This window comes from Rousettus aegyptiacus, unplaced genomic scaffold, assembly GCF_014176215.1.
Source record: "Rousettus aegyptiacus isolate mRouAeg1 unplaced genomic scaffold, mRouAeg1.p scaffold_m13_p_16, whole genome shotgun sequence".
Lineage (NCBI taxonomy): Eukaryota > Metazoa > Chordata > Mammalia > Chiroptera > Pteropodidae > Rousettus > Rousettus aegyptiacus.
In genome coordinates, this window is record NW_023416291.1 from 41,418,172 (window position 1) to 41,486,709 (window position 68,538).

The 68,538-nt window shown below is 53.5% G+C and overlaps 3 protein-coding genes across 17 annotated transcripts; all 3 read left to right on the top strand.

Annotated features, from left to right (window-relative positions):
• Positions 1-2,663: 2,663 nt before the first annotated feature.
• Positions 2,664-10,879, top strand: CCDC124 (coiled-coil domain containing 124). 3 transcript variants are annotated; one of them, XM_016166781.2, is made up of 5 exons: positions 2,664-2,721; positions 7,141-7,310; positions 9,424-9,613; positions 10,111-10,225; positions 10,436-10,879. In XM_016166781.2, exons 2-5 carry the CDS (start codon positions 7,152-7,154, stop codon positions 10,641-10,643), a joined length of 672 nt encoding a protein of 223 aa, XP_016022267.1. In that variant the 5' UTR covers positions 2,664-2,721; positions 7,141-7,151; the 3' UTR covers positions 10,644-10,879. The 3 variants fall into 3 exon arrangements, with proteins under 3 accessions (XP_016022267.1, XP_016022276.1, XP_016022259.1); XM_016166790.2 differs by lacking the exon at positions 2,664-2,721 and adding an exon at positions 2,828-2,848; XM_016166773.2 differs by lacking the exons at positions 2,664-2,721; positions 7,141-7,310 and having other exon boundaries at positions 7,839-9,613.
• A 5,986-nt stretch (positions 10,880-16,865) lies between these two features.
• Positions 16,866-45,642, top strand: KCNN1 (potassium calcium-activated channel subfamily N member 1). 11 transcript variants are annotated; one of them, XM_016166753.2, is made up of 11 exons: positions 16,866-17,327; positions 27,256-27,738; positions 28,543-28,638; positions 30,914-31,332; positions 31,739-31,747; positions 34,189-34,330; positions 37,266-37,376; positions 37,726-37,853; positions 42,143-42,151; positions 42,499-42,568; positions 45,043-45,642. In XM_016166753.2, exons 2-11 carry the CDS (start codon positions 27,337-27,339, stop codon positions 45,292-45,294), a joined length of 1,638 nt encoding a protein of 545 aa, XP_016022239.1. In that variant the 5' UTR covers positions 16,866-17,327; positions 27,256-27,336; the 3' UTR covers positions 45,295-45,642. The 11 variants fall into 11 exon arrangements, 9 of the variants coding, with proteins under 9 accessions (XP_016022239.1, XP_016022191.2, XP_016022229.2 ...); XM_016166705.2 differs by lacking the exon at positions 16,866-17,327 and adding an exon at positions 17,336-19,143 and having other exon boundaries at positions 24,995-27,738; XM_016166743.2 differs by lacking the exon at positions 16,866-17,327 and adding an exon at positions 22,758-22,968.
• A 1,353-nt stretch (positions 45,643-46,995) lies between these two features.
• Positions 46,996-53,615, top strand: ARRDC2 (arrestin domain containing 2). 3 transcript variants are annotated; one of them, XM_016166670.2, is made up of 9 exons: positions 46,996-47,517; positions 49,620-50,051; positions 50,144-50,210; positions 50,422-50,569; positions 51,071-51,173; positions 51,262-51,518; positions 51,684-51,846; positions 52,107-52,255; positions 52,496-53,615. In XM_016166670.2, exons 1-9 carry the CDS (start codon positions 47,259-47,261, stop codon positions 52,547-52,549), a joined length of 1,632 nt encoding a protein of 543 aa, XP_016022156.2. In that variant the 5' UTR covers positions 46,996-47,258; the 3' UTR covers positions 52,550-53,615. The 3 variants fall into 3 exon arrangements, with proteins under 3 accessions (XP_016022156.2, XP_016022172.2, XP_016022164.2); XM_016166678.2 differs by having other exon boundaries at positions 47,273-47,517; positions 49,739-50,051; XM_016166686.2 differs by lacking the exon at positions 49,620-50,051 and having other exon boundaries at positions 47,000-47,517.
• Positions 53,616-68,538: the final 14,923 nt, after the last annotated feature.

Genomic DNA, 68,538 nt, shown 5'->3' on the forward strand with positions numbered 1-68,538 from the left:
AAGCAGTAATATAGAAAGGCACAGACTCAAATGGGAACACAAATATTGTTTACTGCAGTGGGAGTGAGCCAAACATTGGTCACTTAAGGGATGAGATTTTCTGAACGAAGTTAAACAGTTTCTGCAAAGCAGTCGGGGTGTCTCTAAGGGGAATATATTGGTTAGTATGGTGAGGAGAATCTCAACATTTGTTTCCACTCTTGATGGGCTGAGCTTGCTAATAGAGTTGTAATGACCTCAACAGATCATTTTGTTGACCTGAGATCAAGACCAAGTTTTTACAAGATGAAGTTTAGAGTTAAGTAGGTGAGAGAAATGTACCTAGTAGGAGGGGCTTATAGAAGAAAATCTACTATATTAGTTTCTACTGTATTATGCTATAACATAGTTTCACAAACTGGGTGGCTTAAAACAACAAAGGCTTACTTTGATTTCCTTCTGTGTGAAATTAAGGTGCGGGCATGTTAGTTCATTCTGACTGCTGGAAGAATCCAGCTGCAGGGTGGGAGGGAGGTCTCTGGCTCCCCATTGTCACAGCCAGCAATGGTGGGCTTATCACTGTTCTCATCTATTCTGCCTGCAGCTAGAGAAAGTTCTCTGCTTTTAAGAGCTATGTGATTAGCCCTTAAAAGCAGGAAAATCCAGGATACACTTTTAAACTCCATAACCTTAATTATATCTGCACAATTCTTTTTGCCATATAACAAAAGCAGTTAAAATCAAAGGTCCAGGATGTGGACATCTTTGGGGGCTTAGATAATTCTCCTGTTTTTGTGTGTGATTAGGCATTTTTATGGCGGATTGTTACTTTTGTCTCGATCCATCCTGGTCAGAGTGTCCTCGTCCGATGCTGATGTTCTACAAAATTATGTTCAACAGGACACCACAGCTCAACTGTGGACCCGAGGCCAACTCTCATCTGACCAATCAGGGCTTGTTTTTGCCTTTCTCACTGTACACTCTCTACCCAGTTTTTACACATGCTCTTCCTTCTGCCCAGAACCACCATCCCTCTTTCCTTCACCCAACTCTTCTCTGAGAAGCCCTCTTTGATTCTTAACTCACTAGCACAGAGTACATCTGGCCACCGCTAAGATCACAATTTTTTATTCAATTTCCTTACTGTGAGCCCCAAGTGACCATGGACTGTGTCTGTCTCATTTGCCGCTGTGTTTCCAGCACAGGTGCACAGAAACCCTGGACATGTATTTGGGAATGTGAGTGACTAAGAGCTACAGAATATCAGAATGATAGAAGCTGCGTCCTCAGGATTGGTGCCACGCTCGTAGCAGGTGTGCCTGGGAGGCAGCAGAAGTCACTCTGCAGGAGATTTAGCTTGTTTTGGAATGATTCTCTTAAACTCAGTTATATCAATATGAGGTAACACGATTCCTGTCCCCAGGGAGGTGTGACAAGTCTCTCTTCAAATTTTTTATGTATTTTAAATCTGGTTCTTGTCTAGAAGATTAACTAGGTATTGCCTTTGGCACCTCCACACACCTCGCCCTGATAGTAAACAACAAATGTTTATGCTAAACCCTTTCTCCATGACAAACACCATTCCTGGTGCACAGGCTCCACACTCCAGACGTCATAGCTATGGGAGAGACAGAAAACAAACATGTCACTTAATGCATAAAGCAAGTTGATACTATGACAAATAAAAAAGAGGGCAGGTGAGGGATATTTGGGCCAAGGCCTAAGGTGACAAGAGGGAACTGGCTAGGGTAATGCTTGGTGGGGACAGAGAGAACTGTACGGAAGAACTCCCTGAGATAGGATTGTGCTTGGCAATTTTGGGAAGGGATGGTGTGTGGCTGGAGCTGAGGAGGGAGAAGAGTTGGGGAGGTGGGAGGAGCGGAGCAATGGGGACCCACGAACACTTTAAAGCAAGGGAGATCCACAGTCTGACTTAGGTCCCAACAGTGTCATTGGGGTTGCCTTTCAGAAAATGGACTCTAGTCAAGTCGTCTTGCCTGAACTGTCCCCCCAATTCACACCCAGCTTCTCCCCACAGCCAGGCTCAGTGTAACCATCCTTTAATAGAGAAAATAATATTACAAAGGAGGAGGGGCCGGCGAGGAATTTGAGCTGCTCGCAGTTACAGATTGGCCATATTCAATTCCTCTTTGAGTCTTTTTGAGTTTCACCTTCCCCATCTGGACAGAGTAGAGAGTGTTAATTTCTCTGCCTCTTTCTCCTGTCCCTTCCCTCCCCAACTTCACAAGCGAAAGTCCAAGAACGTGGGCTAGGAGAGCGTGGCGAAGCACAAAGCAATAGCGAAGGGCTCAAGAAGATTCCTCCCGCCGTAGCGGGTCTGCTTGCTGATCGCGTGTGGACCGCGGGCTCTGGCGCACTCTGGCGGCAGGGCAACTCCCGACTGATGCCGCCGGACCACGCGTGAAGCCGGGACCACCATCTTGCCTTCGGGCAGTGGCCATCTTGGTAAAGGCGAAATTCTAGATTGTCGCTTCTACCCGCTCCTCCTGACTCTCCAATGTGACGTGAGCGCCCTGGTTGAGTTTTTATAAAATATACACTAATTGACTAGAAAAAGAAATGGCTGATGACATTCGCATGTGTCAGAAACCCAACCAGCATTTCCCTTACCAAGATGGCGACAGCACCGAGACGTAATCAGCGCGCGCCTCGGGGAGGTCAGCACGCAAGTCCCGCGGTGACATCACGCAAGAGCGACCTGGCCGGCGCTAGGGAAAGGAGGTAGGAGCGGCCGCGGCGCGGGCGGAGCCGGGTTTTGGGGGGCGGGGTGCGGGTGGGCCCGGTGGGCGGCTCGGCCTGGGACCACCCACCAGGAGGGCAGGAGGTGCGGTGCGGGACACTTCCGGAGGTCAGTCTCGATGGCTGTGGCGGGGCCTGTGCCCATTTCCCAGAGCGCGCAACTGAGACTGAGAGGGACAGCATTGTGTTCAAGGCCACCCAGTTCCGGCCCGGCATCTGAGCAGCTTCCAGGCTTGGGAGGTGACAGAGCTGTTATAGATGACCCGGCCTCTGGCAGTAGTATTAAGGCTGGAGAAAAAGACGACGGGCTAGAGGGGAGCCCAGAAGGGAGAGCTGGAGGGCTTCTTAGAGGGGACGGCGTTGAGCTCCGTCTATTGTCTTTCTTATCCAAGCAACCTCGTGGGCTGTGATTCCCTTTTAAGTGTACCCCTTGTCCAACCAGAACCACTCCCTGGACCTCTGCTTATGTCTTACCCCTAGAATTCACCTCCTCAGCACTAGAGGCTCTGACCCGCAGATCTGCCCCTCCTGGCATTTAACACCCTCCCGAACCCTCCCGTACACTCCCATTACTCTGGAATACAGCCTGCTTTCCTCACATCCCTAGAGACGCGGGTCTCCCCAATCCTTTAGGCCTGTTCTTTGGTGTCTCACCCTCCCACTCCCACCCCACCATACACACACACCAGGCTGGTTAAGAAGCTCCCTCATGGCTTCCCCAGCACCCTGCATGGCCCTTTCACAGTTCTGATCTCAAGTAATCAGTTTTATTGTTTATCTCCCAGAAAGCCTGGGAGTCCATTTGGGCAGGAAGCCCATGGGCTCTGCCTCTTACTCCAGTATCCCACTTGTGGTTAGTACATGTTTACTGAATGACAAAGTGTGTGAGTGACTAACTGTTTACGACACAGAGAAGAAAAGCTGTCTGTCTTAGTCTGCTGGGGCTGCCATAACAAAATCCCGCAGATGGCAGCTTAAACAACAGACATTTATTTCCTCACATTTCTGGAGGCAAGAAGTCCAATATCAAGGTGCCAACCAGTTCAGTTCCTGGTGAAGGCTCTTCCTGACTTGCAGACTGCTGTCTTCGTACTGTGTCCTCACATAGTGAAGAGATCAAGCTCTGGTGTCTTTTGCTCTGATAGGGGCACTGGCCCTATTAGATTAGGGGCCAACGCTATAACCTCATTTAATCTTTATCACCTCCTCACCAGCCCTGTCTCCAAGTAAAGTCACAGTGAGGGTTAGGGCGTCAGCATAGGAATTTTGGAGGAACACAAATATTCAGTTCTAGGATCACAGCCTTAAGAAGGGGTCAGAAAAGCCCTTTCAGCCTTTGGGATGGAGATCGGGTTCCTAAGCAGTGGGGCATGGGAGGAGGGGATGCTGGGAGAAAGTCTCTGTGAGTGGGCAAGTTTTCACAGAAAGAGGGAACAGAGGTTGGTGTATTAGGTGAGGGCATAGCAAGAACAGAGGCTGGAGGGCAGGTGAGTGGGAAAAACAGTGAGAAGCTGAATTTGGACACAACATGGCAGGAAGTGAATACTGGGGGAACCCTGGAAATCAGTGCTTCATTCATTTGCTCAGAACATTTATTGAGCAAATGAGCGAGGACATTGGGGATACAGAAGTGACCAAGGCAGCCTTAGTCCTGCCGTCACAGAGATCCCAGCCCTGTGAGGAAGATGGACATTTGTCAAACAATCATAAATGAACATAAAGCCACCCAGATAAGTGCCTAAAAGAGAAGTTTGTAGCCTGAGAGTCAGGGGGTGCCTTAGGGAAGGGTTCCTGGAGGTGGCAACTGGGCCCTGAACTTTAAATAGGAGTTAATGGGATAAAAAGAGGAGCAAAGAGCAGTCAGGTGGAAGGCATAGAAAGTGCAAAGGCCCTGAGGTGAGAACTTGCTTGGTATATTTGAAGAATGGCAAAGAGGCTGGTATGGCTGCTGCCAAATGAGTAAGGGGCATATGGAGCAGAGGATAAGACATTTCCTCATGTATAACTTGAACGGTAACTTCCACTTCTTGGTGCTTTCCTGGGGAACCTGGGAGGGAGTTTCTGTTGGGTACATTGTAGATGCTCAGTAATGAATGCTGGATTTAGAGGGCCAGTGAGCACCTGGGAGAAGTGTGGGATCAGCCTGGCATATCTGCACCACCCCCTGCCCTGCAGCTTTTGTATGGGGAGGGACTGGAATTATCCCACATCTCAGATAAGGAAACTGGCTGGAGGGGAGCACATCAGCCATGAATATAGAGCCAGGACTCAACCCACAGTCTCCTAGGTCCCCACTTCGTTCTTCCCCATGGGGCTCACTCTCCAGTCTCAGTCTGGAGGAGCTGTCTGTCAGTGCTGAATGAGGGGCCCTGGTGGTTTCAGAGTCCTGATGTGCACTGATACTTTCTTAGGAGCCAAGCAGGACCCGGGTGTGAAGCAGTGGTTAAGAGTCTGGAGTTGACTGGGGCTGGGCCTGGGTTCGAATCTGGTCCCCTCCTCTAACCATCTGTGTGGCTCAGAGCTTCAGATTCCTCATCTGTAAAATGGACCTGGCCAGGTATCTTGGCATCCCTACCTTAGAATGGGAATAAGCACAGTCTCCAGCCCCGCCCCGCCCCTTAAGGCTTTGGAGCATTCAACTGAGTTGGTCCATAAAATGTGCTTAGCAGAAGATGCCTTTGCTGGTGCTGGGGGATGAAATGGTTTAGAATGCACCTGGCATGGAGCATCAACTCCGTCTGACTCCAAAACTCTTGTCCTGCCTGGTGTATCATTGTAATTCTCTGTGTTTGGTGCCTGCCCATATGATACCTGGAGAGAGCTTTGGAACAACCTAATCAGAAGGTGTTCCTGTCCTGCTCAGAGCTGCCTAACAGCTTCCTGGTGCCTGAGCCTGGCCTCATTCTTGCCTCAGGGCCTTTGTATGTGCTGTGCCTTCCACCCAGAAGTCTTACTCCTTCTTCCTCACAGGGCTGCCTCCGACCTGTCCATCAGCTCAGCTGCCACCCACCAGGGTTGTGAGAATTCACTAATATGTTGCGTGTAGAGCATTTAGCCCCACGCGCACAACTGCTGCAAATTAGAGCTGATATTAGAGTTTCTGATGGGGCTCAGAAATGGCAGCTCCCTCCCCAGCCAGTCACACAGCTAGATGATTGGAGTCAGGATGGCCCTGCATTCTCTCCCCTTCATTCTTGGGTGCTGGGCCTGTTTCTCCAAGGTTCAGCAAAGGGCTGAGCTGGAGTTGTTCAGAGGGAAGAGAATGACCCAGGAGAGAGGCACATCAGTCCACTTCCCAGATGAGGAAAACAGGCACAGAAGGCATGTGCCCTGGGCCACACAGTCCTTGGTCCTCAGCACTTGGAAGGGATGCCGTTAATTTCTCTGCTGCACGGCCTTCCCTTACTCACCTGAAAGGCAGGCTTTGGAGGTGAAATTCCAGGCTAAGCCCCACACGAACTAGCTAGGTACCTCTTCTTCCTCACCTTGCAATAAAGGCAGTTCTCACATTTAAGGCTTTGGGGCATTTGATTGAAGTGGCCCATATAAAGCGCTTAGCAGAGGGCTGTGCACAGGGAGGGTGGCACCTGCCATTGGTGTGTGTTGTCATTTCTCCAGCACCCAGTATGGGACTCACATAGACCAGGTGCCTGCTAGACAGCAGCTTTATGATCGTTAGAACATCTCCTAGCTATGCAAGCCGGGGCCGAGTCATCCATTGTAGTTCATGGCAGCTGCTTACCCGGGGTAAGAGGGACTTAGCCTCAGGTCTGTGGGACTGAGGCCTCAGAGGTGGCAAGTGGGAGGGGCCACACAGAAACAGGACTGCTAGGGCCCACAGCAGTACAACTTGTACAAGCCAAAAAGTGAATTTCCATCAGTGGATGGATGTATAAACAAAATGTGGTCCATCCACGCAAGGAAATATTATTCAGCCATCAATGGAATGAAGCACTTACATACAATACAATGTGGATTGACCTCAAAAACATCATGCTGAGTGACAGAGCCAGATACAAAACGCCACATGTATGATTTCATCTTAATGAACTAGCCAGAACAGGCAAATCCATAGAGACAGGAAGTAAATGAATGGTTGTCAAGGGCTGGGGGAACGAGGATGGGGAGTGACTAATGGGGACGGGGTCTCCTTTTAGGGTGATAGAAATGTTCTGGAATTAGAGGTAGTGGTTGCACAACATTGTGAATGTACGAAATGCCACTGAATTGTACACTAAATGTTTCATTTTGTGTTATGTGAATTTCACCTTAAAAAGAGTCTGAGCCTTCATTTTACAGATGAGGCCACAGAAGCCTCATGGGGGTCTTGGATGCCCAGGTGTGTATCTGGGGGTGCCAGAGATGGATGCCCCCCACTCACTGATCCCTGTTCTCCTACAGCCTGCTGAGGGATGCCCAAGAAGTTCCAGGGCGAGAATACCAAGTCTGCAGCGGCCCGGGCACGGAGGGCTGAGGCCAAGGCGGCAGCTGATGCCCGGAAGCAGAAGGAGCTGGAGGATGCCTACTGGAAGGATGAGGACAAACACGTCATGAGGAAGGAGCAGCGGAAGGTGCGGGGGCCCTGGGCTGACACACCTGTGGCTGTGGCGGGCACCTGGTAGAAGGTGGCAGAAGAACTCTGGGGCTTTGGCCTGAAGGGCGAGGAGGGAGGCAGAGGCATAGGCTTGTTCAAAGGCCCTAGAGTGGCCAAGACTTGGCACCTTTACAGAACGGCGAGGCAGCCACCACCCTCCATAGGCTTGTTTCTCTCTTTTGTGTGATGCCAGGGTCAGGCTACACTAGGGTTCTCACCATGGGGTGATTCTGTACCCAGAGGACACTTGGCAGTATCTGTAGGTATCTTCGTTTGTCACAACTTGTGGGTGGAGGGTGCTCCTGGCATCTGGTGTGGGGAGGCCAGGCATGCTGTTCATCACCCCACAGTGCCCAGGATGAGCCACCAAAGAATGAGCCTGCCCAGACATCAGCCATACTGACGCTGGCAAATGCTAGGATAGGTCCCCTATTTCTGACCTGGGTCCTGCAGGATCTCCTAGGAGTTTATAAAAACACAGAAGAGGTCAGGGATGGCTGGCCCTATCCTGATGGGCCCTAGTGCCAGGCACACAAGGGTTGCTTAATTGGTATCTTGGAATGGTTCTGGGCTGGTGCTGACTTACTTGGACCAGTAGGTGGTGCCAGAGACCCACATAGCCAAAGCTCCTGCTTCTGGTTCCTGGGCTGTTAAGACCGGCCGGGATCCTTGGGGACACGTTGGTGACTCAAGGCAGAGAAAACAGAGGTTTCCTCCACTGGAAAAGCTATAAAGTTGTGGAAAATAGCAGTGGAGATGTGTGGTTTCTGCACGCCCAGATCATGGGGTCCCAGGCACTTCTGAGAGTTTTCCCATTGTCTTTCTGTGCAGGACTAGATCCTGCCTTGTTGTTAGTGGACATTGAATGTCACTGTTTTCCTCCTTATTCCCCCAGCCGTGCTGCATTGAGTCCATGGAAGTCTTTAAACTTTCTTTTGATTGTCAACATTTGACAACACTGAAAAGTTGAGAAAACCAGTATCTGCCAAAGATACATTATTCAGATAGAAAAGCCAGAGACCTTTCAATAGTCCCAGAGGCAGCAGCCCGCCAAGGAACTGGGCCCTGAGAGCTCTACCCAGGCCTTTGTTTTGGGTCTCGGGGCCATCTCCATTCTCCAGATGAGGAAACTGAAGCTAAGAGCACAGAAATGGGAGTCCAGAAGCTGTACTCAAACACCTTTGACCTTTAACTACCCACACACGCTTTCGTGCTATGCAGGCAAGATGGAGGCTCAGTGGGCATCCTTAGGCACATTAACCCCTTTCCTGGGATATTTAGGCCAGCCACAAGACTGTCATGGTAGTGTTGCAGGCAGGAACCATCCCAGAAGCATGGGAGGCAAATGGCAGAGTTGCAGGCTGTGGGGCCTTCGGCACAGGGCCCAGCCAGTGGCCACACTGCACTGCAAATGAATAAGAACCTTGCTGTGCCCCCTGGAGCAGTGGAAGAACAGTGGCCAAGGACAAGTCCTATAGGCCAGATTTCCCCTCATCCATATGGCTTCTGCACCTCCCTGGGGAGGCAAGGTGATATGTCCCAGCCCCTGTGAATCTTGGCTGTGGACAGTGCCTTCCCAAGGTCTTTTGACCCATAAGGGCAAAACTCCTGTCCGAGCTGGCAAATAGGTCCAGACCGTCTATGGCTCCCCTCACCTTTGGAATCCAATACAAACCCCTTCCCATGCCCTTAAGGCTCCCAAGCACCCCCGCCCCAACCTCTTCTCCCTCCACACTTCCCGTTCTTACGCTAGCCACACCAGTCTCTGTGCTGCTCCTCTGTCATGCTAAGTGGTTCCTATCTCAGGGCCTTTGCACCTGCTGTTCCCACCACTCTCCTGTCTTCCATCTCTCCTCCTGGCTGGCTCCTCCTCTGGCTCAGGTGTCACTCTTTCCTTCAACTTCCCACCCATGTTGGCCAGCCTTCTCTGTTGTTCCCATTATCATACAGGATGGGAGCCACCAGTTGGCCCATCTTGCTCTCAGATATGTTCCCTATGCTCAGCACAGTGTCTAGCACACAGCAGGGCCTCAAACCCAGGCGCCATGGTGGTAGGATGGGATCTACTCCTGACCGCCCCATCCTCCCAGGAGGAGAAGGAAAAGCGGCGCCTGGAGCAGCTGGAGCGAAAGAAGGAGACCCAGCGCCTGCTTGAGGAGGAGGATTCGAAGCTCAAGGGTGGCAAGGCCCCCCGGGTGGCTGTGCCCGGCAAGGTCACCCGTGCCCAGATTGAGGAGACGCTCCGCCGAGACCATCAGCACAAGGAAACCCCAGAACCAGGTGTGGAGGGGCTCCTGGAGCTGCGCTTTTACCCATTAAATAACAGACAGTGAACTGCTTATCCAGGGGAGAGTCCAGACCCCCTCTTCACCTTGAGAGAAGCTTCCTGGGCTCTGCATGGTGAAGGGTGGGTGGGCGGTGGCATGGCAGGCCTGCTCTGAGCAGGGACAGCACAGGCACACACTGTGCACTTGCCTTGAACCTGAATCACCTTGTGCCCTCCAGGGTTGCCGTGGTATTAATGGTGCGTCCAAGGCTGAGGAGACAGCAGCCATGTGTGGCACTCCTCTGTGTGCCTGGCTCCAGGAAAGTTAGGAGGGCGGGGGGCTGGCTGCCAGGAGGGCAAGACCAAACTACCCAGTAGGTTGGTCCTAGGAGAGCTTCCCAGCTCAAGTCTGGTTTCTGTCCTCCGCCATCATTCTCCCCTTGCTTCTTTTCCCAATGTGTCTTTGTCTCTACATATGCCTCTTGTCACCCGGCCGGCTGCTGGACTCCAGTCGAGAAAGCCAAGAGCCACTTGGAGGTGCCGCTGGAGGAAAATGTGAACCGTCGTGTGCTGGAGGAGGGCAGCATTGAGGCGCGCACCATCGAGGATGCCATCGCCGTGCTTAGGTAGCGGGATGGAGCTTAGGCCTTGGGGCGGAGCTTGGGCCTCAGGGAGGGGTTGAACCTCTGGAGCTGGGCCTGGGCCTTTGGGGAGGGTCTTCGAACCCAAGTCAGGACATGAGCCTCAGGAGTGCCGCCTGGGCTGAGGGGGGTGGGGCCTGAGCTTCTGGGGCGGGGCCATGGTCTGGCCCCCTTGACACCATTGTCCACCTGCAGTGTAGCAGAGGAGGCTGGAGACAGGCACCCTGAGCGACGCATGCGGGCGGCCTTCACCGCATTTGAAGAGGCACAGCTGCCACGGCTCAAGCAAGAGAATCCCAACATGCGGCTGTCACAGCTGAAGCAGCTACTCAAGAAGGAGTGGCTACGCTCACCAGACAACCCCATGAATCAGAGAGCTGTGCCCTTCAACACTCCCAAGTGAGCCCCAAACTGGGGAAGCCGCCCCATGGTCGGTCAGGGTCGTGACCCCGCACCCCCTCGGCAGGTCAGCTCCGAGGGTTACAGAGAGGTCTGACGGAGCTTGGGCACGTGTCCTGGGGGCTAAGTGGCATCATTGGCCATGCCTCCTGCCCAGGGCCCCTGCTGTGAGTGACACCACCCCTTTCCCCTGTGCAGTCCTGGGCTGGGTGCCCAATAAAGGCAGTCGGTGAGACAGAGTACGCACTTGAAGTCTCCTGGGGCAGATTGGGGAGAGGAGGGTTGGAGTTAGGGGGGATATGCAGGCCACAAACAGAGATGACAAGCACTCCCAGCATTGCTTCTGTTGGCAGCAAGCTACCTGGGAGCTGTGCCCTGCTCTAGGGAGCCCCTCCCTGGCTGGACCACATGTCTAGTGAGGAACCTGTACCACCATCCTGGAACCCTGCTGGTCTGCTACAAGGGAGCAGCAGAGAGAGCCTGAGGTGCTGGCTCCAGGTTATGCAGCACTAAAGGGGATGAACCAGAGCAGAGTGGAAGCAGGTTGTTGGCATCCTGAGATTCTGGTTCAGGGTCAGTGGTCGGGTCATATGCTGTACTTGGGGTCAGGAAATGCTGGCTGATCTGCTGTTGTTCCAACATGAAAGTCATGTGGGTCAAGTCCTGAGCAGGCTTCCAGGTGGAGAATTTCTTCAGAGAATGCCTTAGTGGGAGACGAGTCAGATTCTATCACAGAGGCAGGGCTCTGGGCAGGCAAGGGCCTGGAGGCTGGAACAGGTAGTTGGATTGGGTAGCAATGAGTGTCCCTTTGGAGTCTGCATGTTGGGGAAGGGCTGGGTGAGATCTGAACCTCGTCCCGGCTTCCTAGAGCTTAGTCAGTCTCAAAGAGTCAGTAGAGAGGAGGGCATCTGGGAGATGGGTCCATGTGTATGGAACAGGATTCAAGCACTTACCAGGTCTCTACTATGGCTCCTACTCAAGTGATACCCTCCCTACCCCCATAAACCTTCCCCTGCTGCCTCCTGACCCCATTTCCACTACTCTTTATGCCCCGCCCCCATCAGCTACAGCCCCTCCTGCCTCCTTCTTCTCAGCTTCTCCAACACAGCAGGCTCGTTTCCCCTCAGGGCCTATGGCCTATTGGTTTTTTCTTCCAAGAAGGCTATTCTCCCAAATCTCAAATCTCAGATATAGATCCTCACAGATATCCCCCACTGCGTGGGATCTGGGCTGGACCAAAGTAGGCCAGGCTCTGCTTAGAGGTAGAGAGATAGAAGGCTTCATGGAAGGAGGGCCTTTAAGGATGCTTACGAGTTCACACAGACAAGGGACAGAAAAGGCCGAAGAAGATACACATGCAAAGTTCTGGAGGTCACAACTGTCCTGTTCAAGGGAGCGGTGCCATTAATAATTGGGTACAGCTGAAGTACAGTATGGAAGCTGCCGGAAACAATGGAAGCTGTCAAAAAACCAACATACAGTGAGCACTGGTTTAGTTTTGGCTTCCCCCAAGAGCCAACCCTGAAACATGTACTAGAGGGCCTGTGAAGGATCCAGAAAGATCCTGTGGGAGTTAGGGAAGTGAGATGGAGGGAAGGAACCCTGCAGGGGGGATACCAATGAACAGAGTCCCCACCAGGGAGTGGGGAGACTGGACCAGCTGCAGTAAGCATCCCCTGGATACTGAGCCCTGGTAGTATCTCACTAAGTGCTACGGACAGCACAGTGGGATGTTGATCCCCTTTACAAATGGGAAAATTTAAGTCACCTTCCTGTATCCAGGAAGCATTCAGAGCTGTGGGGAGACAGCAGGAGTGGTGGTGGGGCCACAAATTGAGGCTGAAGATGTCAGTCAAATAACGAGTGCAGGAGTCTAGGAGTCCAGGTGGCTCCCCACAGATGAAGGCCTCTGCCTCTTACCTCTGGGGATTTAGGCCAGGGCTTTAGTGGCCTGAGCATGTTAATTCCTGTATAAAATGGGACTAAAAACAGTATCTACCCCTGAGCTATCTCGAGAATCAACTAGATGGTGACTGGGAAATGCATATAGTGAATAAGGGCTTGGCAAGTGAGCCTCCTGCATGGCCACATTGGGGTCTTCGGGGCTAGGGTTGAGGGGAAGTCCAGGATCAATGGCGATTAACTCAAAAGAAGCCAGCCTGGCGTGCAGGGTCTCGAGCGCCAGGCTGAGTAATGGGGCTTCACCCCAGACCGCTGCGGAGCCCTGGTGGTGTGAGCAGGAGTGGAAGGGTATCAGAGCTGCGCGCAGCAAGCTTTGCTGCAGACCTGTAGGTAGAGGACCAGAAACTAAAGATAAAAGTCAGAACAGGAGCCTAGAGGACCGCTGTGTCAGTCCTCAAACATGAAGATGCTGGTAATGTCTGCTGCCTTTGGCAGAAAAGCCCCTTTCTCTCAAGCCCCGCCCCCGCGGAATTCCGAACCCGCGCGTGCGCGTAGGCAGCAGGGAATCCCCTGCTTCGCTGCAGTGCGCGGGAAGGGGCGTGAGACGGGATTTCCGTGCGTTCCTAGCCCCCCCGCCCGTTGCCAGGACGACGGGGTGGTGCCGGAGGGGACGCCGAACGCGCGCTGCGCCTGCGCGGCGGTGCTCTCTTCAAGCGACAGGGCTTTCCCGTCGCGCGGGAGCGGTGGGGCGGGAACGCAGCGTCCAGCGCGCATGCGCCAATCTTTGCCGTACTCCCCCCGCCCTTGGGCTAGGGAATCCTCGTCCGCGCAGTGCACTGGGGGCGGGGCGGGGAAACCGGCTTAAACCAGAGTGGGGTTTGCTGAGGAGGTAACGGGGGAGGGAGCGAGATCGGGGTCTTCTGGAGGTTCCCGCTCCGTCCCTCGTCGTAGCCTTGACAACCCGGCGCGCTAGCCGTAGTGTGCGGGGGTGGCAGCGGCCTCGGGGAAGCCGGGAGGCTCTGTGCCTGCGTGAAGCTCCACTTCTGTGGCCGGGGTTCCCCCTTTTGTCCCCAGGGTATCCGCAGGGGACGGTGCGGAGAGAAGAGAAAGCGGGCGCCCGGGCTGTGGCTGTGGCGGGGCTGTGGAGAAGGTGGTGGGAAACTCTCAGGATGGGGATGGTGGGGAGAGGGGTGGGGAGCAACAAAAGAAAAAGGTGGAGAGTTGGGGGACTTTTGGGAGCAGTTAAGGAGCACGGATAATATGAGGGGGACAAAGAACAAAGAAGCCTGTGAATGTGGCACAGGAGGGGGGTGCTGTGGAGGGATGATTGGAGGGGAGACTGGGGGAGTAGATGGACACCTGGAGCTTCCTCCACCGCAGCAAATCCTGATTTTGCTTGGCCAGGAAATAGTCTTAAGATTTCCAGAGGCAGGGAAAAAAAAATTACAGAACTCCCAGTTAGACTTGACTTTCATATAAACAACCAATATAACTTATTATTATAAGTATGTCCCATTCGGTGCCCTATATTTTATCTGGCAGCTCTAATCTTGGTCAGGCCATCCTTTTTTTTTTACTCCCCTACATTGCCTGTCCTTTGAGCCTTTCTGAAAGCCATGAAGACCATGTGGATGTTGCTTTTGTCTCGGGCCTCTCTGGTTCCCTACAGGTCTGCATGCCAAGTCACTCCCACCCCATTTCCTATGTCATTGCCCATCCTTCTGGATTTCAGTACCAGCCTGAGGTTGAGTCTGGCCAGGCAGTGAAATGCACAAAGGATTGGCACTCAAGCACCTTCAGGGACCTTCTCTCTCCTACAACCCACCCTCCCTCCTCTATGGTCCTGGCCCTGCTTAGACGACATGTCCCTGCTCATTCTAACCACCATCGCCTCCTGGAAACCTCCAGGGCTCCATACTCCCTGCCTGTGACATCAGGAACAACCAACACCCTCCAACCCCCATCCTCCCAGCCTCCACCACCATCCCCGCCACCTGCCAGGCTTTTCTCTCAATCTCTGGGCACATAGCATACAGTAGGTACTCTAAAAAACCTTTGAGGGTAATTTTATGAAGGCAAGTGAGGGAGGTGGAGTGTTTGATTTCTCACAGTAATAAGTAGGTGTGTTTTCTGTCCCACAGGGGCACATACCCTCTCTGAGCCTTTGTACCCTCCAACAAAGCGATTTTCCTTCTGTCCTCTTCTTTGGTTTCAAAAGTGTAGTATAAAACTTTATGGCAAAACTAACAGTCAGTGAGCGTCCCCCCCCCCAAACCCCCTGGCCTAGGGCTGTCCCCAGCACCTTTCCCCATCCCCTTCTCATCTTTGCTCATCATACTTATTTGCCATGGGAACACTTGAACACTTGCTGCTTGGGCTTGGTTTCCACCCAAGGCCAGGAACTTTGTCCCTGTGGATCATTTTTCCCAGTGGTGTGTTATTATGGAAATGGGCTAAGTGGTCCTGGTGCTGGGAACATGTGGGTGTTTTCATTTTCAATGTCCTAGGCAATGCCCCTGCAGAAGCAGGTCCTGGATCTTTTGTGCCATGTCCTAGGAATGCTTTCCATGGTGGCTAGCTGGGTGGTGCTGTCCCTTATTTGAAGCTGGGTAGCCCCTGGGGTAGTGCTGGATCAAAGTGGCCCCTGCTGTCATCAGCGAGGCCCCGAGTTGCTCTAGGCCCCCCTGAGAAACAAGGTGAATAAGTGAATAGACCACACCACGATTGAAAACAATAAACTGGTGTGGTGTGCCCAGAGAAGGAATGACTCTAGATAGGAAGTGACATTGGACTAGGCTCTGAAAGACAGTAGGGGGTGAGAAGAGCCAGGAAAAGGAGATCCTGGCAAAAGGAACAGCAGATGTAAAGGCCCTGAGGCTGGGCTGGTTAGGCTGGCAAAGTCAGAGCATGGCATGTGGTCCAGAGAGACAGCTGAACAGCTGGCATAAAAAGGAGAAGAAACCAGAGTACACAGGACTTTGAGGAGAGGACAACTCATGGTCCTTCTCTTGGTTCAAGGAGGAGTCTGTGGGTTATTCTGGGTAGGAACCCCACCAGTCACATGGGTGAGGATGGAATTCCGTGTTTGCATCATGTAGAAGGGACTATGAGGAGACAGTGGGAAGATGAGCTGTGGGACTGGGATGGGCCTTCTGGGGGCTACACAGGGCTACTGTGGGGATTCAAGGGCAGACACTCCATGATTTGTACCTTGTGACTGCTGGTTCCCAACTGCCCCTCGCTGTGTCCAACCGAGGAACGGGCCTCAGCCTCCCCCCACTGTTGGGGAGTCATCCTCACAAAGGTGTGGGTGGGGCCCCTCTTTTTGTGGGGTGCCACAGTACCCTCAGCTCTCCCCCTCTCTGCCCCCACAATGCAGACCTCAAGGGCTTTGTTCTCTTTCCCTCCACACACGGTCATCTCGGTGGCGCCCTCTGAGCAGAATCTCATAAACACAGAGGAAGAAGGAATGCGATCCCAGTCATCCCCCACCCCACCCCCGCGGTCCGCATCCGCTAGCCCCGCCCGCGTCGTGGAATCCTGGCCTCGGACCCCCTCGGAGCGCATTACCTTTCAAGAGATGCTCCGGGCAGCGGGGAGGAGTGGTTGGATGGGGAGGGCTATTTTTAGAATGAATGAAAGAAAAGAGGCTGGGTGTGTGTGTGTGTGTGACAACAACTAAAAAGGATGGAGGCTTGTACAAGCCTTCTGGCTCCCAAGAAGAAACTCCCCCCTCTCCCTAGACCAAGGCAGAAGGTGGGTGAGGGTTCAGAGACGGGATGGCTGTGGTAGGAGGCAGTGTGGGGAGAACTCCATGATCAGGGAGGGCGCTAAGCTTTCTGGCGGGGAGTGGGAGGTGGGGAGCTGGAGAACAATAAAACATAGGTGGCAGCCCCACATACTCCCCAGAGTGGAAGGACCCCAGAGGTGGGCACCATCCAGTTGCCAAAGCGAAACGGATGCAGAGAGCAGCTTGGACAGGACCAGGACCAGGCTGAGCCCTGGGCTCCTCCCTCATCCTCTAGTGACCCAGACCCTGGGAGCCGCATTGTTCTAATTTGGCAGTGACCTTCACAATCCGCCGCCCAGGCCTCTGCCATGCACGCTCGCCGGAGTCCCTCAATGGTGCGAGCAGAGGGGAGACTTCACAGCCCAACAATGACATAGAGAAGTTTTCTGTGGTTTGTTTTCCTCCCCCCGCCCCGTGATCCCCCCTCCTTCACTGGGACCTTCCAGCCCCATCAACGTCACCAGCTGCCCAAGGCCTCCGGGTTCTCACTGGCCCCCTCAGGCCCCAGAGCCGGCTCAGTGTGAGTGTGTGTGTGTGGGGGGGTTAATTGCTTTCCCTCACTCCCTGGCTCTAGTCCTTCCCTAACACCGGAGAGCGACCCCCAGAGTTAAGAGACAGCAGTATTTAGGGCGCTGGGCCCTGGCCAGGGGCTCCCCCTCTCTGGTTCAGAGGCGGCAGACAGCCCCCCCAGCTCTTGGAGCATTCTCTGAGGTTTGCAGGCACGCCCCTGCAGGGAAGGGGATTTCTGAAGATCTGGAGGGGGATTCCCACCCTCCCCCAGTAGCGTGGCGGGGAGTGGGGTTGCACTGTGGACTCTCCCAGCGCTGGGTGGGCGCCCTCTCGGGATTGGCAGGGCGGGGCCCGGGACGGCGAGGAGGGGGCGCTCTGCGGCGGCGCGCGCACACCCTCCGGCTCGCACGCCCTTGCCCTGCTGTGCACTTGCCTTCGCGCTCGGGCCAGGCGCGGGGTTCCGGCCGCGGCGGCCGTCTCTGGCCGGTGAGTAGCCAGTGGGGGGATTCGGGGGTCCAGGGAGGAGGTCCCAGTGGCGATCCCCTTCTCCGTGATGGGCTTATCAGTCGGGGTGTACCCGACTCGGGGAATTCAAAGGGGGACCTGCGGGAGGGAGGGAAACCCCTTCCATTCCCCCAACACCAAGCCCCTAGTCAGCTCCAGACCCCTCCCCATACCCACTATGAGGAGGGGGCTCTTTTTCCTGCAATTTTGTGCTGCGGAGGCATTCCCCCCCGGCGGGGTGAAGGTGAGGACCTGAGGAGCTTCTACGCAACCATCAATGGGGGTGAAGGGAGAGGGAGGAACTGGCCCCATTGCCCCTTTCTACTCCCCTCCCCCGCTCCCCTCCTTCCTCTTCTTCCGTCCTTTTTCTCTCTTCCAGTGTGTGGCGGGATTCCCAGGCCCCGCAGGCAGAGCGATGGGAACCCCCTACCTGCCAGCCTACTGTGCTTCCGAACTGAAGCTCTGCTCTCTCCCCTAAGCTTCTTCCCTCCTCCTCCCCCATCCCCATTGATTGGAGAGGGTCCAAGCGCCAGAGAGAGTTAACGTTTACCCAAGGTCACTTAACTGGGCAGGGGCAGAGCTGGGTTTGTGGCTGATTAACCCCAGAACTCAGCCGAGTGTCAGCATTAGGGTTTTCTGTTCTCTGCCTTTAATTGCAGGTACAAGGGCCCTATCTGGGGGCCCTGGAACTGGGACTTGGAGCCCCAGGCACGACTGAATGGAGAAGCCCCTGGCCTGGCTTCTCCAGGCTTCCAGGTTTCTAGTCCCCCTCAATTGCCCCCTCCGCAGCCTCCTCAGGCTGCTCAAGACCTCAAAGGAAATCCCTGGAGGGGGCGGGGAGGAGAATTCCAGATAGGTGAACCAGAACTTCATAAGCTGGTAGAATAATCTCCACTCTGATGCACCTGCCTGATGGATGACCTTGGCCCTCTGCCCTCCCAGGGTCACAGCTCCAAAGTCCTCCTGGCTGGCCCCACCCTAGAACCCCGGCAAGAGAAAGGGCAGCTGGGATGGTTACAGTCGACTGTGTTTCCTCTTCAGTCCCGTTCTGGGTTCTAGATGTGCCCTCTTACCCCTCCCAACTTTGGAATTGCTCTGTGTCCCCTCTAATTCCTCCTCCAGGAGTCATACTATGCACATATGGGGACTTTGAAGACCAACCTGTACAGAGTGAATACCCTGAGGGGCTACAGGCTCCAGGGCACTGGTAGAGACAGGGGCAGAATTTGGGGGTGACCGACGATATGAATAGATATGGTTGGGCCAGGGATCCCTGACGCCTTCATCCTCGCACCATCCTGTCCCAACCTTATCCACCCAGATCTCTCCATGATGAAGAAATTGGGGGGTTTTGGGGGGATGACAGGGAATAGCATGGAGAAAGGCAGATAGAGCCTTTAAAATGCAGTGTCCAGTAGAAAGAGGTGGGGCCTCCAGTCGGAGAGCCTGACAAAGGAGAAGGTATCCCCAGGGACTCACTGAGGAACCTGAGGGAGGAAACAGGGCCCCACTGGACTGACAACGCCACTGTTATTAAGTTTCCTTAAAACTTACAAGGTAACCTGACTTGTTAAAGAGCAGATCTGCTGTAAGACTATTGCCCTCTGGGAGCTATCCGCACCCCACCCTCCTGAGGCCCTGCCTCCACTCCACATCCCATGTCTGGTCTTTACAGGTCAAGGGGAAAAAAAAGGTAACCACAACCCCCCCCCCCCCCACTTCCAAGTGGTAATGCAGCAGGACTGAAAGGGACGGGCCCTTTAATGGTGACTTCTCAGAAAGATCGCTGCACTCTAGGGTGAGTGGATTCCAGACTCAGGTTACCTTTGAGGGAGGGGATGGCTCAGGGGCTGGATAGAAAAACTGGTGACTTAAGAAAAAGTGCCAACCTTTGAAATAATACTAACAGTATAATAATGATAATAATAATGACTGTGCTCTCTAGAGCTTCCCAGAGAGTCACTTTCCACTTTCTCTGATCTCTACGGCAGGGAACTTGCTCAGAGAGGCTAGGTGACCTGCCTAGTGTCACAAAGCCAGAAGGGGGAGTTGAATCAGGTTGGAAGGGCTCAGCCTCCACAGTCTCCACCACCTGGCTCTGTGGCCTCACTCTCTGGAGACAGCCCTTAGGGAACAGTTCCTTTGCTCCTTCTTTCCCCAGCTGAATGGATAAGAGCCCCATGGGTGTGGCAGGGGCTCCCTGACATCGGAGGCATTGTGGAGACTTAGTGGTAAGACAGAGCTGATTCCCTGCCTGCCTGTGAGCCCCAGACTCCTGCTTCCTCCAGAGCAGGGACTGAGGGCTCAGTGGGTTGCCTGTGTGGAGACTAGGGGGTACCAGGTGCAGCCCCTCCCCATTCTTTCCTTGCCTCATTTCCTCCATGGATTCTCTGCAAGGGTCAGTTGTATTTATTTATTGATAAAGATCTTATTTTGTCCACTGTCCTGAAACTGTAAATTTAAGGAGGGGAGGGGTTGTGCCTTTGTCACCACAATATCCACACCTCGGGTTACAAGCCTTGCATACAGGAGGCACTCAACAAATGTTGATAGAACGAAGGAAGCTCCTCCAATACCCTGAATCTGGAGAGCCCAGGAACAAGTCCTCTGGGACACCTGCCTCTGTTCTCCATCCTGTCCCAACAATTCCCAGAACCCTATGGGGCTTAACTTTCCATGACTGCTGCTCTACTCAGAGTTTTCCCATGCACAGCCCTGCTTGTGAGACCCTGCCCCCCTCTGACTCACCCCACCCTGTTTTTCCCTTCCCTCTAGCCCCACTGGTCTCCTTCTCTTCCTCCTACATGCCTTCCTCGGTCTCACCTCAGGGCCTGTGCCCTCCACCAGGTGTGCCTGTCTCCTAGTTGTTCCAGGGCTGGCTCCTGGTCCCCTTTCAAAATGGTCTCTCTCTTCTGACCACCCTAGTTAAAGTCTCCCCATCCCTATTCCTAGTTTTTTTTTTAACTTCATTAGATCTTTTTCCAATAGTTTGTGTGTCTAGAATTCTTACTGGTCCCTAATTTGGAGAGAGTGGTTCCCCTCCTCTGGAAGTTCAGCTCCAAGACGGGCAGGTATCTGTCTCAGACTAGGCATCCCCAGCATCAAACTCAGAGGAGCTTGGCGGATGGATATGTGAGCGAATGAATGGGTGAATGAATGGATGAATGAGTGAGTGACTACCTACCCCACTCTGCCATCCTAAACTCACAGGGGACTCAGGATCTGCCTTCCATTCAGGCAGCCATCAGTTAGACCCAGGATGGGGCTGAAATTTCTGTGGATGAACAGCTGGGGAAAAGTTCAGGCTGCTACCTCTGGGTCCCTCATCCTGTGAGTTGTCCCAGCTCTCCTGCACCCATACCCTGGACCACTGCCCCTGGAAGAGTGACTCCCTGTTCAGCCACCAGCTTCTCCCTTGCCTTGTCTGCAGGCCATTTCCTGGGACGAGTCCTGGAGCACCCAGCTATCCTTGGGTCCTTTCTGGCCAATCATGGGCTGAGGGGCTCTGTTGGAAATGGAGACCCAAGGGCCCCCACTTATTGCCCCACCTCCATCCACCCCTGATCCCCATGCACTACTACCAGTCTTGAGGGGTGAGGTCCAAGCAGGTAGCAGTGTAGACTTGGAGGTGATCAGTCATTAGGTCAACCATCCTAAGATTGGCCCCTTGAAGGAGGTCCCTGAATCTTAGGGCAGGTGAGCCCAAAGAGGAAAGAGGGTCTTTCCAGGGTGAGAAGGTGGATGCAGAGTTTCTGGGGCCTGGGCAGGGCGGGAGGCCTGGAGGGGTCTCTGGGGGTAGTGGGCATTGCTTTTGTGAATTTCTGGATATTTATATGTTGGACTTGAATTCAGAAAATGTCAGATGCTGTAGGGCCCCCACAGAATCCTGTGCGGTCCAGATTCAGCTCATGGGCACGGTGTGAACGTTTGTCGTGGGGCAGGAACCCGTATGTGGGCCGGGGCATTGAATGTGGTTCAGGGATGTGTGCCAGATCCTGAGGGAGATGTGGGTGGTTTCATCAGTGTTTTAGAAAGAGCCCCCGGTGGCCCAGGCAGGGGAACAGCCAGTGCAAAGGCCTGGAAGGGGGAACAACTGAGGGGAGAGGGGCGGCCTGGGCGGAGATGGTGAGCGGATAGGGGGATGCAGGAGGGATGACGCGTGGCAGAGAGTGACCCCTTTAGAGTCATCACAACTCCACTCCCAGTGCCTTTGACATGGCAGGGCATGAGCGGACCCCAGCCCTCCATTTCTCGATTATCATAGCCCTGGGCACTGTCACCCCACCTTCCGTGGGGTGTCCCTGACAGGCTGCAATGAAGAACAGGCTCTCAACAGGAGGGGACAGGAGTCTGCCGACCCTAGGCTGTCATCGGGCCCTGCTCAGCCTCACCACTGTCACGTGTCCACAGGACCACCCCCTGCCCAAGCAGTTGTCCACTCATTCATTCATTCATTCATTCACTCATTCATTCCAACTATTTTCTGGGCTGCAGAGAAAACAGATCCTGACGTGGTACAGAGCTCAGGGCTAGGAGGAAAACAGATGTGGGGCCGGAAGAGAGATGGGGGAGCTGCTGCCATCAGGTGCCTCCAGGTGGGAGGGACAGAACCCGACTTGATCACCCCCAGCTGGGTGGGGACAGGGTGAGGCTGAGGTAGTGAAGCCACCTGGGGTAGGATAAGAAAAGGGTTCCCCACCTCCTGGCCCCCAAGGCTCCCCCTGGCTGCCCTTAATGTTTGATGAATGATTTGCCCAAGGACAGCCTTGGTGCCAGGGGAAAAGGGAACGGTTTGGGGGACCCTCCAAAATAGTCTCCTGCTGTTCTACCATCTTGGCATTGTTAGGGGGATTAGGATCGGGGTGGGTGCTGAGTCCCAAAGAACGTGGCCTTGAACTCGTAGCCCCAACAAGCAGCCCTTCGACCCCTGGAAGCCCCCTGGCCCAACTCCTAGGCACTTTCCACTTGTGAACATCCTGCTTCTCCACCCCAAGCCTTCCCCTACACGGGGCAGACTTGTGAGGAGGTCATTTTGAGAAGGTGTTCAGTTGCTTTGCAAAGTTGTTCCCTAAGCAAGTGTGCGTGGCGTAAAAAGGTTTTGGGATGGCTGGAATTTGGGGCCCTTGTTTTGGGAATGGGGTGGCTAGGAGTTCCCGAGGGCTGTCAGGGGCAGGAGTTGTCACTTGGTTAATGGCTCCTTCTTCGCGCAGGGCTAGAAGGCAAGTTTGAGTACCCGCCGAGCGCTGGGGTGGTCGAAGCAGCCACGGGGAAATGTGGGATCTTTAAATGTAGGCGGGGCTTTGCGGGGTCGGCAGGGGCGGGGCCAACCCGAGAATCAGCCAATCGGCAGCACCTCCCGCGTCGCACCGCCCCCTCCTCTCCCGGCCCGGGCGGGCGCTCGCCCCTCGCCCCGCCACCACACCTCGGGTCCGGCGGGTGCACAGGGCAGTGGGGTATGCGCCCACCGCCACCGCCCCCTGCCCCTCCACCGCCCGGCCCTGCGCCCCACCGCTGCTGCCCGCCTCCGCCGCGACCTCGGTCCCAGCCCCCGCCTTGGGGTCGTTGGTCGCGCGGGACCCTGTCCCCTCCATCGTCGTCCGTCCACCCGAGTCGAGTCCTGCAGGTACGGGGTGGAATGGGCAGGGGCGCCCGGGAAGGGAGGCAAGTCCAGGAGGAGGACGCGGTTTGGGGCAGGGGACATGGGGAGGGGGATGTGTGTCTGTGCACTGTCCAGGCAAGTAATAAGTCTCAGACCCTCATCCCGGAGGGGGAGAGTGCTGGGTTCCCTTTTGGGGAGGGCAGAGCAGGGAGTCTCCAAACTCCATAGATAACGGTGGGGGTAGCTTTCAGGGTGGAGGCAGTGACCCGGGACTGACTTGGGAATGATAGGGAGGAGACTCTCAGCACTGGCCTCTGGATCCAGAGGTCAGGGGCACCCCGGCAGGAGTCAGGGAGACCAGCTCTCCCTGCAAAGAGCTCGGGATACCTTGCACAGGGCACTGTCCTGATGTCCTGGAGGGCGGCCCATGAATGTGAGTGCTGGAGGCTAGGGCCGAGTAGGAGAGCTGATGGAGATGGAGCAGTGTGGAGGGTGCTCGTGGAGGCAGCCCCGGGGAGGGCAGGGCAAGCTAATTGTACCCTGCTGGCTGCTGGCAGGTTCCTGATGGCTGGCGTTGGGAACACCTGGGGGATCGGTCAGTCAGCCTGCGCCTTGCTGCACCGGTACTGGGCCGCCCCTGGGGCGGGCGAGCAAGATAATCCTGTCCACCGTGCAGATATAGGGCCCTGCAAGTACTGGAATAGGGGGATCCTGGGATCCTTCCTCACCCTCTAAAGGGACACAGGACCCACCCACTACTCACCCACACATCCTGGGAGCTTCCACCATGTGCTGCTCTGGCTATGATTCCTGGGTGCAGAGGGGTGGGCATTTTGCCCCACAGGTGCTCTGCCTTGGGGACTGATGGGGCAGGGGAACTCCTTCTCCCGGTCCAGCTCTGAAAGGTAGTATGGCACCACGGCAGGTGTGCCCACAACGACATGCTAAGATTTTCCACACAAGTCTGGCCACCCAGCCTACTGGGTGGACACCAAGAAGTACCTTTACTGAAAAGGCAGCAGAGGAGGGGGCAATGACTTTGTCCTGGCTGGGATGCCAAAGAGTCCTTCTGGGCAGCTACTGCAACCAACCTGTCATTTATAAATGGGCTCATGGGAGAGTCTGTGGGATCTGGTTGGGTTTTTTCATCTTCCTGTTGGGTGAGAGAGCACCCCATTCCCTGCTGCCTGCCCACCTTCCTCAGCAACTCAAGAACTTCATGGATGTCTCCTGCCCTACTCGGCCCACAAATTTCCCACATTGTCTCCTAGGATGGTATGGAAGGGGGTTCTGCTCATCTCCCCACCCCAGCTTTCAAGGAACTGAAGTCTCATACCCCATTTGGCACATTTGACAATTTTTGGCCATTCCAGGGTCCCTCAAACTGCATGCAGCCTACACGGTGTTTCTTGCCTTTAGGGGAGCTCCTTGGAGGACTTGGGAGACCTCCCCCAGAAAAACACACCCTTTCATGGACACCCAAACCTTGGCCAAGTTTTCAGAGGGACTCCTGGTTCTTTGGGAATCCCTAAAGGTCCCAGAGACCCCAGCTCTAGGTCCAGGTTGCAGTGGGGGAGGAGAAAGGAGATCTGGGAAGGGGAGGGGTCTCTTGTCCCAGCTTCTCTGGTCCCACTCAACCTTTAGAAACAGATTGCCCCCTCCTCTCATGGGATCTCAAGGAGACCATACTGTCATTTTGTTTCCTCTGAGGTCACGGGAAGGGCTGGGCATCCACCATTCCTGGTCCTCCAGTTCAGAGGCCCCTCAAGGGCAAGGCCAGTCTGCCTCCCTCTCTAGATGGTGGCTTGTTAAGAGGGAGCCAGGCAGGTCCAGCCACCTGCCACCCCCCAATTGACGTTGACTTAGTCTCTACCTTTTCTGGCTGTGTGACCTTGGGCAAAGTACTGAACCTCTCTGAGCCTTGTCTCCTGTTTATGAAACAGGGTCAGGGATGCCATCTCCTTCGCTGAGTGGCTGTGGAGATTAAATGTGATACTTCTAATAAAGGACTCCACCCACAATAAACGCTAGGTGCATGTTAACTTTACAGGCCCCAGGAATGCCTTCCACCCCTCTGCTCTCATGGAAGCCACCTGCCACCTGTCCTCACCACCCCCACTCTGCCCAGGGCACCTTAGGATGAAGCTGCCAGGCGAAGAGGAGCATGGCCGACACACGGCTGAATTTGGCTTGTGCATTGAGTGGCTGAGTCACATCCCCAAATTGCATCTTCATGGTGTGTTTCCAAAGGTTGTCTGCAGAGCCCCTGCCCCCTCCTGGTCCTGTCGGCTGGGCCACCCACCTCTCCTTCCTGTGCTCCCAAGAGGCCTGGGCAGGGACCTCTATATTCAGGAGGGGCGCCTGGGGTTTCCTAGTATCCCAGGCAAGGAGAGCATCTGGGTCCACTGAGCATGTGGACCTCATGTGGATCTCAGACCCATCTAGCAGCCAGGGGGCAGGTTCTCTAGCCCAGAAAGAGAGTGGCACCCAAGTGCTTATGAGGACACGGAGAGATCAGGGCCAACGTCAGCTTTATAAACTGTGAAGTGCCCAGCCTACAGGAAGAGGCCAGGCTTTATAAACTATGAAGTACTGGACCTGCATGAAACCAGACTATGCAAACTGTGAAGTCCTGTGCTGGCAGGAGACCAGGCTGTATAACCTATGAAGGTGGCCACAGCCTGGTTGATGTGATGGGTGGGAGTGGTATATGTTCTAAGACTCATGAGGTCACTTGCCATGGAAGGAATATTTCTTGGGCTCCTAATGCTAGCAACAGCATCTGGGGACATTTAGTGGGTGGAACAGACCCAGAGTGGATGTGGTTCTGTGATATATGGGGTGGACACCCTAGCCAAGGTCACCATGAGGACATAGCTCATCTTGGCATGTCCTGACATGACAGTTTACACATCCGTCACCTCCAGAGCACAGATTCAGGGCTGGGGAGATGTCTCGTTTATGCACATAGCTCCCTCTCCCAGGCCCCCAGCACATGCCAGCTTGGCCTTTTCAAAGGGGACAACACTTGGTCCACTGCCTGCCACTGTCTAACTTGTTAGGAAAATCCCACCAAGCAACCTGATCCAGAATCTGCCCTATAAGGAGATGGTTTCTTCACAGCATGTGCCTCAGTTTTCCCAGCTGTGAAACTGGCAAAATCCCAGAGCACCCTTTTTGGGAGTATTTCAAGGATTAAAGAGAAATTTGTGTGAAGGATGGAGTCTGGCACATAGTAGATGTTCAATAAATATTGGCAGGGTGACAGCAGGTGGCATGCAAGGGTGAGAGAATAGGCTGGGGTGAGTCTGGTGAGTCAGAACCCAGTAGGACAGACTCATCAAAGTCCCTGCTCTCTCATATGATGCCACACAAGACAACCCCATGCAGGGGCAGAATCTCATGTTGGGCGATCAGATAGTCTGCTCCTTGGTGGCCTGGCGAAGAAACTGAGGACGGTATGGGTCACAGGGCCGTAGTTCTCACAGACCCTATAGAATCAATTCTGGGATCTTAGAGTTAAGTCCTGGATTGCCATGTTGGACCTAATCTGTTTGGAGACCATGGACCTCCTTCTGCCCAGGCAGGAGGAGGGTCTCTGTAGACCCAGCCTCAGTCCCTAATGTCCCCCAGGCCATACCCTGTACCTGCATGTGTTCAGGCCTTGGGACAATTTGAGGGGAGGAACTAGAAGCTCAGTAGAGTGAGGTTAACTTGTCCAAGAGCCTAAAGGTCAGCAGGAGCTGAGCCTGGGATGGAATCACCTCCCAACTGCACACCTATAAGGTCTCTTAGTCTTCCTAGGCAAACCTGCCAGCAGATTCCACTTGAGGCATGCTGGAGTGTTTACTGAGTGTTGACTATGTGCTAGGCATTGCGCTCGGTACTTGGAGGCACAGAATCAGTAGGCAAAGGTCTGGTAGGAGGATGTTTCAGGTAGTGGGCACAGCATGTGCAAAAGCCTTGAGGCGGGACCAAGCTTGTTGAGATCAGTGACAGGTAAGCCAGTGTGGCTGGAAGGGAGTGACTCTGGGGAGACTGAGAAGGATGAAGTGTGTGGGAGCTGGACCACAGAGGGCCTCCTGGTCATGGTGAAGAATTTGATTTTTATGCAATGGCACTAGGGAGCCACAGGAGGTTTTTTAGTAGGGAGGGACATAAGCTGACTTGGGTGTTTCCGTGATGGCAAACCCACGTGTGTCAGATGCTCTGGGTTCATGGCCTCCTGAACCTCAGAATGTTCTGGAGTGGCTGCAGTGGTCCCTGACCCTCTGGTCAGTTGGCATGACCATATCCCCCTTGCCCTTGCAGGTCAGCGTGGGAGCCCAGCCACTGAACCATGTCAGGCCCCAGAGAGCCTGCAGCGAGTCCAACCCCAGCACCTACATAGTCATGAACAGCCACAGCCATAATGGCTGTGGGGGGCGGCCACTGGGTGGTGGACCGGGGGCCTTAGGCCGAGACCCTCTGGACCCAGAGGCCAGCCACCCCCCACAGCCCCCACACAGCCCCGGCTTCCAGGTGGTGGTGGCCAAGAACGAGCCAGGCCCGCTCTCACCTGGCAGCTCCCGGGGGCAGCCCCAGGACCAGGAGGAGGAGGAAGATGATGAGGAAGATGAGGTGGGTGGGCAGAGGGGCTCAGGGAAGCCTCCCAATGTGGGCCACCGTCTGGGCCACCGGCGGGCACTCTTTGAGAAGCGGAAGCGCCTCAGCGACTATGCCCTCATCTTCGGCATGTTTGGCATCGTTGTCATGGTGACAGAGACGGAGCTGTCCTGGGGGGTCTATACCAAGGTAGGCATAGCCCTTCCCCCTCGTATCTCAGGGAGGCCCCACTGGGCACAGCTGGCTCCCCACCATCCCTTGGGTATGGTATAGGGGGCCACATTTGCCCCAGGAGAGGTGGGCGGGAGATGCTGGGGGTCCTGGAAATTGGGGATTCCCACTGGGCCTATCTCCTGGGGATGGCAGGGTGGCTACAGATGGGGATGGAGGGTCCAGCCCATTCCCCTACCAGCACCAAGAATCTGAACCCTGGCTAAAGGTGGGTAGAGAGCTGTCTCCCCAAGACTGATCCAGGACAGCAGGGAGCCTTAGACAAGGCCTGGGGGGGGGGGCGGTGAGGAGTAGGGAAAGAGTCCCCATACCCAGAGGAGCTGACACTGGGTTACAAATCTGGCTGTGAGTCTTCTTGTGCTGCCTGAGGGTGTGTGAGGACAGAGTGAGATCAGGGCTGTGTCAACCCATAAACTCTGAAGTGCTGTAACTGTGTGAGGCCAGGCCTTATAAACTATGAAGTGCGTGTCTACTTGAGGCTAGGCCTTATAAACTGTGAAATACTGTGCCCATGCAAGGCCAAGCCTTTTAAATTGTGATGTGCTAGGACTTTAGGAGGTCAGGCCTTTTAAACTATGAAGTACTGGCCCACATGAGACCAGGCCATATAAACTGTAAAGTGCTAGACCCATCTTGCTGTCAGCTCAGGCCTAAGGAGTAAGAACAGGAGCATTGCTTCCTGAGCAAAATGCCCAGGTGTGGGGTTCAGAGGGCTCTCCAACCCCACAGCATCTTCCTACTGTCTTCTTTCTCTCTGCCCAGGAGTCCCTGTACTCATTTGCACTCAAATGCCTCATCAGCCTCTCCACGGTCATCCTGCTGGGCCTGGTTGTCCTCTACCATGCTCGGGAGATCCAGGTCAGTGCCTGGCTGGGCCAGGGTACCCTCCTCCCCAGCACCCCCCACACCAGCCACCCGGGACCCCAGTTTCTTAAACATAAAAGGACAAATAACCTCCTTATAGAAAAAAAAAAAATCTCTGTGATGATGCATCATTTACACCACCCCAAATTTTCCTGTATGTGTGTCTATGTTTTAATATTTATTAATTATTTGAGAAAAAAAAGGGACAGTGAGAACATGGGGTGGGGGTGTGGCTAGGGTCTGGTTCACAATGGGCATTTCACAGTCCTTGGGTCTTCTGAAGTTTTGCAGTGGTGAAAACCAGGGTTCATAGTACCAGGCTCCTTTCTTATTCAATTGGTCCCTGCATTTAAAAGATTTATTACATGGCACAGAGTTTGTTCTTCTGTTTCGGGGGTTAATCAAAAACCAGTTTGGGCCTGAGTCTAGCTCAAGGAGTGTCAGGGAGATGTGCCCACAGCAGTTGGCGCCAGGTCACAGGGACACCAAAAGTCAACAGATCTGCCTCTTCACCCCTGGCCTCTGACCCCTGACAGTCTGATGGGAGATGGGCACAGAAGAATCCTGCCAGGGTTGCACAAGTTTTGCGGACATCCGGGATCTGGCTCACAGGAAGGACTCTGGATGTGGCTGGGGGCAGCAGAGATGGGAACAGTGACAGCTGAGCTGGAAGGAAGCAGTTCTGAGGGTACGGCCTCTGGGGAAAATAGTCTGTCAGTTCCTTAGTTAAACATGGGATTACCATATGATCCAGCAATTCTATTCCTAGGTATAGATCCAAGAGAAACAAAACATTCACACGAAAACTTGTACGTGGATGTTCATAGCAGCCCTATTTACAGTAGCCAAAAAGTGGAAACAACTCAGATGTCTTTAACCAGTACATGGATGAACAAAATGTGGTCCATCTATATAGTGGGATTATTATTCATTGTGTTATATATTGTATTCACATATTATTCATATATTGTCTTATTCAGCTTTAAAAAGAACAAAGAGTTTCCTAGGACTGCTATAACAAAGGTCCACAGCCAAGTGGCTTAAACAACAGAAATTTATTCTCTCACAGTTCTGGAGGCTGCAAATCCAAGACCAGATGCTGACAGGGTTGGTTCCTGGTGAGGCCTCTCTCCTCGAAGTGCAGGCAGCCACTTTCTTGCTGTGTCCTTGCATGGCTTTTTCCCTTTGTTTGTCAATCCCTAGTGTCTCTGCTTCCTTCTTAAAAGAACACCAGTCCTATAGTTAGGGCCCCACCCTCATACTTTCATTTAACCTTAATCACCTTTTTAAAGACCTTGTCTCCAAATACAGTCACATTGGAAGTTAGGGCTTCAACATGAATTTCGAAAGGACACGATTCAGTCTATAATACTCCACCCTGTAACCCATCCCCCAATTCATGTCCTCCTCTACAAAATGCATTCACCCCATTCCAGTAGCCCCCAAAGTGTTAATCCTTTCCAGCATCAATTCGAAGTCCAAAGTCTTATTTATATCATCTAAATCACCTATATCAAGTCTAGGTGAGACTGAGGCAAGATTATTCTCCAGCTATGAACCAGACGATTCAAGTTCTTCTAAAATATAGTGGTGAGACAGGCATAGGACAGACATCTGGTTCCAAAGGAAAGAATCCCAAAGAAGGAGTGATGGGTCCTAATCAAGTCTAAGAGCCAGCAAAGTAGATTACATGAGTTTCGAAGGCTCAGGAGTAATCCTCTTGGCTCAAAGCTCTACCTACCAGGCCCACTGGGGTGGCCGTGTCACCCCTTTGGCCATGGCTGGTGGCATTTTGTGACTGGCTTCTTTTCACTTGGCATGATATAATCAAAGTTCCTCCATGTCGTAGCGCTTCATTCCTCCTCATGGCTGAGTAATGTTCCACTGTCTGGATGGACGCGTTTTGTTCATGTGCTCATCCTTTGATGGACACTTGGGTTGTTTCCACTTCTGGTGATTGTGAATAGTGCTGCTGTGGTGTTACACATATAAGGATTTGTTCTAACACCTGTTTTTGTTTCTCTTGTGAATCCCACCTAGGAGTGGGATTGCTGGGTCATTGGTCGCTATGCTTAACTTTTGGGGGACCATCAATCCCTTGTTTAGTTTGAGTTGTGGCCAACCCCAGATCGAGGAAGTTTTGTATATGAGGCCATGTTTCTCCTGAAAGAGGAGTGGGCGGGGTTAGGGGTGGGGTTTTGGGTGGGGGCCTTGCTGAGGGCCCTGGGTACATGTCGGAGACCCACTGCCTCCCACCTGCCCTCTGCAGCTGTTCATGGTGGACAACGGGGCAGATGACTGGCGCATCGCCATGACATGCGAACGTGTCCTCCTTATCTCCCTGGAGCTGGCCGTGTGTGCCATCCACCCTGTGCCTGGCCACTACCGTTTTACGTGGACGGCGCGGCTGGCCTTCACGTATGCACCCGCGGCGGCCGAGGCAGACGTGGACGTGCTGCTCTCCGTGCCCATGTTCCTGCGCCTTTACCTGCTGGGGCGCGTTATGCTGCTGCACAGCAAGATCTTCACCGACGCCTCCTCCCGCAGCATCGGGGCGCTCAACAAGATCACTTTCAACACGCGCTTCGTCATGAAGACGCTCATGACCATCTGCCCAGGCACCGTGCTGCTCGTTTTCAGCATCTCCTCCTGGATCATCGCCGCCTGGACCGTGCGCGTCTGCGAGAGGTGTGACTTGATCCCGATCCCCACCTGGCGACCCCATGCCCACCCACGACGTCACTGACCCAGGGCTCCCACAGCCATCTCCTTCATCCCTTTCACCTCTCTCCTGAGTTCCTGGCCTTAGTAACCATCCCTCAACCGCTTGACTTCAGCCTTGTGTCCCCACCCACCCCTGGCCCCTATCCCAACCCACACGCCTCTGGGACCCCGCCCTCTCTTCCTCTCCCACCTTCCCCTAGGGAGCTCATACTCCTTTTTCTCCCCACCCCTCCACTCTGTGGGCAGCTGACCTCTGACCTCTGGCCCAAGCAGTGGAGGCATCAGGAACAGGGACACCTCTCATTCGCTTGTCTCCCCCACAATTTAACCTGCTCTCCTTCTCCCCTGTGCCCGCCCTGCCGGACTATAGGGAAAACATGTGAGTCCCACCCTCGGCCGAGCTGTGTGCTCCGAGCTGCCGCCACCATGCTGCCAGCCAGGAATTTAAGATTAGCTGCCATGAGGGGAGGGAATGGGGTGGCTAGGACTGGCTAGAGCCCATGGGGCATAGGGAGAGCCCATCTCTGCACCCAGGGCCAGGTGAGACTGAGTCAATTCCAGGACAGTGGGAGGCAGGCCACGCTCAGGTTGTGTCCATCGGGCATCCTTGGGGGTCTGGTCTCTAAGGCCTGGAGAGGAATAAAGGTCTTGCTCTGGTGTCCCGTTTGGGCGGCTGACCTCCAGGTCTAGAGTCTGAAGTGAAGGAATACTGGCCCACCCTTTAGGACCTCCCATTTAGGATTTGTTCTCAACAGCCTTGGAAGATAGTGGGCTGTCAACCCAACTTAGAGACGAGGAAACCGAGGCTCTCACAGGAAAAGAGACATTTCCAAGGACCTGTTCCTGGTCATCTCCAGATGCCTGGGAGGGGCTCTGCTGGGCCTCTCAGGGCGTGGGGGTACTTTGTCGAGAGGGGTGTCTCCTGCCTCTTGCCTAGTTAGGGAAGGCCCTGGAGGGGTCTGTGGTGGGTGTCACTGTGACTGGACTTCCTGGGGGTCCCTGGGCTGGACCTGCCCTCGAGGATCCATGTCCTCAATCCTTTAAACCCCTACTCCACAGACTCTACCTCAGCCTGGAGTGGAGCTCACAGGAGTGAGGGCCCAGCTCTTCCTATCATGGAGGCTTAGTGTCTAGGGGGGCCACACAGGGTCCCCTTGGACCTGCGATGTGCCCCAGTGCCAGTTCTCACAGCCCATCCTCCATCCCCTCAGGGTGGGCTCAGGATCAGAGTCTGGGGAGTGGGAGAAAGGTGCCCCTCATTGAGCATCCCTGAGGTTCAGGCTGGGTCATTTCAGGAGCCCCTGGGTGTGGGTAGGAACAGGATAGGGTCAGGGGGCAGCCAATCCTAAATTCTGAGCCTGTGACACTGCTTGAGCTCCCTCACTCCCCCCCTGCCATGGCTCTGTCCCACCCCACCCCATCTCCCGCATGCCCCCCACTCCCTGGACCTGGATTGTCCTGGGTGGTTCTGCAGCACCCACCATAACTGCAGCTGAGCCTGGGGCTCGCCCACCTATGGTTGGAGGGTCCCCTTCTCTTGTCTGCTAGGTGGAGGGTGCTGGTCTCCCAAGAAGTAGAGGCTGGGGCAGTTTGGGGCTCAGGTACCTCAGTGAAAGATGGGGGTCAATTCCTGGTCCTCCACACCTGGCAAGCAACCTGGACGCCCCCCAGCAGGGTGGAGACTCTAAAACACCAGGCTTGCTGAGAAGGCCTCCATTCCTCCCACCCACCTTTGGGGCTTCCCTTCCCTCTTCACCCTCTTGAACCCCTAACCCCAGCTCCTTCTGCCTGGAATAGCCCTCCTCCAGCTCCCCCTGACTCTCCCCAGCCAGAGGCCCTCCTCTTCTGTTGGCCTCAGTTGACCTTTGACCTTGAACCCCTCCAGGGGAGGTCTCCACCCACTGGCATGGCCTCAGGTGGCCTCAGGTCCAGGAAGGAGGGGTTCAGTTGGAAAGGGCTCCTCTGGAGGAGCTTTGCAGGCTGGGTGCTGGGCTGGAGCAGAACCTCAAGTTGCCCCCAGACCCAGAGAACCAGCCTCTCAGCCCCACAGCCTGGGCTGTCCACAGGTAAAACCTAACCTGTTCATAGCCCGTTGTGGCCAGGATCCCAGGCCAGGCTGTGATGGGGACAAAATAGTGTCCTTGGCAGGGCTTTGGGGCCTGTCTCCCCTTCCCCACAGCTGGGGCTCTTCCCCCAGTGCCATGTGAGCCGCCTCTTCCCTCCTCACCGGTAGACCAACCCCAGACTCAGGATTGGGACAACTGGTGTTGCCTTTCACATATTGACGACGTCCCTTCTTCTCCCAGGTCCTGGAGTGTGTTCCTCCAGCCTCCCATCTCCCCCAGTAGCCCTCCTCCCTCCTTGGGGCCTTGCTGGCTGGGGAAGTTCTTTCTGGTGTCTGACCTGAATCCTCACCTCCACTCCCTGATGCTTCTGGCACCTGTGGCCACCCATGTCCGTGTCTGTCTGTGTATCTGTCTTTGGGAGGGGGATCAGGTGCACATGTGTGAACCCACGTGGATGTACCCTCACTTGGACCCCTCTCTGCCCCATGACCAGGGTTTGGAGGACAGACATCCCGGGCAGCAGCTTGGGGGTCGGGAAAAGGTATGAGGCTAGAAGGGAGGCTAAGAGGAGGGCGCGGGTGCCCTCTGCCCCACAGGGGCTGCCTCAGGAGCTAACCAGCCCTCCTATGACCACACCTTATCACTCTGAGTCCCCAGAGTGACTGGTTCCCTACTGTCAAGGCACTGCCCCCAGGGGGTGTGATGACGGGAGAGGGACCGGTGTGGGCTGACTGGCCCTCCCCACTCTCCCCAGGTACCACGATAAGCAGGAAGTGACCAGCAACTTCCTGGGGGCCATGTGGCTAATCTCCATCACCTTCCTCTCCATCGGCTACGGCGACATGGTGCCCCACACCTACTGCGGGAAGGGTGTGTGCCTGCTCACCGGCATCATGGTAAGGGCCAGGGCCCTTGCACACTCCCTGCCAACAGGAAACTTGCCCCATTACAAGTTTTACCACATCACAGTCCCTCCTCATGTCCACCAGCCCCTCTGTGGCCCTCCTGCTTACCTCTGATGTAATGCAGAATTTGCACCCTTGGGCTTCCTGGGGACGTCATCTCTTGGGGTCTTCCAGCCCTAGATATGCAGCCCCCTGCTGTGCTCGCCCAGCTAGATCTGACCGGAGTGTCACTGTGGCCCCTTTATTCTCCTCTGCCCACTTAATTCACAGCCTCTGGATCCAGGGCAAGAGGTTTAGTGCTTCCATGCCTCAGTTTCCCTGGCTATAACCAGCGTCCACTTCCCTTGCTTGTTTCAAGGATTGAGTCTGTTCATTTCTATGAAATGTCTAGACCCATGAATGTCTCAGACACTCACTTAATTCCCCAACCTTTCCTGATTTTGGGGGTGGTCTGAGCACCTCGCTGAGACCCCATAGTTTGAAGTTTGTCTTGTGTGACTGAGTGGGCCCAGGCAACACCCCAGAAATCTCCCTCAGAGATTTCTCAAATTTGTCACAGATAAGGGCAACCTTTAGACATCTGATGCCTTCCCCTTCCCCTGATTCCACCATCAGGTTCCCTTCCTCCAAAAACTTCTTTCTCCTCAAGCTTCTTTCATCTCCCCTACAAATGCTTTTCCACGTTTTAGATTATAAATTGTCCCGAGCACAGGGAATTCCTCTCCCTACCCCCTAGTTAATAACATGCTCATCTATGAAAAATCAGTAAATGCTAATAGGCCATCAGATTCCACACCAGGGTCCACTGCAGGCCACTCCCTTGAGTGTTTCCTTCCTTTTTTTCAGCACAGAGAGAAGCGTTTGTTTTTGCAAAAACATGACACTATCTCCACAGTCCCTTTCCTCTGAGGAGGGAGGGGCTGGTTTGCAGGGGCTCAGCCCCCTTTACCGCATGTGGACTATCCCCAGCTGTCACCATCCCTCAAAGCCTAAAGCCCAGTTGCTCTGTCTCTCTTCGCCTCTCATCCCCTCCCATTTGGACACAGCTGGGATCCATGTCCTCCTGCCCTCACCAAGGCCACCCTTTTCCTGGCCCAGCCGAACACTGCCCTTCTCTTGTGAAATAGCATCACGCATATTTGCTTCTGTTATTTTGTGACAGTGAAAGGGCAATAAAGAAAGATCAGCCACAGTCCCTTGCTCCCTCCCCCAGCAAAGGAACTTTACAAATCAACAACAACAACAACAACAACAACAAAAACTTAAGATAAGATGAGGGCTTTAAATCCAGAAAATCTTCAGTGAAATGGAAAAGCTGTGTTTCCTTCTCTGGGACTCAGCTCCTTCCAGAAAATCAGTTCTGTGTCCAGCCTGCAGCTCACTCCCTACCCTTGCCCCCCGCATATGCATGCACAGTCATGCTTGGATCCCTTTAGCTGCTCTGTTAGCCCTCTATTCCATCTGTGCCCAAGTGTGTTCCCTCCCGGTCACTGCCCCATGGACTCGCCCCGTTCCACTGTTACACCAACCATGTGTTTCACCATTCTTGAACTTCAAGGCATTTCAGCATGGCCTCCTCTGAGCTTGGTATTTTTTTGCTTAGCATTTTTCTCTCAACACAGCATTCATACTGTTGTGTGGAGCTGTCGTCCATTCTTTTTTCTCTGCTGCATAGTATTCCACAGACAGGCTCCCAGCATGCTGCTTTGCCCCTAATTGCCAGGGCTTTTCCCACGAAGGGGCTCCTGGGTGCTCCCAAGATCTTCGTTCTGGCCAGGAACCCTCAACTTTGTGCCCACCCTGCCAAGCTGGGCATGTTGGCTTCGAGACCCCACCAGGACAGTCTGACAGTGTCCCTGGCCCTTTCCTATCCTTCCCCATAGATGTTTCCTTCTATCCCTAAGAAAAACTGAACTATTCCCCCTTCCCATTGACTCCCAGGGCCTGACCTCTGTCTCTTTCCATCCTGTACTCAGCAGCCACAGGAGGAAGTCGCAGGCAGGTGAGCCACCAGGGACAGCCTGCAGCATATGGGGAGACATCCTTTTGACCCCATCACTTGTCCCTGCCACCTGCCTCCTGGCCACTCCTGAGGCTGATGACACCTCCTGGGTATCCTAGGCTCCCTGATAAAACCTCCCCCTTTCCCGCTCCTGAGTCGCTTTTTGCTGCCCCCCACCCATACCCGTCTACCCTTCATTACCCCAGGGGGACTCACTCCTGCCCTCTTCCCCGGTGGCTCCCGAGAAGGCAAGTGAGTCTGCTCTGACTTCCTTCCCTAGTCCCTAGCTCGGGTCTGGCTGCCACTTAAGGTGTCCCAGGGAGGGTGGTCATACCCAGTAGGGAGACCACATGGGGAGGCACTCCTCCCCCGACTTTCCTGCCTCCTGAGACCTGCGCTTCTCCTCTTTCTCTCTGCAAATGCCCCACTGTGGGTAATCTGCCGGCTCTTCCCTCACATAGTCCTTATTACCTGCCAGCTGACTCTTGTTTCTGCTCAACTACCTGTCAGCCTGGTCTCTGTCCCCAACACGTAGACCTTGAAGCCATGACAGAGACGCTTCTAAATCCTCCCACCTTTGTGTTCATTGGCCCTGAATGTGCCTGCAGATCCTGCTGTTTCTGGTCCCTTTCTTATCTCTGAGCCTCAGTTTCCCCCTCTGCCCAATGGAGATAAGAGTAGTCCTACTTCTCTGAGTTGTTGGAATCAAATGAGCTAATCTGTGGGACACACTCCCCAGACGTTTGACGTATAAAACAAGTGGGGTCATAAGTCAGTAAACTAATTCTGTGCCAACACTGTGGGCTTGGAGAGTAAAGGCAAGGGTGGAACCAAGGCTTCCTGGAGGAGGGAGGATGTCCTGCTTGTGGCCTGGGACCCATATGAAGTGGGACACTGATGTGCCCTTCCCCTCCCCCCATGCAGGGGGCTGGCTGCACGGCGCTCGTGGTGGCCGTAGTGGCCCGGAAACTGGAGCTCACCAAAGCAGAGAAGCATGTGCACAACTTCATGATGGATACGCAGCTCACCAAGCGGGTAAGGATGCCAGCCCCCATCACAGTTACCCCCTCCCAGTAATCAAGGGCAGACCCTCCTCACCTTATTTCTGCACACACCAGGCACACTCATGTGTGTGCCAAGACTGAACTGGGCTCCATCACTTACGGGAACATCCATGAGCTGTGCACAGTGATGGGGCAGTGGCCACAGGTGGATACTGTGTGCCCAGTTACAGCCTAGCTGTGGGCTGCACAGTGAGAGGCAGGGATTCTGGGGCCGAGCAGCCGGATGCAACTTATAAGCTGTCTGATTTTGGCAGGTCAATGTCTCTGTGCCTCAGTTTCCCTATATGTAAAAGGGGGAACTCTTCTTTCTCTGGCTCCAGGTAAAAAATGCTGCCGCTAACGTTCTCAGGGAGACGTGGCTCATCTACAAACACACCAGGCTGGTGAAGAAGCCAGACCAAGCCCGGGTTCGGAAACACCAGCGTAAGTTCCTCCAAGCCATCCATCAGTAAGTCCAGCACCTTTCCCACTCATGTTTCTGTATCCGCCTGGCGCGGAGGCAGCCGTGACCCCCTGGGAGGAGGCCTTGGGCCGGGCCACACAGCGCAGCATGGCCTTGTCATGGCCCCTCCCATGCTGGTGGTCAGAAGCTTCTGTTGGGTGGGATGGTGGGATGGTCAGAGTTGGACACATGATGGACACACTCGTCCAAGGAAATCACCTTTGATAAGTCATGCAACCCACCCAACGTAAATGGCAGGGAGCATATTTTATTCTCTGGAATAGCCAAAATGATTTTACCCTTTAGACACTGAAGTAATTTCCTCTTTTGCTTTGGCTTCCAGGAAGCTCAGAATTAAATTTGTGGCCTGTTGCATAAGCTCATATGGGATAATTAGAAATTACTTAATTTCCTTTGTTGTCTTTTTGTCCTGTGGATTATTTAATCAAGTAGTTCTCATCCTTGGCTGCCCACTGGAGTCACCTGAGAAGCTTTAAAAAATCCCACAGGTGACACCCAACACCAGTTACAGTACAGTCTGGGATGCAGCCTAGGTTTAAATTTAAGTTCTTCAGATGAGTCCAGTGTGCAACCAGAGTTGGCCAACATTTTCTGTAAAAGGTCAGACAGTAAATATTTCAGGCTTTGTGGACCAGGTGGTCTCTGTCACAACTACTCTATTCTGCCGTCTTAGCAGGAAGGCAGTGAAGATGAATGGGTCTATATTCCAATGAAAACTTTATTTTCCAAAACATGTATCAGGCCATATCTGACCCACAGGCCATGATATGCCAATTACTATCCACTAGAAATATCCTGTGAGCCACATACATAATTTTAAATGTTCTAGTAGCCACATTTTTTTACAAAGCAAAAGGAGGCAAGTCAAATGTAATATGCTTATTTAGTAGACACAAAATATTATCATTGTAACTCGATTAACATAAACACAATTGACGAGGTATTTTGTACTAAATCTTTGAAGTCCGTCGTGTATTTTACACTTACAGCTCATTTTTATTCAGACCAGTCACATTTCAAGTGCTCACTGGTCACATCTAGGGCGTATGAGACAGCACCCTATCTAGAATTTAAACAGCTCCAAATCCTATGGGAATGAGGCACCCAAATATAAATTACAGTTGAGTCACATGGTACCTGATGTAAACTAGTAAAAACGTGTCTTTAGGCACTTTTTTTAGCATGAGTCATGAGTTCCCATCTCTCACATTGTGGGAAATTCCATTCACTATGGCTCCCTGCCTCAAGAGCCCCCAGGCCAGACTTGGGCTGATGGGTCAGAGAGTGAGATGAACAGTGTTAGGGTCTGAACTCATACAGTAGGAAGGTAACTGAGTCAGCCATGGAGCACAGAGCCGAGAGGCAGCACAAAGAACACCAGTGTGAGCAGCAGGGTAGGGCGGGTCGGCGAAGGGAGAGCCCGGGGTATGGCTGGGAGGCCAGAAGGTAGAGTGTGACCATTTACCAGGGAGAGCCCAGGCCATGGGAGAAGCAGCTCAGCCAGCTGGATTTTAATTTCATAATTGTTTAATAATTTTTGCCTCTTTTTATAAAGCAGCTTTATTAAGGTATAATCAACATAGAGTCAACTGCACCTATTTAAATTGTGCAGTTCGATCAGTGTTAAATACACACACATGAAATTATCATCACAGTGAAGCTTATGAACAAATTCATCACCCCAAAAGTTTCCTTGTTCCTCTTACCATCCTTGTATTTTAGCGGGAGTTTAATCCATTTACATTTATTGTGTTTGCTGTTATAACTGGCTGATTTCTGATAAGAGTCCTTACTTCCTAGGACTGCAGGGAGGTCTAAATGGGGTGATGTGCAGAAATGCCTGGCATAGTCCCTGGCACAGAACAAATGCTTGGTAACACATGGCACTCCCCGCCCTCCTTGTTCTCTGCCTCTGCTTTCACCATCACCTAAAAAGCAGGGAGATGAGCTGGTATCCCACTTACTCAACTTCACTGTGCTCAGGTGTTCGCCCTACCTCCTGACGACACCTTGAGACTCTTGAGAACAGGGAACTCTCCTTGTTAACCCTTCCACAGTTTTCAACTTACTACTGGGTCCCAATCTGGTGTCTGCCACCTGCTTAACTGTGGGGCCTGGGCAAGTGACTATGCTATTCCCAGTTTCATTTTATTATCCGTAAAGTGGAGATGATGGCAATGTACCTCTTCCCTGGGAATGGGGTGTGTATCGAACACAGTTGGGGTGACCAGATGACTCACTTGCACCTGAGCATCACACAGTATTTCTAAATTTTGGAAGTGGCGTTGTTATTGTGACCCTCGATATGGTCATTTTGTAATTCCACAAGCATTTCCTGCACCAGCGGTGTGCCAGGCATGGGGGACACAGACATGGCCCCGCCCTGGACCTTGCTCCATGGCTTGTTCCAGAAGGTTCTTTGGGGGGAGTAAGAGTGTGGGAATTGAGAAGAGGCAGGGGAAAAGGTACCTTTGTGAGTTATCTGTGTCCATTTGTTCTGTGGTAGGACTGTCTCACTCACTCTTAGATCTCCCTGCCCCCCCCCCAAAAGAAAAATAGTAGCCCCGTTGGAACAGCTGATGAAATTAAGCAAGTTTAAACCAGGGCCTGAGGGTGGGTGGGATTTGGGTAGGAAACTGAGAAGTGGGCAGGCGTAGCAGAGTGCTCGGAGCTGGGGCAAAGGCAGGGAGGCGGGAATGAGGGTGCCCTGCAGGCATGAGGCAGCCATGGCCTGTCCTTGAGCTGGAAAGGCACATTGTGGGAGCATTGTATGCACACCAGGGGAAGGGAAGAAACGGCCTTGGGAAAGATGGATTGGGGAACACAGCCTGAGTTGGGTGAGTGTATGCATTTCCTAGGACTGCTATAACAAAGTACCTCGAAGTGGGTGGTTTAAAACAACAGAATTTATGATCACTGTCTAGGAGGCTAGCTCACCAAAATCAAGGCGTTGGTAGGGCCGTGCTCCCTCTGAAGGTGCTCGGGGCGGGTCTGCTCCAGGCCTCTCTCTTAGTTTCTGGCAGCCTCAGGGGTTCCTTGGCTTCTAGATGAGCATTGTAATTCTCTGTTTTCGTATGGCGTTCTCCCTGTGTCCTCCCTCTGCATATCTGTGTCCAAATTTTACCCTTTTGATAAGGACACTAGTCATATTGGATTAGGGTCCATTCCAATGACTCATCGTTTTAATTAATTAATTAATTATTAATTTTTTTATGGTGGCATTGGTTAATGAAATCCAGTAAGTTTCAGCTGTACACTTTAACAGTAAGGCCTATATATGTTTACACTGTGTGTTCACCTCCCATGGTTAGATTTCTTTCTGTCACCATGATTCCCTTTACTCTGTCTACCTCCCCACTACCTCCACCCCCTAGCCTCTACCAATGACTCATCTTAACCTGGTTAAATCTGCAAAGACCCTATTTCTACATAAGGTCACATTCTGAAGTCCTAGGGGTTAGGTTCAATATATCTTTTGTGGGAGACACAGTTCAATGCATATAACAGGAAGGTTCCTGAGAAGCCCAGGGAAGGTATGTCAAGGCCCTTCAGCAGGCCCTTGGGACTGGGGCTGGCTGGGGACTGGGTCCTCTCGGGGACTTTGGCAATACCCAGCATGGTGCACCCCAAGGGGCCTCCCCGAGCATCCATCATATGTGGGCACACACAGGTTTAGTTTGGACCAGTGAGAGAGAGAGAGTCCTACTGAGAACCATTTCTGTGGGCCAGTTTAGCTATAGAAGGCATGGAGAGGAAGGGCGAGGACACATACTGGCCATTTCCCCACCCTCTTGGTCAGCTATCTGGAGACTAAGAACATGGAGGCTGAGGAGCAGACACAGTCCAAATCCTTCCAGGGTGCTGGTAGGCGATGGCTTTGCCCTTCTGAGCCTCATTTTCCCACTCGGGAAACATCATGGGCATAGTTTGCTGGACTAAATGTCACCTCTGGGGCCAGATGTCCAGCACAGGTTAGCAGACGGTGGGCTGGCAGGGTGCAGGCAATTGCATTTGTCTTGGCTCGAGCTGGATGGTAGACACTGATGGAGGGAGGGGGCAGAGAACAGACGCATCCCTGAGGGGCCGGCACTGCCCTTGCAGAGGCCAGGCCCCTCCCTAGAAGCATGGGCAGCAGTCCCTCAGCTGTCCAGGGCCCGCAGCTCAGCCCTGGGGTCCTGCACGCAGGAGAAGGGCAGGGCTGGGCATGAGCTGCTCAGCAGCACTGAGATTAAAATTGCTATGTGATTTCTCTCTGCTCCGCCGGGTCCTGCCAGAGCTCAGAAGTAAGTCTCTCCCTGGGGGTCAGGGGTGCATGGTGGTCATGGGACAGGGCAAACACCTGGAGCAGCTGGTGGTGGTGGACAGGGCTTGTGTCCACTCTGCAGGCCAGTGCAGGCTTCACCTGGGCCTGGGAATTCAAGCTTCTGAGACATCCTGTGTGGCTGAGCCAGTCCCCAGGCCCTGCTATTTCGTGCATGTGGGGAGGGAATGGATTACAGGGGGTCTGACCCCAACTTCTGCCTCATACTCCCCCTGCATGTCCCACATGGTAACCCTGGGTGGGGCAGGTGCATGAAGGATCCCCCCCAATGCAGCCATCACCCAACCCCACCCACGCACCTGTCCCCAGGCTCCGGAGTGTGAAGATTGAGCAGGGGAAGCTGAATGATCAGGCCAACACGCTTGCTGACCTGGCCAAGGTGAGCAGGGAGGGTCCAGGTGGGGAGGCTCCTCAGACCAACAGGGACTGGTAGAGTGCCCAGGGGAGAAAGGGGGGACATTCAGTAAAGACAGGGCCCAACTCCTGCTGAGGGAGTGGCAGCACTAGCACCTACAGGGCAGGCAGGTGACATAAGCAAGGGATGCAGGGTAGGCAGGCCAAGCCACCAGGGAATACCAGCCCTGTCTGCAAGGGTCCACTGTGACCAGAGGCTCTGGGAATCAATGTCTGTGTAGAAACACTACTTTTAATATTGGCAGAGATTTTGTTTGTAAAAAATCAGTATCTAAGAAAATAGCTTTAATAAAAATATATAATTAGTGGGAAAAATTGGTGATGTGGTAATTTTGGTATGGATATAAATTCAAATTATAACATCAGCAGAAAGCTAATTAGTATAGCAATTAAACACCTTTCAGGAAATTAAAGCTCTTGATTGCACGAGTTCTGTAAGATCAGTTTGTGCTATAAATGGATCTATTGGTTGGTTCTAATATCAAGTCCTACTCTTTCCGTTTTTTGTTCATCAATTAAAACAGCGGTCCTCAACATTTTTGGCACCAGGGACCAATGCTCCTATGAGAATCTAATGCCTGATGATCTGAGGTGGAGCTGAGGTGGTGATGCCAGCACTGGGGAGCGGCTGCAAATACAGATGAAGCTTCACTTGCTCCCTTGCCAGCCGCTCACCTCCTGCTATGTGGCCTGGTTCTTAATAGGCCACAGACCAGTACAGATCCACAGCCCGGGGGTTGGGGACCCCTGCATTAAAAGATGTGGCTCCTGATCCAATACCTTTAGTTAGGTGAGCTCTTAGAATGTTTTCACACTATTCTGAATTTGCTCCTGACCAATGATGTGCATTTCACAGAGTTCATGTGTGAGCTTCGCTTATTGTCCCCATCCTCTAATCCATTAATTAGTCTGAGGCTAATTTAATATTATCTTTAGAAGATGTTAAGTCCTACCCTATTTTACTTCTTACACCCAGCTCATTTTGGATTCACTCTCCTCCTCATTATTAAGAGATTGCAAAATAATTTAATATTAACCTATTTAATTTGGAAGAGAATAGTATAGAGAAAAAAAATAATTCAAATGGTAGTTGAAAGAACTTAACCCTAAGAACTTATAGAAATCATAGGTCAACTAATTTGATGCTATATGAGATTATAGCCAAAAATATAAAATACCTTAGAAAAACTCAGGTACTAGGAATTATAATTTGAATTTTCCATATCACACTTTGTTAACATAAATGATTGAAATTTGAATTTTTAAGTTATTTTAAATCTTGTAATCACGGCGGTATACTCTCAAAATACATTTCACAAAAGCTTCGAAAGTCTTTTAGATGGGATTGTATGGGTTTCTAATTTTTTTTTAATTAAACGAGGTTAAAATGTTTTCCAATCTTAAATTTTCATACTTTCCTTTCCTGGGTTGCTGATTTAATTTGTATCTCTCTGACAAAAATAAAATGTATATCCTACGTTTAAAATATATATATATATTTTAACTCAGGGCCAAAATGAACCATCTCAGGGCCGAATGCCTCCAGATGTTATGCTTTTGCCCTGGGGACTGTGGTTCTGTGAGGCAGGTCGGGGTGAAGGTCAGTGGCCCTAAGAGGTGTCTCAAGGTGCTTGCACGCCCCTCCCCTTCAGCGGGGTCAGCCTACTAGTTACAGAAGGAAAGTGGGGCACGGCAGAGGAAAGGCGTAGAGGCTGGAAAGGAGGGATTGCGAGTACTGAAATAGGCGCCTCATCCTGTCTCTCTCCCACGGAGCAAGAGGTCGGGGGTATTTTCCCCCCTCAGCTGCACTGTCCCTTCGATCCAGCCCTCGGAAGCCTGGGATCGGTGGTGAGCTGCGGTCTGTGTGGGGGTCTGGTCCCGCAGACTTGGGATTAGACTCGGTATGATGTTTTAGCGCCACCTGGTGGCAAGAGTAGCATCTGCACCGACAGCTGTTTCTGCATGGCGGGCCTCCCCCTCCAGCTCTGGGTCCCATTAGGACAGTGTAGAACCAGCCCCTGCTGGCTGTGTTGTGGGGAGCAGCGAGGTGATGGGGACGCCCCCTCGTCTACCATAACAGTAATTGTTATGGCCGTCGTGTTCTATGATTGGGTCATATCCTTGGGTAGTCACCTCTCCCTCCAGACCCCTTGTACCATCCCTAGTCTAATGTGCCACATGGCCAGTTAAATCCCTTAGGACAGCTCTGACCACAGCCATCTGGCCCTAGGACCTCCCTCGGCCCTTCTCAGGTCTGCTGGCCCAAGCCTGGCATTCAAGACCTGTCAATCCCCTCACCTAGTCGCACCATTCCCTGGGGTCCAACAGGAGAACCTGCAGGGTTGGGGATGTCCTCAGAGTCACAGCCATCTCTCTGTGTGTCTGTCCCTCCCTGTCTAACTTGGCCTCTTCTCTCTCCCACCTCTTTGTCTTGGGCAGACACAGAATGCCATGTACGACCTCATGTCGGAGTTGCACGCCCAGCACGAGGACCTTGAGGCCCGCCTGGCTGCTCTTGAAAGCCGCCTGGATTCACTGGGGACCTCCCTGCAGGCCTTGCCTGGCCTCATTGCCCAAGCCATACACCCACTGCACCCCCCACCCCTGCCTCCATGGCCTGGCCCCCCGGACTGGGCAACCCAGAACCCCCCATGCCAGTGGCCACCCGTGACCCCTTCAGATTGCGGGTGATGGCCCTGCACACCACCGGACCCCACAGTCTTGGCCATTGTGTGGCCAGAACCAACATGCCATCTAGGAAGTCCTGTCCAATGGCACCTCTTGGAGTTCAAGGAGCCAGAGCTGAGTTGGGCAGAGTGGCCGGGGACCCGCCCCACCCAGACTGTCTGGGCAGAGGGCAGAGCTGGACCGCAGACAAGGGCAGGGGTGACTGCTGCCCACTGCCTCCCTAGTTGGAGCTGGAGGAGCCTGGAGCTTCCTCTGGTTCCCTGGCCCCCTGACTCTCCCCAGGCCCCTGGTGGGCTCGGAACAACAGGGAGAGGGGTCCTTGCCAGTTCTGAATAAAGCAGGACCTACCCAGTTGCTGCGTATTGTGTGTGGCGGGGGGACGCTCATAATTACAACCTGGGAGGTGGACATCCACCTCACGATCTCAGAATGAATGTGGAGGTCAAGGTGAGCCTGTCTCCATCACTTTCCTAGCTTGGGAGTCTGCTGGGTGTGGCCCGATCCCAGCCCAGGAGGCAGTGGATAATCAGACATCCTTCCCTTTGACCAGCTGACTTTGCTGACACACCCACTGTAGGCCAGGTGCCAGTGGGGCATGGTCCAATGGGTAAGGAGGGACATTCAGTGTTCATTGGACATGTATTAAGCACCTACTGTGTACAGGGAATATAATGTAAATTTTACACCTGTCACCAGAAACTGACCAGGGTAAGATGGGGAAACTGAGGATCAGAAATGTGAAGCCACCTGCCTGGGAGCTATAGAGTGAGGAGGGGTGAGCCAGGACTCAAACTTGGGAGCCCATAGGCCACAGTGAAGAACCTGGACTAGGTGGAGGGCACTCCATGGAGGTGGGGGGGCTGGTATGAGTTGGGGAGGGTGTGGTGCGATCCTGGGGTTAAAGTGGCCCCTCTGGGGTGAGCTAGAGAGGAAGGTTCTGGACACAAGTAGAATCACACAAGTCCCTCCAGTCCTTGGGCTTGGGGTGCTAGGGTTGGGTAGGGGTGGCAGGCACTTGGCAGATCCTCGGCCTTGAGCAGGGTAGGGAGGAGGGCCTGGCCCTAGAGGAGACTCAGTAGAGAGCTCAGTCCCTGGTAGCCTCTAATAAGGCCACTGGCCACCCGGCTCCTGGAGATAGGTTGAGTGCAAGAGAGAGAAGGGTGTGGGGAGGTGCAGGTGGGCTGTGATCATACCTAGTTTTGAAACCTGGTTGCCTCTGGCAGCAGGGCATCTGTTTCCTGAGCTGTAAGATCTAGTGATGAGACTAGGGCACAAGGCTCACCCTTGGGTGCACCTAGTCTAATGGAGGAGCCACAGTAAACACATAGCAGCCACAAACAGCGAGCAGAGCCGTAAAGAAAGAAAGCCAGAGTTTTACTAGTGGACTCAGGAAGTGACATTTGGGCATGGGTTGGGGGTGGGTTGGAGAGTGGATCTGGGCAAGGGCTTTCCTTGCTACAGAACGGCCAGTGCAATGGCCAAGAGGCAAGACCTAAGCTTGGTGTGTTTGGGAAACAACCAGGAGGTGGCAGGGACAGGAGAAGATGGGAAGCTGGGGCAGCGCCTGGGGCCAAAGGTGCCAGTTGGGGGACACATGAGACCGCAAGGCGCAGCCCAGTGGCTGCCTCCGCTTTGCGCCAGCCACATCCGCCCCCGCCCGCCTGTGACTCATCAACACCGACCCTACGAAAACAGGGCCCGCCCCGCGCTGGGGGGTGGCAAAGTCAATAGCTCGGGCAAGAGGGCAGCACAACCCCCGAGGCCCAGACGCGTCACGGGGGGGCAGACGCCGAGGACCAGGAAGTCTGCTGAGCCCCGCGACGCCTGTACAAGTTCTCAGACGAGGGAGAAAGAGCGGGAGTGCCCGCGACGGCGAGGACAAGCGCCGAGACACGGGAAGCCCGCGGTGAGCGTGGTGGCCGCGCGGCCCGGCCGCGCTGTCCCCGCGGTGCACCCAGGCCCGCGCCATGCGCCCGGGCGGCGTGCGCACCTTCACACTGGAGCTGGCCCGGGGCCCTGGCGGCGCGTACCGCGGCGGGGAGCGACTGTGCGGCTGGGTACTGCTTGAGGTGGCGGCGCCGCTTCGGGTACGAGCGCTCAAGGTGGCGGCGCATGGTGAGGCGGCCACTCACTGGCTGGAGGGCAGAAGCGTGGGTGTCAACGCTGTGTCCAGCGACTTCACGGCCACTGAGACGTACCTGCGGCGACGGCAGCTGCTGCTTCGAGGTGAGCAGCTCACGCCCCGCCCCATAGCCAGGATCTTCCGGCGCCCTCTCCCCAGGTCTATGTGTCCCTCTCCTCAGGTCTGTGCACCTCTCCAGAGCGGGGAGCCTTTCAACGTACGGGCTATGCGATCTGGTGATCCTTCTTAAAAAATGGGGACCTCCTCCCCAGGGCCCCCCCCCAACGGGACATCCACCGACCTACACCCCCCCCCCCAAAAAAAAAAAACTCTCCCGGGAACCCCTCTCAGGGTCTGGGAACCTTCCCCACCCCCGACCCCGTGCGCCAAAGTCTGGACGCTCTTGATTTAGTCTTTGTGGTGGAGACCCCCTGTCTGGGGGAATCCCTGGGTAGAGATGGGGGATCTTCTCTGGACCCCAGGATACCCACCCTGAGCTCCAGGCCTGGCGTCCCTGATTCCCAAAGAAGGCCCCCTGTCTTGCTCTGCCAGTGCCCCCTCCCTCAGTTTACCTCACAGTGTTTGCAGGGGCAAGTTCTTTCCTGTGTTAGGGGTTCTAATGGCATTTGCAGGTGAGGAGGAGAGCCTGGGGTGGGGTCAGATTAGACTGGGAGTCTTAACTGCTGGGAACCTCAGTTCCCCACCCTCAGGAACAGAACAGGGGCCACAGAAAGAACTGCAGAGGATGTGGGCCTCTTTGGGCAGCCCTGGTCCGCTCTTCCCTTATACGCATCTACAAAATGTGCAGCAGGAGGCAACTCAGACCTGACCTTGCAGCCTTGTCCCAACAGCCGCCAAGTGCGAGAGACTCTTTCCTGAATAGCTGTGGAAACTGAGGCATAGCAGGCATGGGGCGTGGCAGGAAGGGGCCCCAGAGGCACTTCCCTAACCCCTGAGGCTCAAGGGAAATTGGGGCTGCTCTCACACTACAGTTCCCCCCACTCAATGGTGGCTTCCTTGACACCGAAAGGGTAAAACTTTCTAAGCTGCTATGTGACTCTGCCCATCTCTGGACCTCTGGGGATCCATCTATAAAACACACTGTTCATTAGGAGCTCCTCTTTCCCTCCAGGGTCACCTCAGCCTCCACCCCTTCTTGGCTTATGGCCTCCTGTCCTCTCTCTAGGCTCCGCTTGGCCTGGAGAGAAGGTCCCAACCCCTTACATCAGGTCTGGAGCCCCATCCTTCATGTAGCCCTCCAGTTCTGATCACTGAGTTGACAGCCTCTGTCCTTCCCTTTGAGATTGCTGTGACCCCTGTCATGGACTGACAGTGTCCAGTTATGGCTGTCTCTCACTTGGGGTGACTAGGCCTAGAGGCGACCCAGAGCGGTCTGAGATAGACTCAAAGGGATTGCCAAGGTAAGGGATGAGTTCAAGTAGCAGTGCATCTCGCCGCCACCAGAGGGCAAAGGCTCCCCGCAGATCGCGAGGAGGCAACTCCCGCCTTAGAAATGCCACCTATGGTCCTTTGGAGAAATTGAAGCCCAGAGAGAGGTAATCCCGCCCAGAGGGCACACCTCAGACCTGGACCTGGGAGTGCTTGGAGCTTCCCCAGCGCTCTGCTTTGTGAAAGGACCGGAGCTGGACGTGTCTGGAGCAGGCACAAGGGCTAGGGCTAGGGGTCAAGTAGTTTGCCAGGGCCTGAAGTTGGGAAAGGAACGTCAGGTGGTAGGAACAGCTTGGGCTAAAGCGCTTAGGCATTGCACAGAAGGGTAAACTGAGGCCAGGGCGACCTAAGCTCAGAGCAACCCGATTGAGCCAGGCGGTTCCACACTCCTCCAGCTCAGTCAGGCTGGACATGCCCTGAGTCACGTCCGCAAGTGGTGGCCTGTCGATGATTAAACCCAGGGACGGAATGGTCCTTCATGGGTGACCTCAGGCTTAGGCCCCGCCTCCTGGCCTCAGTTTCTCCTCTTTATCCCCCGGATCCGCGAGAGACCGTCTCTGGGGCCCAGTGCTTCAGTTTCATTCCAGAGTTCACAAGGGAGTTGGACAGGGGGCCTGGAATCTGGGAGTCTGTTACCGGGCTCCACATCTGGGCGGAGCCACGCCTGGGTGGAGCCACACCTCTCTCCACACCATTGGTTTATCCTCTTATGGAGGCGAGGTCTGAGTCTTGCCCCGCCCCGCCCTACCATATAAAGGTGGCGCCGGCGCAGGCCACGAAGTTTCTGGCTCGGTCGGCGAGCGCGCTTGCGCGCGCCTAGTGGGTTCTTTGCGGCTGCTGTGTCCGCGCCTCTCACCGCTACGTCGGGGGTTCGAGGCCAGGGTCCGCTCGTGGCGTGTTCACGTTCCCGGCGCGATGTTGTTCGACAAGATGAAGGCGTTCGTGGTACAGCTGGACGGCGCGAGCGCGGGCGCGGATCCGGTGTTTAGTGGTGGCCAGGTCGTGGCAGGCCGGGTGCTGCTGGAGCTGGCAGGCTCGGCTCGCGTAGGCGCCCTGAGGCTGCGCGCGCGAGGCCGCGCCCACGTGCACTGGACGGAGTCGCGCAGCACCGGCTCCAGCACCGCGTACACGCAGAGCTACAGCGAACGCGTGGAGGTCCTGAGCCACAGTGCCACGTTTCTCGCGCCAGGTACGGCCGGTGACCCCTGCGCAGCCCACGTGCTGCGCGCCTCGGGAACCTCGCGCTGCCACTGAACCGCCCCTTTTTGCTCCTACCTGCAGACACTGGAGAGACGACTACGCTGCCTCCTGGGCGCCACGAGTTCCCATTCAGCTTCCAGCTACCTCCGTGAGTCATCGGGGGTACTGGATTGTGGGGGAGTCCGTTTCAAGTGTGCGGCTTCACTCCTTGGTATCTGGGAACCTCTGATCCCTAAGACTGTACCCTGGGAAACCCTCAGGAGTGTCTCTGTGTCTCTCAAACCCTCTAAGTCTTTGGGAATCCCCAACCTGTGAGTCTCTGTATCTCGGTCTCTGAAACCCCTTCCTTCCATCCCCAGAACCCTGGTGACCTCATTCGAAGGTAAACACGGCAGTGTCCGATACTGCATCAAGGCCACCCTGCACCGGCCCTGGGTCCCTGCCCGCCGGGCAAGGAAGGTGTTTACTGTTATTGAGCCTGTGGATATCAACACACCTGCCCTGCTGGTGAGTGGCTGGCTGCCCCGAGAGGTGGGATGGGGCCTGGCTGGCTGCTGGGTGACCCCAACTGGCCCCTCAGTCCCTTCACAAAGTGGAGGTTACTGCTGGGCCCTGGCAGGGAGAGACATGGGAACATCTATAAAGTTCAGTGGAGACAGTGCAAATCCTAGCTGTACCAGTTTGCTCTGTGGCTTGGAGCAAGTGTCTCATTCTCTCTGAGCCTCAGATGGCTTGTCTATAATAGGGCAGAACCAGGGCTTGCAATAATGGCTTATTGAGCACTGATTACATACTAAGCACTTGGCTTGTTCATTTCATTTTTTAGCTTAGTGAGATGGATCATATTTCTGGATCTATTTTACTGATAGTTCTGAGATTGTTAAAAAGAAACCAGGAAACTAGGCCCTGTCTCTAAGTCCTCCCTCAGCTGGGGTTGGTTCGGAAGCTCAAGCTGCACAGGGTCTGTGGTTTGCACAAAGTGACCCATTTATGTCCCTTTCCTGTCAGGCCCCTCAAGCAGGAGCTCGGGAGAAAGTCGCCCGATCCTGGTACAGTAACCATGGCCTCGTCTCCCTCTCGGCCAAGATCGACCGCAAGGGGTACACACCAGGTAGCAGGCGAGAGTGGCCTGATCGGGAAGAGGGCCAGTGACAGGAACACAGGTGGGGAAATTGAGTCCCTGCCACTTCCTGTCATAGGTGAGGTAATCCCTGTCTTCGCTGAGATCGACAACGGATCCACGCGCCCGGTACTGCCGCGGGCGGCCGTAGTCCAGACGCAGACCTTCATGGCACGAGGCGCCCGCAAGCAGAAGCGAGCAGTGGTGGCCAGTCTCTCCGGGGAGCCTGTAGGCCCCGGGCGGCACGCACTGTGGCAGGGCCGGGCACTTCGGATCCCCCCTGTGGGCCCTTCCATCTTGCACTGCCGTGTGCTGCATGTGGACTACGCTCTCAAGGTGGAGTACTATAGGAGATTGTGGGGGGTTGCATCTGCTCTGTCCCTAGACAGAGTCCTCCCTAGGCTGGAGCTGGGGCCTCCCAGCACAGGAAGGGCCTCCTTCTTTAGAAGGCAGGTGTGGCGAGGCTGCCTGGGCATCCTGCATTGTGGCTTCTTCCTCCAGGTCTTCGTGGACATCCCGGGCACATCCAAGCTGCTCTTGGAGCTGCCGCTGGTCATCGGCACTGTTCCCCTGCACCCTTTCGGCAGCCGCTCGTCCAGTGTGGGCAGCCATGCCAGCTTTCTACTGGACTGGGGGCTGGGGGCCCTGCCAGAGCAGCCAGAGGGTGAGCACTCTGTCGTCCTGGCAGGGGAGGGGTGCTGGGCAGAAGCGGTGCCAGGCTGACTCCACCTCCCCAGCCTCAACACTCCCATCTGTAATAGTAAATAGTAACAATCATGTTGGTGACCACGGGTTCCCCCAGAATCCCAGGCTGGGAGCACACAGCCTGGCAGCCCAGAACTGGCACGAACAGGCTCCTGGCCATTGTTCCCAGTTCTGGGGCTCCCTCCTGACCAGCCTCACCCCCTTGGCTCTCACTTCCAGCCCCTCCTGAGTACTCAGAGGTAGTAGATGTGGCAGCAGTGAGGCAGAGCCCCTTCCCATCACCTCAGGATTTCGACATGAGCCTCGAAGGCCCCTTCTTTGCCTATATCCAGGAGTTCCGCTACCGCCCACCACCCTTGTACTCTGAGGTGAGTTCGGAGGTCCAAGAAGCCCCCATGCCTCTCTGGGCCCTGGGAACCAAAATAAGGGTGGAAAACACAGGAATTTTAAATGATGAAACTTCCATGCATATGTTCAGGGCCCGAACCAGCCTTGATTCCAAGTCTGCTCCAGGGGTTCCACTTGGCTGACTGCACTGGAGACTAGCAGGGTGGAAACTTGCAGAGCCTCTAGTCCACTCTGAGGCTTGATGGGTTCTTTTCCCTCAGGAGGATCCAAACCCCACCTCGGAGGCTATGAGGCCACGCTGCATGACCTGCTGAGTGGAAGTGGATACCTTGAGGGACAAGATTGCTCATAAACTTCCAGCCACTGTGGATATGGGGAGTGGCTGGATCAAGAGCAGACCAGCCCGACTGCACTGAAGTTGGGGAAACCAAGTCTTGGAACGGGGCAGGGCTGTTCTGACATCACACCGGACAGAAGAAGAACCAGTCTGGGATCTGACTTACCTGGACTGGGCCTTGTAAGGCATCAGATGTCTGGTGCAGGATCTGAGAGACTGTTCAAGCTGTCTGTGCTGGCAGGGGCTTTCGGTCTGAAGAGACACAGCCAGACATAAATACTTCCAGTCTTATGGGACCAGAGGAAGGGACTCAAGGCTGAGAGAATCCAGAGAGGAAGCAGAGAAGGCTTCCTAGAGGAAAGGGCATTTTAGCTGAGGCTTTGGTGTATGAATAGGAGCTTAGCAGGCAGGCAAGCAAGAGGGAAGAGAAATCGGAGAATGTGAGAGCTGAGCGATGGTTGGAGACTGCCCCATTCATCTTAGAAATGGGGCTCAGAGGGCAAGTGACTCAGTCGAGGTAACATTGCAAGATCTTACAGATGAGAGGGCCCAGGAATGGGGCAGTTGGGGAAGAAGGTCATGGGTCCTGTGGGCTGCAGGGGCAGTAGCTCTAATCTTTGAAGCCTCTGAAAGCCAGAGATTCCTGCCCCTGGCTTGAAGTTCCTAGGGGCTCCTCCAGGTACTCCAGACACAGAGCTACCTGGGTGCTATATGGCCTAGGTTCAGAGGGGAACAGACAAAGCCAGTTACGTGACTTGCAAATGAAATCCTTGTTCAAGGATTATTAAGAATTTTAAGATAGTGACAGCAGAGCATTCAACCAGGCCTTGGGGACAGAGGGCATCCTGGGGTGACACAGCAGGGCCAGTATGTTTCTATGTTTCTGGAGACCCCTGTGTCCTGGAGGGACAAAGTAGAAAAGGGCAGCTGGACAAGCTTCCAGTTGCAGAGTCCCAGCTTGGGACTCAGCATTTCTAATAAGCCTTAAATTGTTGTCTTTTGTATAATTATTATTTTTTTAAATAAAAGTATGGAGAAAGAGACTGGGCTTAATTGGTTTATCTTCTTCCAGCTGCTGAAGAAGCTGGGGTGGCCTTGAGTGCCATCCTAGGTCAGGATCTTGGATTGAATTCCAGGCTGACGAGGGGTAAAGGGCCTATCGTACAGGAGGAGAAACTGAGGCTTGGAGACACGAAACGAAGCTGAGCTCGGGTTAGAGCCAAACCCCACACCCCACACCTCTCTCCTGGTGCAGTTACATGGCTGGCAGTGTGAAAGATGAAGGATAGACAGGTTTCCTCTGTCCTCAGCAGACGGAGAAGATGGGACTGGGCTGTGCAGGGGGTTTGGGGTACATAAGGGTACTGCCCGAGTCTGGAGTTTTTTTTTTTTTCTTGAGGTCCAATTCACATCCCATAACATTTACCATTTTAAAGTAGACAATTCCATAGTGTTTAGGACATTCACAATATTGTACAACCATCACCTCTATCTAGTTCCAGAACATTTCCATGACCCCATCCCCATTAGCAGTCACTCCCCATCCCCCCAGCCCCTGGCGACCACTAATCTGCTTTTCGTCTCTATAGATTTGCCTGTTCTGGACATTTTGTATAAATGGAGTCACACCCTGTGGTCGGGCTTCTTTCACTCAGCATGTCTCCACGGTTCATCTATGTGGCATGTGTCACCGCTCCACTCATTTTTATGGCAATATAATATTCCACTGTGTGAATGGACTACATTTTGTTTATCCAGTCATCAGCTGATGGACTTTTGAGTCCTTTCCATGTTTTGGCAATTGTGACAAGGGCTACTGTGGACCTGCATGTATAGGATTTGTTTGAACACACACTGGGCATTAAGACAGCCTGAGTGGCAGAAGGTTGCCATTCTCCTGGAGTTGCAGGTGGGAAAAGTGAGTTCAACAGAGTGAGGTAACTCACCCAGGGTCCCACAGTAAGGACTGATGGAGCTGCCACTCAAAAGTGCCGAGACACTCTGTAGAGACCACACCCCCACAAGCCATGTGACACCCGAGGTCCGCTCCTGCAACACCATTGCTTAGGCTCCGCCCTAGGCTCAGGCTCCGCCCCTTGGGGGCAGGACCCAATTAAGACCCTGGTCTGAATGCCCAGGCTGTGCCCACCAGCCAGCCCAGGACCATGAAGATTAACCCGCAGCCTAGGATGGCCATTGGTGGAGCTGAGGGGCAGGGATGAGGACTGGGGGACCTAGGGGCTGAACATTGGGGAATCTGGGTTGAGCCTTTGCTCTCTGCATGACTATGGGCAGGGGACTTGCTTTTGACCCTTAGTTTCGCCAACTGAGACTCTGGGACGCCTTCCCTCTGTAGCCTCCATCACTCCCTTCCCTAGGAGTTTGGGCCTTGATTTCTAGTCGCTCCTGGTCTTGAGGTCCACCCAGTGATCCCTGTCCAGCAGCATCTGCTCTGGGCAGCTGACCTGGCATCAGCTCAGAGCACACGAGACTTGGATGTCACTGGGGCCAGGAGGAGGGGAGATTTTTTCCACAGCATAGTCACCCAGACCCCAAAATGGTTTCAGGAGGGGGTGAGTTCCCCATTGCCCAGGGTGTGCAATACCCAAGATTCCAGTTTCCAGGTTCATGTTCCCAAACTGAGGTGACTCCAAGGTGTTGATTGCAACAGCGGATATGGGTACAGTTCAATAAAAGGTTGTTGATGGACTTGGGAGGATGAGCCACGCATGTTCCCAGGAGTCCTGTGTCTGCAACTATGGGGAACCCGATCCCTAAAGGAGGCAAATCTGGTTCAGATAAATGACAACCAGGATGGAGCTGGCTCAGGCAGTCCCTGAACACAGGGAGGGGCCCGTGGGGCATAGCGGAAAGTGGCCAAATATTCTTCTAAAATAAAATCCCATTCCTCCTCAGGCTCCTAAGACTTCCCACCCACCTCTCCTTCTGGCTCACTCTCCATCCCTGGCTGCTACTCAAACACCCCAAGCTAGTTCCCACCACAGGATCTTAGCACATGTGGTTCTTTGCTGCAGGCTCTTCCCTATGGCTGGCTCCTCTTTACCCCTAGCCTCATCTTTTCAGGAACACCCAAACCTCTTGGCTGAAGTTGTCACCCCCATCACTACCTCTCCCATTCCCTCTGTCCTATAGTCTTCGTAACCCTCATTACTCTCTGAAATTCCTATTTAGATATTCACTTGTTAGTCTGAGCCTTTGAAGATGGGGCTGGGTTAGGGTTGCATCCCTGGATCCAGCACATAGCAGGCGTGAAAGGGGGTTGCTGACTGACTAATTGACTGGAGGGGACTCCTTTCCTACTCCGATGTGGACCCGGCACCGGTTCAGGGTCAAATTCCAGGTCTGTCTCTGTCTCTCACTGCTGTCTCAGTTTCTCTCTTGATTTCTGTTTCTTGTCTCTTGCACACCATCTCTCTCGGTCACTGTCTCTCTGTCTCTGACCGTTTCGCTGTCTCTGCTTCTTACCCTGGCCGGGCTGGGCTCAGGGCAATGGGTGAAAGGCAGACAGGGCGCCTGCGCTTGTTTTCCGCTCTCCCTGGCAGGGTGCCCAGCTGGGCTGCTGTTCAGGAATCCTCCGGCTGGCCGCCCCGCTCCAGCCACCAGGCACAAGCTGCCACCAGCCTCTCTTCCCGGCACATTCTGTCCTCAGCAGGGTGTGCTGGGGGTGGATGGGAGGGCGGACACATTCCTGCTGGGCTTCGGTTACAGGACAGCTCGTCCTGATGGCCCTGCTCCCCACTAGTGCTGCCCCCTGATGCCTCCCCTATCTGCCCTGGACTTAGATCTTCCTGAATGTGGCCCCTCTGTCAATTCATCCCCACCTCAGGGCCTTTGCACCTGCTGAACCTTTCACCTGGTGCTCCCTCTCCCCAGATCTGCTCAGGATGTTCCCTGTAGGCCTCAGATCACACATTATTTCTTCAGGAGGCCTTCCCCATTTCCAGACCAGAGCACCCCCTCAGGCTGTGCCCCTGCCTGATGCATTTTTCTTCCTGACCTTTTCCCCTCCCCAGAATTATATATTTACTTGTTCGTTAATGTAATATCTGTTACCCCAAAGCCCCACTGTGTCCCCAACTTTGGGCACACACAGTAGGTGCTGGGTAAATAGTTCAGAATTGACATCACTTCCTCCGGAAGTTCAGCTCTGCGGGAGTTGCCCAGGCTCACTCACTCATGGAGCTCCCCATCCCCTCAGTCTGTCTGACCCTGTGCCACCCCCTGCTGCTCTGTGCACCGACAATCTCCCAGTCCTTCTGCTTTTGCCCAGGGAGTTCCCTCTGCCAGATGCACCTTTCCCAGCACGAGGCTGGGTCTCTGTGTCTCTTAGGCCCACGGGGCTCCACACACAAGGCTGCCCTGGTGCATACACACACACATGTAGAAACACATGCATGCACGCATACATGCAGAGAAACAGAATCGGGCCAGTGAACTCAGGCACATGAGGATCTAGCATGCCAACAACTGTCTGAATAGGTATTCCAGTAATGACCACACTCACCCCAGCACCAGGTGCCCACAGCCCTGGTTGAGGGCTTGCTGAGTGTTCACGTGCAGAGTGGGAAGCAGTTATGGTTGCCACGTTCCAGATGGGAGCAGGATGTGGGATTGAACCCACACCAGGTTGTGCACAGACTTGTTCAAATACACCTCTGCCCTCACTTCCCCTGTCTGAGAGTTGTCCCCCACCTTGTTTTTGATGTTCAGGGAAGGCCAGGAAAGTCCCCTGAAAGCGTCAGGCTGGGCAAGGGGCCCAGGAGAAAGTGATGACTCAGTGGGCTGCCATCACTGCCTGCCATGCTGGGGCTGGGCGGCCGTCTAGGGGATTCACAGAGAACGACAATGAAGGACGATGGGAGCTGTGGCATGAACAGGCCTCCCTCCCACAGCCCTCTCCGCCTCAGCAGATCAGAGCGGGGTACGGCGCCTTTGTGCTCCAACACCTCAGCCCTGCTGAGACCTATTCACGGGTGGAAAAAACGAGGCACAGAGAACAGGTGACTTGGCCAAGGCCCCCCAAGTCAGGTAGGCAGCGCCCCCCAAGTCCTCAGTAAAAGGGTCTTGGGGCACCCGCACTCCCTGGTTGCTTTGGGTGGGTATAAAGGTCTACTTCCAAGCTCCAGATATGGACACGTGACCAAATTTGGCCAATTAGAGCCTTTTGTCACCAGAGACACAGGAATTGGTTCGGGGAGAGGCATGTGAGTCTGGCTGGGCCAATCATCCTGGGGGTTTGTGGGCTCCCTGGAGATGACGATAGGGGTCATCTCGCCACCATGACAAGAACAGCAGAACAGAGTCCCAAGGACATTGCGGTGGAGTCCACAGACATCCCCAGCCTGTGGAGTCAGGGTGGAGCCAGAGGGAAGGATGGGGACAGGAGGGTCCTAGGACGCCTTCCAAGAGGAGAGGACATTGGAATTGGGGCTTTGATGGATGAAGAGGAGTTCACCAAGGAGTTTAGGAAAGGCAGAGGGATTAGCGTGTAACCACAGCAGGCAAGAGAAAGCCAGACATGTTCTCATCCTTCCCAGTGGCTCTGTGGGGCAGGAGCACAGGGAAGGCAGCTGCGGCCTTGTTTGTTTATTTGCTCCTAGGCTGGGTGTTCGCCCCACCACAGCCCCCTGAGGTGGGACCAGGTCTGTCTTGTTGGCAGCAGACATTCCATTAATGTTTGTGATTAATGTTGGTGACATTGGTGGCCCTTCTTTTGGGCACGATGGGTGGGATGGGAGGGGGAATGGTGAATAAGGGGAGTCTACGATCATGAGGCAAGAGAGCTTAGGGCTGTGTGGGGGTGGCCTCTGGAGCCTGGGAGCCACGGTCCAGGCAGGAGGGGCAATTCCCCATTTGTGAACCTCTGGCAACAGACATGGTGCTCCAGAGGAAGGCAGGTTAGAGCTTGGGGTCTGGACTCTGGGCACCACCTCTTCCTTCCTTTGTGACCCTTGGCTAGTGGCAGCACCTCTCTGAGCCTCAGTTTCCTCATCTGGAGCTTGACCTCACTGTAGGACAGGATCAGTACTAGGGTGCAGAGTCTGTGAGGCTGGATGGGGGGTGATGAGACAGTGGCAGGGAGGGGCAGGCCTGTCCAGAACATTCTGTCCGCACTTCCTAGTCTCTTTGAAAACAGGAAGCCAGCTCTCGAGGGAGCCCCCAGCAGCGCTTCCTGAGCCTCATGATGTGACCCGTGCTGGTAGGAGTGTGTTTGCAGGCGGTCTGGAAAGAAGTGGGGCCGCAGTGTGTGTGTGTGCACGTTTGCATGTCAGCCTTGTCAGTGGAGCTGCCCAGAGGTGTGTGCATGCGTGTTATAGGTACTCACATGTGGGTTTACATATCTCAATCAATGCGGGAAGCAGACACGCACTTGTCAGTGCACTGGCGGCAAGTCTGGGTTTTGTGTTGGCAGGAGTGTCTGCTGGCGGTGGGTCGTGACTTGTGCTGGCTCTTGCAGGCCTTTGCTATCATGGGCTGGTATGTGCTGCTGGGCTGTCCCCAGGCTTCTGAATCCCTAGGTCTTCCCTGATTCAGCTGCCAATGGTTACTCTAGATTTGATCTCTTCCTTGCTCTGAGCACGCCGTGGCTCCTCTTGATCCCTAGGCCCTGCATGGCCCCTGTGATCGCCCTTCCTCCTTTCTTTTCACCTTCCTGTTGCTCAGTAGCCTCCACCCCACCTGCTCTCTTTCTGTCAAGGCTGCCAAATAGATTCCTGTCTCGGTGCCTTTGCACCTGTTATGCCCCCTGGTCAGGCTGCTCATCCCTCCCCTACTCTCCATCTCTCAGGCCTCAGAATAATAGTCTTGGGAGAGTCACCACCCCCTCCCACTTGTCACCTGTCCCCTACCCTGCTCCAAGTCCCGACCACAGGCCTCGGCTTTCAACACTCCCCTCTGTACTCTAAGATGTGTGGCATCCCTCTATAGGCCTCAGTTTGTTCTTTGGTAAACTGAGCCCAATTTCAGTATGGCCTCACTGGCCCAAAATCATCCAGAAAGTGGAAAAGTGTGGATTTGTACCTGGGTTGGCCTGATCCCAGAGCCTTTGTCCTTGTCACTTCAAGTGGGAGAAACACTTGAGGGTCAGGGACAGTCAACCACAGGAGCCAGATAGGGCCAAACTATGGCCTCCAGTATGTCATGTTCCTAGGACGCCTTTCTCTCACTGGAAAACTTCTACTCATCCTTTAAAACCCTACCTCCTATATCCCTTTTCTCTGACCTAGTCTTTACCCCGTGGGCTGAGGGCATCTGTGTTTGGCTGCCAGGGCTGAGGCCTCTCAGGAGCCCAGCAACACTCAGCCAGAAGAAACACGAGACCGCGTTTCTCACGTACTGCCATTCTGGAGCCGGCCCAGGTGCCTCTGCCAGGCCCAGTGCCTCTGCCAGGTGCCTCCTGCTAGTGTATCACCCTCAGGACCTGCTGAGCTCATGGTTTAGAAGGGTAGGCAAGACATTTGACTCAACCCAGAGGCCCATGTGTTCTGGAAACTTCCCTGTGGCCCCTGTGGCCTGAGCTCACATCAGCTCCATGCCGGGCTGGTTCCCCTGTGAAATTGGCCAGAGACATTCTAAGATCCAAGTGATGCGGCGGGAGCTTCTTGCCGGCATCTCAGTGCCCCAGTCCAGGGCAGCCGTGGGGCTGTGAAACAAGGCTCGGATCCCATTTCTCACACACCTTCCCCAAAACCCATGAGGTCCCATGTGGCCCCCACAGCCTCCCTCATGACAGGTTCTGTCCCACCTCCGGGCCTTCCCTCACTCCACACAAGGCCTCCATCTTCTCTTCCTACAGGTCTAAGCTCAAATGTCCCCTCTCCAGAAGCCCCTCATCCTCCCTGACCAATGCTGCCCTTCTCTTGTGCTTCTACAATTCATAATTAGGGCGTATCAGTGGTTCACGGCCATCCTCTGCCTCCCTCTGTAATGGGAGCTCCGAGAAGGCGGGGCCACAGCACACAGTCAGTGTGCAATGAGTGAGTACGCCATAACGAACAAGATTGCAGAATCCCAGAGTATGTCCCCCTCCCCCACCCCCGCCCAAGGGAAAGTGTCCTGGCCTCACCCCTGGCCCCAGATCCTTGCTGCCTCCCTCCCCCAGAGCCTGCTTGCTGTTCAGGGTGGTGGTGGGGTAACAGAAGGCCTTGCTCAGTTATTTGTGCTCTGGCCTCCCCAACGAAACCCTCCCATCATGAGCTGAAGCACCTTTTCCTTTCAGACTCCAGGCTTAGAAAGGACCATAATTCTGGCCACCTCAGTCTGCTACATGGATGGGAAATCCAAGGTCATGACAGGTTCTGTCTCTGTGTCCAGCCTCTGGTCCCACTCTAGCCATAGCTCCCTGTCACCTTCAGGAGAAAGTCCAGCTCTTTAGCTCAGAATTCTTGGTTCTGCTCAAGTGGGGCAAAGTCCTTCCTTTCTCCTTTCCCTCATTCTCAATCATCCTTTGCGTCTTGTCTTGGTTGGTTTCCCAGTAGTGACCGTTGACACAGTCTCAGGACACATTAACTGCTGTCAGAAACCAAATATTCACTGCACCGAGCATGTCAGCACATCTGGCTGAATGTGACCCTTACAAAGTAAAGGGATTCACTGTTTGCACCGTATACGAACACCATGGAACATTGACCCTAACAGGATACTAAGTACAGTATTGGAGACAGGGACTGCCCGAGAGCTTAGAGCAAGAATCAACAAATTTTTTCTATAAATGGCCAGTTAATTAATATTTAAGGCTTTGCAGGGCATACAGTCTCTGATTGTAACTATTCAATTCCACTTGCTTGAAAGCAGCCACAAATAATAGACAAGCGAGCAGCCATGGCCAGAGCCCCATAAAACTTTATTTATGGATGCAGAAATGAGAATTTTACATAGTTTTAATGTATCACAAAATATTCTTCTTTTGGTCTGTTTTCAGTCATTTAAGAGTGTGAAAGTTATTTCTAGGTCCTGAGCAGAGCCATAGTTGGCCAGCCCCTGGATGAGGTAACAAAGTATCAGGATTTGTTGTTAGGAAGAATCCAAAAGCTGTTTCGAGATCTTTCAGGTTGCCAGCTGAGAACTATTAGGGCAGGTTGATAACTAACGGGACCATCAATAAGTAACAGGTATCTGGACTCAATGTTTACAAAGTATCAGAACAAAAAAAGCTGCTGACTGCTGACAACTGTCAGGACTGGAGTTCAAGTCAGACCAGCCCCTGGCCCAGCACGACGCTGACCAAACGGGGTGCTGCTGCCCATTCTCCGAATGCTGTTTACCAAGTATCAAGTGACAGGGGCCAGTGGCAGGGTATCGAGTCACAGGGCAGTCACACCGAGACTTGAGTACTGTGACAACAACTCTAGACATCAGCTGTTTACAGTGACATGAGACCAGTTATTTACAGGAGACCAGAAGGCCCGCTTTCTGGTGCCGGAATCCAGATAGGCAGTGGGACCGGCTACAGAGCAAGTGTTCCAAGAGGCTCTGGTCCTGAAACCCCTCCTTTGCAGCAGCCTCCAGCTTCTAGAGTGGAAATGAGGAAGGGGCTCCTGCCCCAGGCACGGTGAGAATTTTACTCACTCAGGACCCCCATACTCAGTCTTGGGCTCTTTAGGGGCAGAGATTGAGCGCTAAAGGCATTGAGTCCCATGGTCCAGCTTCTATCCTCACTCTGCTCATCCTTGGCTGTGCCACCTGGAGCATATTGCTTAACCTCTCTGGGACTCCATTTCCTTATCTGTACGATGGGCATGATGACAAATCAGGGTTGCCAGACAAAATACAGGATACCCAATTAACTTTGAATTTCAGATAAACGATGACCAAAAAATATCATTTTAGTGTATCTCCTGCAACATTTGGGATATACTTATACTAAAAAAAATCTATTGGTTGTTTATGTGAAATTCAAAGTTAATTGGGGGCCTAGATGTTTGTTTGCTAATTCTGAGCCCAGGCCAGGCACAGAGAAAGTATCTGATGCCTTAGAGCCCTGAAGGTCACTGTCCTTGTCTTTCCCAGGATGGAAAAACTGGGCCCAAGTAAGATCTGATGATTGGCTCATAAGTGCATCATCTGTCTCTGGGGAGCAGTAACTGCCGGTGTGACAAGAACGACACCATTATTCAAGAACTTCACTAGAACATCAGCAAGAGACTCCAGACCACAGGGGTCCCCCAGGATGGCTGGGGGCCGGTTTTCTTTATTCACAGCACATCCTCAGCACCCAGAACCCAGCCTGGTGCCTGCATGGCTCAGTAAAGAGTTGCTGAATGAATGAAAGATGGGATTTAATAAATAGTTAATGAATTCGGTGATTGATTCCACCGCTCTTTATTGAATACTTACTGCACCTTCCCTTGCCTGCTCACGGCTGCACATAAAGGGAGATAGATATTAACCCAGTCATCACCATAAATGCAAAATTAAAACTTGAACAAGACCGGCCAAAGGGAGACACCCAATGCTAAGACCCATGCATAAGGTCCAGGAAGGCTTCCTGGAGGAGGTGACACATGACAGACCTGGAAGAGGAGATTTGTAGATATAAAGAGGGGACAGTGAGTGCCAGGCAGAGGGCACAGCACGTATAAAGGTCATAGGGTGAGAGAAGCTGTCTTCATACCACCCCCAGCTCCCTCTGATAATTTGCAGACTCCAGCAGATAGTCGACTAGACTAAGTTTAGGATGACCAGGGTCTCCTGGCAAGTCAGGCAGGTCTGGCATCCTCAGGGGTGAGATGAACAGTGCCTGGAATTTCCTGTGCCGCTTGCCTGCCTGGTGCATCCTCCAGCTCAGGTTGCTGTGGCCACCCCAGGGGACAAGGAGCAGAAGGCAGGGGATGTGGCTGCATGCTGCTGGGTGGGCTCAGGAGGCAGAGAATAGACCTTAGAAATGCCTAGCTGGGAACTGTCAGAACCAAGAACGTAGGCGGCGATGGCCGTGAGAGCAATTACATAATCATACTCGCTAATGCCTATGAATGCCCAGCTGAGCTTTGATGGGAGATCTCATTTAAAAGTCCCACAGGCTGGTTCCGTAAGTATCCACATTTTACAGACAGGGAAACTGAGGCCTAGGGGGACAAAACTGCTGGCTGCAGATTTGTGGTAACCCTAGGATACAGCAAGTCTTAGTCAGTTTGGGCTGCTATGGTAAAAATACCAAAGGCTGAGTGGCTAAACAACAGTCATTTATTTATCTTTCACGGTTATAATAACGAAGCTAGAAGTCAAAGATCAAGGCTGTGGCAGTCAGCTGGCTCTCTTCTTGCTGTGTCTTCATGTAGCGAAAGGGGGAGGGAGGCAAAGGAGCTCTCTGGGGCCCCTTTTATAAAGGCGCTATTCCCATCATGAGATTCCACCCTCATAACCTCATCACCTTCCAAAGGCCCCATCACATTGGGATCTGGGTTTCAATTTATGAAATTTTGAGGGACACAAACATTCCATCTATAGCGATGCCCGCCTTTCACTTTTGAGGTGCGAGGATGGAGGCCCGGTATCCAGGGCCAGAATGGGGGCCACTGAACCTCCTGATCCATTTGCCTATAACAGTGCCACTGGCCATAACCTGGGATTTGGGCCGACTGAAGAGGGTCACGGGCAGACCCTGCCCCGGGCCCCTGGGGGTGTGGCAAGAGGAATCCCCAGCTCCTGGCCCACTGAATCTGAAATGTAGGCAAAGCCAAACGTGCGGATCCAGTGTTCATCACTTACCGTATACCTGGGATGGGGGAGGGGCCCCAGCGGAACCTTCTGGACAATAGGAACATTATGTCCAGGTGGATAGTTCAAGAACTAGATCTACTTGTTCAAACACATCCAGCTGTACTCTATTGTACGTGACACACCTCACCTTAAAAAGAGTTCTAGGATGTTTTATGTTGAGACCATGGGGAATAGACAACATAAGAGCAAACTCTAAGCGCTAAAATCTTCCGTTTCGAAAACTCATGCTTTTGGTTGTAGCTCTGGAAGGATGTAATGGGATCTTACTTTAGACTCTAGAGTATCTTCCTTTACACTCTAACGTCTAGACTGCTTGCGAATGTTCTTTTTTTCACCTCAAAAGAAAACACATCTGTATTTTAAATTGTGTAAAGATTAACATGCTATATATGAAATGACATATAAACACAGAAAAAAAGATAAAAGCAGTCAATTTAGAAGTGGAGGTATTTCAGCTGTCCCAGCTGTACATATGGATGCTGCCTCAGTTTCCCCATCTGTACATGGGGTGATAGCCCCCCTACTGTGGGGCCAAAGTGAGGACCAGGCTGCTGGGCTGGTACAGTAGGTGCGAAGAGGCTGGGATAAGTAAATCTTGGGGTGAATTTGGTATCTTTTGTCTCTCAGCTGTGTTTATTTTTTTTTATGCTGATGTCAATCATTATTCAAATGCTTGCATTGTTAATTTACAGGGCAAGAGAGGCTTTGCTGGCTGGGGCCACCCCAATGAGAAGGCAGTGCGACAAGGTCCAGTCCTGAGGCTATTTCTATTCTAGGACAGCCTTCAGGGTGGTGAGGAAGCTAGGCCAGTGTCCTGACGCCCTGGAGTCCCTGGTCACCAACACTGGACTCAGGGTGACTGACGTTGGACTCACGGCTTAGCAAGGGGGCCTAGGGGCTGCTTTGGGGACTCAATAATGTGGCACCCAGGTGGTGAAATGAATGGGGTTGGGCAAGGAGGCCAGGCCCGGGGTAGGCCTAAGTGCGTGCAACTTTGGCCTCATCGGAAAGTTCAGCCTATCAACTATTCACTCGAGGTTCAACAGTGCCTCATCCCACTTGAACCGGAGGACTGGAGGGAGGTGCAGGGGTCAGGGAGAGGGCAGACAGGGGGCCCGATCTACCTGTTACAGAAACAACAGACAATGGGAGATAGAAGAAGATGCGGAGAGACCGGGAGAGACACGGAAAGGCAGAGACGGAAGGAGAGAAACAGAAGGCGGAGAGACAGTGAAACAGACAGAGGGAAACGGAGAAAGAGAGAGAGATGGGCAGAGAGATACAAGGAGATACAGACACGAGGAGAAAGTAGGAGAGACAGAGACAGGAAGAGGCAGAAATAGGCTCCTGGGCTTTAATCCCGCTCCCCAGATCTGGCCCATGGACTCCTCCCTGGCCCGCAACCACATGGGGGCTCCTGCTGCCTACAGATGGGAAAACTGAGGCCCAGAGTGGTCACCCTGCAGCTCCCAAGGCCATGACACTGGTCAGGCCCTGAGGATGAGGAAGCACAGGCAGGATCCTGAAGGCTGGGGGATTTGAGAAATGAAAGGGACTCTAGTTCTTGATGGGCTTCAGGGGTAATTTGGGTTTTGGAGTCAACTTGTCCTGTGAAAAGCATCTCGGGTCTCAGGTGGGATTAGCAGAAACCTAACAAGATTGAGGGGGAAGGGTGTCATGGAAACAGGGTCGGCACTGCCTGGGTCCCTGTGAATCAGGGGACAGCTCCTGGGTCACTGTATGTTCTCCACTGCAGGGCCCATTTGAGATTTTCCACAACACCCAGCATTTTAAAATGACCTCTGGGCTCCTGGGGCTGATCCCAGGCCCGGATGTCCAGGATGGAGGGAAAGCTCAGCTCCTCCTGGAGGCCAGCCCAGAGTGGGGGATGTCAAGAAAAGTCTGAGAATGTCCTGGGCCTGAGAAGAAGGCGCCAGGCGGCCTCGAGGGGGAGGCTGGGAATTTTGCTTTTGGCACCCCCCTACCATTTTGGGGACACACGATGCACACACACCCCCCCCCCCACACCTGCCTGCACCCAGGCTGGAATGACTGAAGCAGGGACTGCCCCTTCTCACCCCTGGCAGAGGCATTTGCAATACACAGAGTGACCCTCTACCCCCAGAGGCTGCCTCCCCTGGAGATGATGGGGGAAGCGTGGACGGGGGCAGTGAAAAGTGGTGGCCTAAGGTTTTAGAGCAACTGGGGTCTCACCCCATTCCCTGGGACTGGGGGACTGGGACTGACTTTATCAGTGATGACCTTGAGGAAGTGGGATGGAATCCAAATGATCAAAATCCATCATTTCACCAGGAAAAATCCCCGAACCACAGCTTCCATCAGAAGCAGGAACAGGAAGACAGATAAGCCAGGAGCTTAAAATGAACTTGACTCACATTCCAAAACAGGCAGGGAAAGATGCTGGCCATGCGAGAATGGATTCCTCTGAAAAATGGAGGAAAAAAACTTCGTGGTGGAATCAGGAATGCAATGGGAAAGGAATGACCTGGTGAAACCGAAGATCAGATGGAGGCGCCTTTGCATCAGGAAAAGAAGAAATGAGACAGATGGTGTGCTCAGCCCTTCAGGGAAACTGGCACGGCTGTATTCAGAGATATTCAGGAAACAATGGAGAAAGTGGATGCACTATATTCACGAACAGGAAGGTAGAGTCTCTAAGACTCTTGTCTCTCCCCATCTGATATTTTAACACAATCTCAATCTAAGTCACAACAAGGTTGTTCTTTTTTTTCTCCTGGAACTTGATAAGATGATTCCAAAATTTACCTAGAAGAGCAGAGGGTTGCAAATAGCCAGGACACTTCTGCAGAACAGGGTGGTGTTACCTGTCCTACCAGATATGGGGACCCATTACAAAGCCTGTAATTGAGTGAGAGGGATTTGGCACAAGGACAGACATATGGACCAATGGATTGGAATTAAATGCCTACGGACAGCCAATGCAGGTCAGGAATTTTACTCTGAGATGGAAAGGGTCTGTCCCAGCAGTGGGGCTGGGAGACTATTTCATAAAAGGATCTGGGAAGCATGAATCATTGTTGAAAACAATTAAATTAGATCCTATGTCACGTTATGCATAAAACTCAACTCCAAGTGGGTGAAGGAGTTACATGCAAAAAATATAATAAAATAAAGCATGTATGTCTTGGTAGAAAATGTAGGCAATCTTGGGGTCGAGAAACAAGAGCCCAAACAAGAGTCAATAGGCCTCATCTATATAAGAAAATGTCAACAATTTGCATATATTTAGGACTTTTGTTAATCAAAAGGCACCTTAATGAAAGTCAAAAGGCAAGTTACAAACTAGGGGAAAATATTTGCAATATACTTCACTGACAGAGGAATAGTATAGAACATATATAAAGAACTCTAACTCATCATGAAGAGCATGAAGAACCCAGAGGAGGAAATGCATGTGGTGAGAAGATGTTTAGTATCAATTGGAAATAAGGGAGATGCCATTAAAACACCAAGCAGATGCCATTTGATGGCAAAAGCTACAAAATCAAACAATATCAGTGTTTTCCAAGTCCCAGATTCACAAGAAACTCACTCATGGCTGGGGGAGGGTGAATGGTTCTGACACTTTAGAAAAGCATCTGGAGTTTCTAAGCACATCAGAGTCCACAGTCCACATACTCTTGAAATCCCCAAAAGAGAAATGCATGCCTCCCTCCTCCTGGCCAGCATTCCCGGTTGTAGGCTTTGCCTTCTCCAGGCTGACACATCTACCGGAGGGCAGGGGGACCATTATCTGAGATGGGAGGAAGTGTGGGAGCGTCTTGTGGCTGCCAAAACAAAGTACTATGCTCTAGGTGGCTCAAAGCAATAAAACTTATTCTCTCACAGCTCTGGAGGCCAGATGTCCAAGATCAAGGTGAGAGCAGGGCCGGCTCCTTCTGGAGGCTCTGAAGGATAGTCCATCCCAAGCGTTTCCTGGCTTGTAGCAGCTTCACTCCAATCTCTGCTTCTGACTTCACCTGGCCTCCTTTACCTTAGGTCTCCTCTTCCTTTCTCTTATCTTAGTGACGCTTGTCATTGGATTTAGGGCCCTAAATCCAGGATAATCTTACCTCTAGAACCTTACCTAAATGACATCTATAAAGATCCTATTTCCAAATAAGGTCACAGTCACAGGTTCCAGATAGACATGTGTTTGGGGGATGCTACGCCAGCCGTGACCAGTCGAGAGTATAATCTTGACCC

What these genes read in the sequence shown, in the direction of transcription:
- CCDC124 (XM_016166773.2), top strand. Translation starts at nt 9,244, where the DNA reads ATGTTGGCCAGCCTTCTCTGTTGTTCCCATTATCATACAGGATGGGAG. An exon ending in CAAGGAAACCCCAGAACCAG is followed by an intron (nt 9,614 to 10,110) that starts GTGTGGAGGGGC and finishes GCTGGACTCCAG; the next exon opens with TCGAGAAAGCCAAGAGCCAC. An exon ending in GATGCCATCGCCGTGCTTAG is followed by an intron (nt 10,226 to 10,435) that starts GTAGCGGGATGG and finishes GTCCACCTGCAG; the next exon opens with TGTAGCAGAGGAGGCTGGAG.
- KCNN1 (XM_016166743.2), top strand. Translation starts at nt 22,801, where the DNA reads ATGCGCCCACCGCCACCGCCCCCTGCCCCTCCACCGCCCGGCCCTGCG. An exon ending in ACCCGAGTCGAGTCCTGCAG is followed by an intron (nt 22,969 to 27,255) that starts GTACGGGGTGGA and finishes TTGCCCTTGCAG; the next exon opens with GTCAGCGTGGGAGCCCAGCC. An exon ending in GCCTGCTCACCGGCATCATG is followed by an intron (nt 34,331 to 37,265) that starts GTAAGGGCCAGG and finishes CCCCCCATGCAG; the next exon opens with GGGGCTGGCTGCACGGCGCT.
- ARRDC2 (XM_016166670.2), top strand. Translation starts at nt 47,259, where the DNA reads ATGCGCCCGGGCGGCGTGCGCACCTTCACACTGGAGCTGGCCCGGGGC. An exon ending in TGCCACGTTTCTCGCGCCAG is followed by an intron (nt 50,052 to 50,143) that starts GTACGGCCGGTG and finishes TCCTACCTGCAG; the next exon opens with ACACTGGAGAGACGACTACG. An exon ending in TTCAGCTTCCAGCTACCTCC is followed by an intron (nt 50,211 to 50,421) that starts GTGAGTCATCGG and finishes TTCCATCCCCAG; the next exon opens with AACCCTGGTGACCTCATTCG.